Source organism: Strix uralensis, chromosome 24 (genome assembly GCF_047716275.1).
Source record: "Strix uralensis isolate ZFMK-TIS-50842 chromosome 24, bStrUra1, whole genome shotgun sequence".
NCBI classification, from domain to species: Eukaryota; Metazoa; Chordata; class Aves; order Strigiformes; family Strigidae; genus Strix; species Strix uralensis.
Window position 1 is genome coordinate 8,406,451 of NC_133995.1, and position 60,948 is coordinate 8,467,398.

Sequence of the window (60,948 nt, forward strand, 5' to 3'; positions counted from 1 at the left end):
AGAGTTTATAGGAAAGTACATTCTTATTCCAACTGAGTACCTCATCATTTTAATGCGTTAATCAAATCTCCGTGGTTCAGGACTGAAGTCCTTGCATTCATCATCAATTCGAGATGAACCTATTATTTAGGTTCAGAAAATTACTCACTAAACACAATCAAGCGTTACTTTTCTGAAGTCTTTATAATACAAGTGTTTTCATTGTTAAGAGCCCGCCAGCAGCTCTCCCGTCAGCTGGGCCAGCAGCCACTGCTGCATCCCCCAGGTGCACCGAGCAGCAGCCCAGGGCAGGCAGCAGACAGGGCAAGTATCCTCAGAGCCATGAGTAAGACTTTATCTCACTTCAGTTTAACTCTTCACCTGGAGTGCACGCCTGAAGCAGACACTCCAGCCAGGCCATTAGACCAATTTTAGCATTTTCTGTCTGCTAGAGGCCCCTTCAAAGCCCCGCAAGCCTGCTGCACTGCGCTCCCACGGGGCGGCTGCGATGCCACCGCAGTACCACAGCCTCTGCTCCAATACACAGCAGAACCAAAACTGCAGATTTCCTTTACCCGTCTTTTTCCCCGTGGGGAGCTTGGAGGGAGCTATATGAGAAAGCAGAAAAACATGTTGCCAGCTGTTAAAAAAAACACAAAAAAACTTTCCCATGAGACTGTCAGAGGCCAAGAGATGTATTACCTTAATTCACCAGACAGCCTCTACCTGATGTATTTGGTGATGGCATCAGGAAAAGGCAGCAGCAAAAGACCTATGCAGCACCTGCCAAGGGAGACTGCTCAGACCAACCCTGCTCCCTCCTTCCCCCAAATCCTAGCTCCCCATGGACTTGCAAGCAGTTTAAACTTCTCCTGAAAATTTTTCAACAGTAAATTGCATGTCTCCAACAGAAATGTTTGCAGAGAGTGTTGCATTCTGACATCTTTCATGTATGTATATCTATTTATTCAATAAATACTCCAGCAGGGTTTTTGGATCCATCAGCTGCCTGTGGGAGCAGATTTAAAGGAAGTACCTACATCTGAAATGGAAATCCCCAACTCCTCCCACACATTTTTCCAAGGAGACCAAGCACTGCTCTAGTTGGTTGACTGCATGCACTCTCACAGTCAGAGAACTTACAGCAAATGGCACCTAATTTGCCATAAGCTGATACATTTCACAAGTGCACTTTACATATAAAGACTAAAATATAAATCCCAGTGCTATATTGAAACTGGATATCACCCAGAAGTCAGAAATCTATTTCTTGACTTTAAATCTCACTGGGAAATGTAAAGGGATCCTTTTAGTTAATACTAATTATTATTCGGTCTATCATTAACAGCAACTGCACACACTTTGATCGATGGGTTGAGAAGAAGCTTTGGGGGGTTTTTTATAGCTGATTCCATGACTAGCACCAAAGTTTTCTTATTACTGATAATTAGAACCTGTTAGTCTAGCATCTGCGTCTGCTCTTCATGTGTATGGGGGGGGGATCTGTACCTAGGACAGGAGGGGTATCTGAGCAGACTTCCCAAAAATTTGAGTGGGCAGGAACTGCTGCCTGCACAAGGGCAGAGGGGGGGAAAGAAAGGAAAAAAAAAAAAAAGAGACCTTGCCTCTTTGGTCTGAACCAATTTTAATAAGATGACCTTTGCAGAACCTCGAACCGCTCATCTTCTTTGCAGCATATACAATAGCATATATGCAATAAAGTGATTGGCAATGGCAACATTTAGGTTTTCTGTGATAAACATGGAACGGCTTAATGTATGTTTTTGCACTTAGGACACGTCCATCAGGGTATGACAAAGAAAGCTTGGGCACAGAGAGCCCATTACAGGAGCCTTTCTCAAAATTCCTATCAGTTGATTCATACTTTTGTAAAATAAAGACTCTGCTGATGTCTCCTCAGGGCATAAGAAATGTTTCTAAAATACCTATTACACACAGGGATTATGAGCAATTTGGAGATTTATTTTCATTCGTAAAATTGATAAAATCTCTGAAAATTTAAAACATTAATTTCATGAAATGTCAGCTTTGCAATTCCTTTGTTCTAACGGACAATGGTAAACAATGTTCCAGTGACCTCCAGTGGGGACCAGGGGAAAATACACCCATCCTCTGCTTGGTGTAGCAGAACTCTTTTTGTTTGCAAAACTTGGAGTAACAACAGCTGGGCTGAGATGCCCCTGCAGAGGCTGCCCAGTTTTATTGTCGATGACCAAGCAGGGCAAGTAGTCTGAGATATCTTCCTTGGCATTTTTGTTCAAATAAGTTCAAACTAACCTTCGCATCCCTCTAATGTGTAGACAACTCAGGTGAAAGTCTTCACTGTTCTGACAACAGGATAAGAGGGAGGAGGGGAAAAAGAATCACATGAGACATTGCTGCTCTCTAAGCCTAGGTTCATGTCTTCATGGGACAGAAAAAGCAAGAAATCAACATGAGCCAACATGCAGAGAAAGCACTGCATGCTTGATGCCAGGAGCAAAGCAGCATTAACTCTTTTCAGCTCAAGAGCATTATTCTACTGGAAACAGGGACACTTTATTTGTAAATAAGTTCATCATTATGGTCTAAGTTCAGACTTCTTCAACTTGTGCACGCTAATACAGCATTTTCAATTGTTTTACTCTAAATTTTTAGTATCTCAAGAAATATAAGCCATGAAAAGTCTACAAAGACACACTAACCTCCTGAATCTCTCCAGTGGGGATGGGTTATCTGTGCCAAAGTTATGGCACATGTGTGGTCTGCAGAGCAAAGATCATCTCCATCAGCAGCTGCTGTTTTAAGGCTGTGCCGTATCTTGTACAAAGCAGCCTGATCCAAACGAAAACCCTGGGCCTCTGTTCCTTTTAACACACCTATAGAAACATGCTGCAACTTCTGCAGCTGCTTGTCCTTGGAGAGACAAAATACCGACAGGCTGTCGCTGGTGGTGCTAACTCCAATGGGCTCCAATAGCCACACACCCATGCTAGGGCCCACAGTGTGCTATTTTCTAAGTCATCCCCCAAAACAGAGTAGCCCATACAGAAAACTTCTCCCATACCATATTCCCTCACACCTTTTCTTCCCGACAGCACAAGAAAAGTAATTGTGCATTTTGCCTGTTTCTTTGTATAATGAAAGAACTAACATTTCCATGAGAAATCATTTAATGTCACAAAACTTCATTCCTCATTGAAATGGAACTTCACGGAAGGGCAATTCTTCATCATGGAAAACACACTAACACTAGTGCAGGGTCTCTATTTGCTACTGTCTGCACAATATTAATGTAGAAAATAATATATTGGCTTGAATCAATACTTCCCTGACTTCTCCATCCATCAGCCCCCCCTTCATTTGATAAAAGTCCTTCCATGTCACGTTCTCCCAGACTGATGAGATCACAGCACCTCTTTCCAGCATGAGCAATGGTGTGTAGATGTATAATTGCCCAATAAATCACACCCTCTGGATCAAAGATCTGAGATCCTCTGGGTGCCAAGGAGGCACACCAAACATCATAAAATACAATAAGTTAATTAATTCCAGCAAGATTTTTACCACCTTTAGACAGGGTGAGTATTACTTGTCACATGCAGGTATCCTGAAAGATTCAGTCAAAACCACCTTACTGCAGAATCAGGGCCTGAAACCATAAATATTTCAGGGTAAGGACTGTGGAAGCAATGTGGGCAAAGGGCTCCAACATCCTACTGCAACACAGAATCCCAAGAGCTACAAAAAAAACCTGAAGCACCAGTGTTATTCCATACCCTGTGACTGCTTTAAGACTTCAAACAGGGCTTCCAGACAGAGGACTGTCTGTATCTCAGGAATTTCATCACACGAACCACAAGAACAGATTGGGCAAGGCCAGGGAGAACAGGTCTGCAAAAGGTACATCTTGTCCAGTATCTGCTTTCCATTAATTGCCACAAATACCTGCTGGAGTCACCCTTTCCCTGATGTAACCTCCCTGCACACAGCCTGGAGCAAGCTGGGATTCCCAAGGTGCCTCTTCCTCTCTGCTGACCCTCGCATGTGAGCTGCTCAGCATCCCGGCACTACGGAAACAAGCGTTTTGGTTTGCCAGAGTGGTGGAAAAAACGTATTTCTGGACCTTGTGCAGGTGCTGTGGGCAGTCACATCACCGGGGCCCGGCTGGCCTCAGGTCACAGCAGTTTGCAGAAATAGGTGCCAGTAATATGCACGTCACGTGCCTGCACCCCACAAAGCTTCCCAGCCACAGCAGCAAGGTTGTTTAAAAAAACACATGAATTGAAAGATGACATTTCATAGCCACAAGGCATAGGCATTATTTCAAGTATTTCTGATGGAATTTGATATCAGCAAAGCTTGAAGGAATCAAGACCTTCCTGGCAGTTCCAACCCTTGGCCCAAGTTCAAGCCACACGTCTCCGTACGCTCCACTCGGACTCGCACCAGCAAGCACACTCACCCAAGCAAGTGAAGCCGCAATCTGCTAACCTGAGCTCAGGAAAAACACTAGTGCCCAGAACCTTCTGTTTTACAGGCATTTGATTCCACAACCTTTAATCCTTTCTGTCAGCCCTGCAAGATCAGGTATTAACATCTCTGTAACCTCTTGTACTAATTAAGATAGCAGATCTTTGGTATTCGCCTCTACGCTGGCTTCAAAGCCGAGCACTGACAGTTTGCTGAAGTGTTTGTGCATTTCAGTGAGTGGCCCTTGTAAAACAGAAATTATAATGAACACACCACAGGAAACTTTAATAGAAGTATGCAGTCATTATGAAATGACTGGAAGTAAAAAACCTGAGCTAAGCTTTGGAAATTAACAGGTGGGAAGTCTGCAGTTCTGGGTGGGAAGCTTGGTGCTGCGGGAAGCGGCCGCTGTTCCCAGAGGCTCTGCAGGCACTTGTCTGAGACCTGGACACTCTCTCCAGGATCTGTCCTTTCTACAAAGCCACACTTAAATGGCCACAGACCTTTTGCTTCTCCAAAGTCTGCATCATATTACAAACGACCTTAGAAGCAGCAATGGCTTCCAGTAAACTCTGCGAAAAGAAGCCAAAGTAGTTTAAGGTAAACACATGAGCAGGCAGTCTGTCTTCTCCAAACTAAACTGATTTTTAGGAGCACTTCAGACATGCAGACACATCCCCAATGTTTTAGGATCTAACTCATTTCTTAGCAGGTCCAGCCCAGACTCTTGCAGCAGTGAGAGGTTTTTCTACTCCGCCAAGATCACAGGCTCATCTCCTCCATCAGTGAGCCCTCCTTGCCCACACACCTGGAACAGGGCTGCACAGGTGGGAGCTCAACTTCCCCAACACAGCCCAAGGCTTTTGGATTCAGGCAACACAAACCAGGTCAGGAAGGTTTGACCCAGCTGTAGATTAGGTTTGGGCTTAAGGCACAGCCCAGGATACAAGATTGAATGAAGTTTAAATCCTGAAAGCTGCTTAAGACTTAGTATTGCTATTTTTTGCTTGTCTGTACCCAGACATACTAAGCACTTTCTAAACTTGCAGTTTGAGATACCATTAGAGTTACAGGGAAAGGGAACTATAAAAGGTGCTTTCTCTATAAATATCACCAACTGTCTGCACAAGCAGCATGGGACACAGATAAGATACAGCTAAGGCAAGAAGAAACATTTGCAAAAAGACAAGATAAACAAGTGAGTTCAACTGGCAGGAACTGGAATGACTCAAGATCTCACTGAACAAAGAGAAATCTCATTTCTTTGCAGTTTCTTTTGTTACATAAAACAAGTTTGGTAAACAGGTCCCTGTCTCACAGCCCCATGACCAAGCACAAAAGGAAGGCATTTACAACTTCATCCCTTCGCTAGCTTTAAGCGGAAGAGTTAGTAAACATGAAAAATACTATGATTTAGAGAAAAACAATCCTCTCCTCCCCTGATTACTCACTCCAATAAAAAGGTTAGAGCAAATTTCTTCCAGGCTTCCCTAACCACACATTATATCCAAGTTGTGCAGCAACCAGACACTCAGAGATCATGAAAAGTCAAGAAAACAAGGAAAAAGAAAGTAAAAACCCCAAATACCTTTTCTCAGCTAGCTTCTTCAGTCTTCCAAGACCCTGAACTTCCATTTTGCCTTTACTATCCCCCCACAGTCCTTGCTAAATAGGATTTGCTGCACATGTCACTGGCGGAGCCTCATCATTTCAATGCAGTTCACCTTTCTGCAATCATTCTGCATCTCCTTCACCTGCAGCAGGTGCTGCCAGGCCAACCCTGCCCCAGAGCAGCTGATTTCAATACAACTAATTGGGCCATAGAGATTCATGTCTGTGTACCTGCTGTCCCTGCTCTGCCCTTGGCAAAGATGCAGAATTAAAAACAAACAAAACACAACCCCCAAAAAATCTTGGGGGAAAAAGCATTATTCAATTGGAAATTTCATTACTTTTCTAAACATCTCTACTGGATTTCACTTCATGTTAGTCTATCCCAACTTAACAGCATACTTGGCCAACTTAACCTTTGAAAAGGTTTTTTTATTGATCGAGTGTTACACAGACATTTACATTTCTTGGAGGGAGGAAGAGGCAGAGAAGAAAATTAAATTACTTTGCTTAGTGATCTTAATTATCTGAAATAATTACTTTCAGTCAATTCCCAAACAAGAACTCTCTGGAGAACAGTGTATTTTAGTTTGGATAAAGGAAAAGGAATTGAGTCCAAAGGAATACATTTTGTAACTTATTTAGCTATACCTAATTAACCATCTGAGTGAGGAATCCAACCACAGCTTCTCCATTACACTTAATTATTAAAAGCCATTTAGGGGGAAAAAACCAAGAGGAGGAGTCTGAAAGAGCTCTCTATGACTCAAAGGATAATTTTAGCAAAGAACTGAACAAACGGGTGAAAGGAGACCAGAAGTAAAACATTTTTAATAAAAGCAATTCATTTTCTAGCCAGGCCCCAAGAGAGAGACTTGGTAACTCTTGTATTTTGTATACAGCTCTACGCTGGAATGAGCACAAAGATTTTTAGGCTTCTCAGAAATGGGCAGAGCTTCATTAAGACCTTTTCAGAGGAATGCAAGGGAGACGCTTTGTTCTCTATGCAGCAGTGGCTGACAGCTTGCAGAGATGTTGGCCGATTAAAAGAAATGATCCCTGTTATATTCATTACAGAAAGCATTAAAAAGTCCTCTGAAGAGTTTTCGCATGGATTTGTGCATCCATATGTGTACCTTCCAGCCCAGAGAGCAAGAAAGCAGGCCTTGCTGCTGAACGCTTGTGGTAATGACTGAGAATGGGATTCAGCTTTGTTCAGCCAAAACCCGATGCCTGGGTACTGGCAGCTCAGGGCAGTTGCCTCTCTGCAGAGCCAGGAGCAAGGCGCAGATGCCAGGGACCGGCTGAGGTGCTGCGTGTCACCCCACCGAAGCAGAGCCTTGCTCCCAGTAGTCTGCCTCTTTCCTCGCTCTGCTTTAGCTTTTCACAAATTCGTACGGCAGAGGACGATGTTACTGTAGTTATATGTGAATATATTTAGCAGGAGTAACCCCTTCCAAACACGACATGGACTCGGGCACAGTGGGATAATCTGATTTCAGTGCAAAAACTCTCTGTCTGCATCCCTGTGCTAGAGCAGCTCTGTCTCGCTGCCCCATTGCCTCTCTCCACCGCCGCAGGATGGGTCTGCGCTTGGGATGGGCTCGTGGCTGGGCTCCAGCCAGCTACTGGTCACAGGAACATTCTTAATCCTGGGGGTTTATTAGATTAGCAAAGCCAACAGGCCAGTCCACTGCCAACACACCTAATGTCTCATACAGATAACAGCACTGGAAGGTTCAAAAGTCTGAAAAAACACAGAGGAAGGATAAATTTATCTTACTTCCTTTATTTTCCTTCTAAATTGCAAGAAAGCTCTTGGCATCTACAGCTCTCCTCATTCAAACAGAAGAAATGAGAAGGTTTGTATGTAACTGTTGCTTTCCCAGAAAAAATTGCATGCACAGGATCATGCAAACAGGGGTGATGTGCCTGTCTTAAAGCCATTTGATGCCTTTCTATGTCTTTTTTCAGATTCATGGGGAACTAAGACTGAAGATGACCTTACATTCTCATCCAGCCCTTACTGAGGTGACATTAATCTCTGCTGGCTTTTCTTTCTGTAAAATAAAATTAATAACTCACTGCTCACCATGCCAGTTAATGGTTATAACATACTCCACGTCCCCTAGATGAAGAGTAAAACACTGTCTTTATGCAGCCGGGATAGTTCCTCGTCACAGGTAGTTTCTCTCTGAATTTCCTTGTGCAGAGAAGCTCAGCCTAGCTTGTTAGCCCCCAAGGTAATCCAAGGACTTAAAAGCAGGATACTGTTTAAGGGTTCAGTCAAAGCAAACAAACTGCTAAAAATAAATTGGCATCCCATCTGTTGCCAGGCAGGGAATTTAGTCTCAACAGTCAGGGGACGGGATGAAAGGCTGTAATAAACACCTTGAAATGGATATCTGAGAAATTCTGTGGCCTCAGGAAAATGGTCTGATTTTCTCTTCCTCCTCTTGCACAGAAAGTTTTTAAATTCATTTTTCCTAAGGGAGAGAAGCGAGTGTAGGCTTCTGCAGTATGGAGTGGGAAGCAAACAAGTATCGAGCCTCAAAGATTAACAACGTTCAAATGAACTTCTGCTGATAAACATGATTTCATTGGCAGAATGTGAAGCCCGGGGGGGTGTGACATGAACACGGTGCCAGCCCAACCTGACGGAGGGTACCTGCTCCCCGTGAGCCGTACGGCAGGCAGCGGGTTGAAATCCCAGTCCCATAGCACCCTGGGAGGTATCCCCTGTCCTGCTCTCTCCCAACAGCAAGAGCCATTCTGTGGCAAAACATTTGCTCAAGGAGTAAATATTTTGCAAATCAACAGCACGCTTATGGACTACAACAGCCACTGTTGCTGCAACAAGACGTATGGCCCCTGGGAAAGTCCATTTCCACAGGAAGAGGTAGAGAGCAGCAGCACCCTGCGCTATGCTTCGCATAAAAGGTACCCAGAGAGCAGTTTGCAGAGAATCATCGCTGTCTGCTAAAGGTGCATCCAAAATACATTAAAAAGACAATTAAAGGAAAGGGCAGCAATTAAAGGTCATCTAAAACAAACCATGTCATCCTGCCAACAGCCGTATCAAGTGCAGCTGCTCAGCAGGACTGAAACGCTGGTAAAACCTGCACATCCCACATCCCACCTGTGACCGGTGCACCCCGGCGCTGGTAAAACTGTTCAATTGGGTTTAATAAATCAAATATGAAGTGTTTCATGCTGAACGAGAGCACAAAGTCAAAACACCATGAATTTTCACTAGTATGAAAACACTCTTCATACTAGTGAGATGCCTGGACATATCATTTTGGGATATCTGCAAATTCATTAGTAAGTTCTGGAAACTATCTTCCTTTTGGCAAGTGTCCCTCTTGCCCCCGAGGAGCTGGCATCCTCATCCTCCAGGATACTCACTGTTTGGCTCCTTACGCTGGCAGCGATCTGCACTAATACATCATATGTGATTGGATATATATTTTTAGGCAGAGTAGGAAGGCAATAGAAAATAATAAGGAGAAAATACTTTGCTAGGAAGTATCTGGTACACTGGTCTTCACTGTTCATCTGCTTCTCTGTTAATTATGTGCAGAAAATATTAACATTTTAATTCAGTGAAATACCATGTGAGAGTGATTTCAAGTCTGTATTTGCATCTACTGGGCCCTTTTTCTTCCAGAAGGACCACCTCTTCCTAAGAAGCCTGATTTTCCTGGCTCTGAACCCCATGCCTCCTTCCAGCTCCCATCCTGTCTATCCTTTTGCCTTTCTTCTTTTCCAAATCTGGTTTTACACTGTAACTCAAGAGAAGGCAGCACTGATCAAATCACCCATGTGCACAAAAGAAATAAAAAATCTGACACTGTAACGATGTAGCTTTCTTATTAAATCCACCTTCACCGTGTGTGGCGGTAGCTCTGGTGTGCTATCACCATCTCATACTTTAAGCTCTTGTTGTGATTTCCCCCTATATCCTTGTAAGAGATGCTTAAAGCTTTTGTTGTGATTTGAGCTTTGAGATTATTATGAACCAGAAGCTTGAAATAAAACTTCAAGATGTCAAACAATAAGGATCACAGCCAAGAAACCTATTTACCAAGCAAAACCAAAACAGCTGTTTAAACTCAGGAAAACCTCACAGACCAAGATTGGTGGAGCTCAAAACATGCAGACTGGTTTAAGCAGAAAGAACAAAAGCACTGAGTCCTCTCCACGCTGCCTAGAGCACTGTGTGAGCACGCGGGTGGTGGTAAGCAGGACGTGCCTCTCCCCACAGCACTCTGGTACTCTGCATGCCAGCACAGGAGTCCCGAGCAGCATCTCACACAGAATCAACACCTTCATTCCTCATTTTGCTCCTTCTAAGGCAGCCTCCGGGCAGTTTCTCTTTTACATCTTGCACATTGGTAGGGATGCTCAGAATAGCCTGCGTTCCTCTCTGCCAGTACCAACCTGAAAATGGACACCTGACAGCTATTTCTAGTTCTTCGCAATATAAATAATGAATGGTTTCATACTGGGAAGACTCAAATGGCACCAGATGACTCTCGTAATAAATCAGGAGAAAGGCAGGTGGTCTCTTGTCTGGCATCTCAAAGCTGATGTGCAGCTTTATGAGGAGGGAGGTGGCTCTGGTACAAAACCCATCAATATAAATCTCAGACATTAGAAGCTATAGTAGCACTTTTCATGCCAGTTTTAAGCACTATCATAATTCTGGTGTTATATGAAAAATCCTTGGCAAAGGGCTGGGCTAAAGAACACACCTGCACCACTTTTAACTTTGGGGGTTTACGTTCATCACTGTACCCTAAACCATTGTCATTCATTGGGGAACAATCTCTCAATTTCACTAAAAAAAAATGGATATTTGGGACTGGGAAAAGTGGAACTAAAAATCACCTTCTTCCACTTGGCCACCCAGGTGCCTTAACTTGCTTTTAGACCTTAATAATAAATAAACATTTTCACCACATTAATAGCTGAGTACCTCTTTCATCACTGCCACACAGTCCACGATGTCTGTACGCGTGTGCCGGGGCAGGACGAGGGGACCCGGGGGGTGCTGGAGAGGGGACGCCCCGGCTGCAGGCGCTGTGCTTTTGTGGTTGTGTGACGAGCAGAGACTTGCACGTTTGGAAACTGCCCCTGCCTGAAACAACTGTGAAAAGGGTTTCGGTAAATAAAGGCTGCGAACCCGGGGGTGCGCTCGTCTGTCTGCCTGTGGCTAGCGGGTCTATTCCCTCACCACCTTCTGCAGTTTGTCTTCCCAGCATGCAAAATTCCAGGGACATTCAGCACATATTTGAGTAATTTATCCCTGTCTTTACTCAGCTATTCAAGCCTTATTCTCTAATATGCTTAGAAAACTTTTACTTTTGGGCGGAAAAAAAAAAGAGACTATGTCACCATCTCAATTACCCACTGAGACAGTGCGGCTGAGACAGACCGGTGGGTCACCTGAGCAGCAAAGCCATTATCTGCCGTGTACACTGTCAGATTTCTTAGGAAAGAGATGGGAAGGTTCCTTCTGACAAGAAGTGGTTTTGATTTAGTGCTGCTATAACGAACTGCATGGTGTGTCTAAAGATGACAAAGTACCTGGAAGGTAGTCTATTTACCCATAAGGATAACTGCCATCTCTTTAAACAGAACAGAGAAAAGATTATTTAAATAGGTTTGGATATATTCCCTGTGTCATAGCAGACATGTTAGCTGCCAGCAGCCATCCCACAGCTATTTTCAAATGGTCAGAAAACAGATATTCTGAGTAATTACATCTAGCAGGATCCAGGAAGATAAAAATCTCTCTGAACGTCACCAAACCGGGGTAATGGCCCGTTATGAGTAGCAGCACCTCAGGAAATTACACTAAACCGTGTCTCTAGTCATCTTACACGTAGGTGAGTAAAGTGAACACTTCCACGCGCTGATGGTCAGCCACGTCTCATGGGAAATGGGAGGACAATGTTACAGAGCTCCAATCAAGGCTACTCAAGTACAGTTTACAATTTCAGGCAAAGCCGGCTTTTATCAGTACTCCCACATGCCGAGAGATGGACTCTGTGACTGCTTATGAAATGTTTTGTCATCTAGCTTCCACTTTTCAGCAAGCTGATGAAAAAAAAGCATAAATCCATCAGACATGTTGTCTCACCAACTCCTGATATGTTTTGGCTACTTACAGAGAGTAAAAGAAGTCTTTGGAGCAGATGTGAAATTCAGATCTTGTTTGCTCACTTGTCATCACTCAAAAAGCAAAACAAACACTCCTGCTCCTGCAAAAATTAGCCCTCGTGTCCCACCACTCCGCCTCGCTTGCTTGATCTCCCCCGTGGATCCTCCTTTCGGTCCATAGCCCAATCCCACGTTCTCTAAAACTTGCTGTGAAGCACTAGAGAAGCAACAATAGCGAGCCCAGGAAATTGTGGAAATCAGTCTATATGGCAATTATGCTGGAGATATCACTCATGTAAAAAATATCTAGAATGCCATCACACTGCACCTGAGAGCAAAAGGCAATCTAGAGAGAGTCATGAGAAATGATTTCATGAACAACCTCCTACACACCGATCTCTAGCCAGGGTGTTTGTCAGTATTTTCACTGTGTGAGTTCCTCTGCCCGAGAGGAGTATTTTACAGGTATGTGGAGCCACCTACAAACTCTGGGTAACACAAAAGCAGCCAGGATATCAGTTTATTACAAATGCCCATTTTCTTTCTGATACTTCAACACGCTCCCCAAACTTCATGATGTTTCTCACGTGATACTCCAAAACACAGAGCTGACTTGGCAGGACTTCCCCATACCTCTCCAGAAGTGACGTATGTGGTTTTTCAGCATCTTCTCCTTTCACCTTAGCTGCCCTTGCCGGTGCTTTGCTGTGCCCCCCAGGCACACGTAGAGCCGGGGTGGGACTGGCTGCAGCAAGGGAGGGAGTGGAAAAACCCAGGCCAAGGCTGTCTCCATCCCCCTCCCACACTGCTCAGCAGATCAGGAAGGTGGTGTTGGGGTATCACTTACAGGAGGGTTTTTTTCTTCTTGTTCTTGCGCCTGTAATCACAGATAAAACAGAAAAAGTGATTTGAAGCTGCTATCTGGCCAGGAGGAAAAAAATCTTAACAGAAACATACATAATCCCATATGAGACGAGCCCAGAAGAATCTAATTGGATTCTTTTTTAAGCTAAATTCTACAATACCATTATCTCCTTGATTATTTACTGCACACAGTAATAAGCAGACAAAGAAAAATCGCTCTTGGTAAAGTCTTTCAGCCAGATTTCAGCATCCTGAAAGATTTAACTGAAAAAAGAAAGCTGTATTTTTACTAGGAATGCCATTTTGTTTTTAACAGCCATCACATGGTGTAAATATAATCGCTCTGGAAATTCTGAATTTTATTGCTCTTCTTATCTCTTTTTTTCTGCAATGACAGACATATTTAACCTTCTCCCCATTGGGATTACATAGCAGAGAGGTGTCCTGCTGTTCAAAGGCAGCCAATTTCCCATTTAGGACAGGTATGGCACTGATGACTTTTAGAGGATGCTGCCAGGCACGCTGCCAAGGCCGGGGCCGTTCTCCACTGCGGCCCCACTCCCTGGCACCGCATGGGCCGAAGTTTGGGGGGCGATGGCCAGTGGGAGCCGAGGCCAAGGGGGGCAGTGGCGGGGAGCAGAGCCTGAGAGCACCGGCGAGGCGGCCGCGGGACCAGCCCTCGATGCACCTGCAGCACTTCTGTGGAAAGGACACGGAAAATAAAGCGAAGCGCGGACCCACGCTTTGCAGAGGTTATCTCTGTCCTTCCAGCGAGAGATGGTCACTCCCTCTGTGCCTCTCCAAAGCGACGAGCGGTCGTGGCAGGGGTTGGCAAGGATGAACTTTTTAAGGCTCCACACGCGTCACCAGCCAGCAGTCACCATGACTTCCTGAGCCTCTCCTCCCCAGATGCAGAAAATTCAGTTTTGCTTTTTACGGATGCATAACTAACCTCTTGAGTATACATCTATTCAAACCTACATAATTAGTACTTATTTTTTCAAAAAGCTAATGAAAGGCCCTTTTAGGTTCCTAATTGGCTGCTACTTCTTATTAGTCAACTCCGAGTATGAACTATCAACATGGGAAATGCACTATATGGCAGGAACTGCGCACACCGGGGACGGGAGCCTGAAAACCGACACGCAGGATGGCCAAGCGTTGTGCAATACAGACTAAATGTGATTCAAAAGTAGCCATTCTTCAGTTGAAGAAATTCAGTCTCGAACCCAAACCCACAATGTTTCATCTTTAGGACACAGGGTGGTTGTAAATGTTGGGATGGTGGTTTGTACAGTGGGTCAGGACATGTCCCAGAAAGACAGGTTTCTATGAAAACAGCGGCAGTCCGAGACACGTGCTAGCTGGAATTATTTAGGGACAGATAATCAAGCTGTACAACAAATGAACAGCTTAATTAACAGCACATGCCTATCAGGAGCTAATTACATGATTCTTTACCATTTTAAAATGAATGGTGACCACTTAGTTCCCAGGACCATAATTACCAGGTTAAGAAAAATGTGCCAAACCTGCAGCTAAGTTCTTTGTATAACTCAGTTGCCAATTTAACCACCTTATAAATAAAAATAAAGCCTTTACAAAAGAGCAGCTCTTTCCATCAGGGAGCACAGGTTCAAAGAAGCAGCATCTAGTTCCACATGAACTCATTCCTAATCACACTATAAATGAAGGAAGCTCCTTGCTTTACAGTCAGTGTGTTTTAAGGGAACAAAGAAAAGCAAATAATGCCTACAGATTCCACTTGAGAGGAATACGTTATTGAATTGCACGTTATTTCAAGGAGCTCATCTAGAATAACACCTTCCCCCAATGAACCGCTCAGAAATCCCAGCTGCACTGCTCATAAAAGTCCTTATTTATTTATTTGTACTCCAGTCGGTGCTGTTTCCATCGGCTGTGCTGCAGTGCTCTCTGCTGGCACCAGCCTGGGAGTTCGGGGGATGCTGCAGCTGAGCAAAGGCAGCGACAAGGCTGTCGCACCCCAGAGTCTGTCCGCCTGGGGATGGCGCTTCTGGTGCCGCCAGCCCCAAGGATTTACAACCCTTGAGTCAAGCTCCTGGAAAACCCCGAGATTACCAACACTGGCTGTTTGTATTTGCTTTCTGAGTTCGTATTTACATTCAGGGTGTCACGTCTCAAAACTCCTCTGCTTGGAACCCCCTGTGCATGTGCCTCCTGCACAGATGGCCCTGCTGCCCTGTTTGCCCTCTCACCGATAATATTCAGTAGCTATTTTCTTTTCTCACTTCTTTGCAAAAACTCCCAGCAGTGTTCCAGGTCCCTTCTCACCTGAAGAGCAGGGCCTGCAAGGACGGGGCTAACGGTGCCTTTCGAACACCCCTGCAAATGGGCCGCTGTAATCTGCACATTGTGCTGTTGGGTTCCATCACACCTCCTCACTTCTAATTCCTGCCATTAAAAACGAGATTGTTGCTTGCTCTGAGTGTCTTTGGTTAATAGCTGCTATTTTAACTCGAGCCCACTGAGAGCTCAGCAGAAGTCCCTGAACTGAACTGCCCGTTGGCCTACATTTCGATCAGGCAAGGGCGCGAGGCGCCATCTCGACAGCAAAGCACACAGGGGAGCTTCTCCCTCTCGCTCCCACTGGCTTCGTGGTGTTTCTCAGTGTGTTTCTGAAGGCCAAACTCTGACCACTGTTGATGTGGGGAGCGTTGCAGCTCCTGTATACTAAAGAACCCTGCTTTGCTTTCCTTTTTTTCAGCAAGTTTCTTCCTACTTCTAACTGATGGCCGTCCCTGGCATCACCCTGCTGCAGTCACGCTCTCCCTGTAAGATTTATAATACGTTTACAGCAAGTGCTACAAGAGCAAGACAAGGCGTGTGTACCCACTCCAGTTTATCACAGCCATCTCCTCTTCAACACAACTAATAACACCACACGAACTCCAAGGACTAGAGCGCAGTAAATGCTTCCCTTTTGTTCCCATTATCTCTACCTTTAACTTCTCCCAAAGCAATCGCATTATCGTGAATCGTGTCATTTTTAATTTCATTTCCCCTTAATCACCCGACGCAGCCTGGCCTGACTCGCTGCCCCCCGCGCAGGGCCAGCGAGCGCTCCCGCGCAAGGCAGACAAAACCCGGGGGCAGGACACCAGCAGCCCAGGGAAGATGGATGCTCATGCACAGATGCCAGTTTGCTCTCCTTACTGGCACTCTGTTTGGAATTACGATCATCGTGAGCCTATTTCAATAAAGGACTTGCTGCTTTCCTCCTCTGCCTCCCCTGCACACGTCTACCAGCCACCTCACCAGCGCCTGCAGGCAGCACTCGGCGCTGCTGCGGGTACGTAGGGTCCTTCAGCTGAATCTATCTTAAAATGCCCTTCGTGGTCCAGGGTGTCCTTTGCTTCTGTGTTATCTCACAAGATGAGTTTTAACTGTGGCTATTAAATTTGTAGTTAGGATACGATTGCTGATAGCTTTTGAGAAAGTAAAAGTTCATAGGAAAATCCAAAATTATATAAAATAATAAGAAACAAGCTAAGAACTGAATATGACCAAGACAGCAACACTGAAAGCATTAAATTATTTTTATGTTACTGGAATTAATAGATGGGAATGAAAGAGCAAGAGGCAGAAGTGGCCAGCACCTTTCCCACCCCAGGTTTGCCCCGAGGGCACGGGGCAGTGCAGGCACCAGCAGCCTGTGGGCTCTGCCCTCTGCCCTGGGCTTTACACCAAGGAGCAAATGGAAACGTCTGTGCTGCAGCAGGACCACAGGGACGGACTGGCACGTCCATGTTTATACCTACATACACATAGGGCATATATCTATGTGTACGGTATATATACCCTGATAAATGACCTCACATTACTCTGATTTTAGCGTCTCCCCGGGATACCAGCAGTGGGACTGGCTCCCCCCCACACTCCAGAGGAGGTACAGACAAGGCCACACAAGGGCCTGTGGTGCTGCCACGTGGAAGACATTAAAGGGAGGAAGAGATGAAGCTTTCCAAGGCTTTCACGACCAGATCAATGCAAATTCCACCAAAACCTAGCATTAAAGAAAACCTTAGCATTCAAATCCACATCCAGAAATCCTGACCAAAATCCCCAATGCTATGGAGTTGAGAGTGATGGAGCCTGTCCAGCAAAGAAATGAAGAATACCAAACAGCCTTCGCCTTGGAACTGAGCTACTGAAGAAAAAAATATTAAGAAAAATAATGTGATTTTCTAGTATTGCCTCAGATTTGATTTATTCCCAATATAAAACTAAACTTCGCAATGATATGTACTTTTTTCATGCATTATTCTAGATGGCAGTGTAAATCAACTGAGAGTGCAGTCAGTAAAGTTGTTATTGCCATCTCTAAAAATCCTACACTATAGAAAAGATTCAAAGAATTATTAATATTTCCTATATTCGTACGTGCTGTGCTTTGTGGGAAGGCACACCGACAGAGATTTTGAAAGTCGAAATAGAGCCATTGTATGGTTCAAAATAGTTCAGAACTCCAGTGATGGAGATTAATCTCTGCTGCAATGATTTTTCTCCATGGTTTTGTGCCATCTAAAGATGGTGGAGCCCATCACCTTCCCAGGGCTGGAGATGAGAGGACTGGGGTGCTGGAGCATCCCAGAGGGAAACCCCATCCCACTCCAGTCCCACTCCACCCTGTGCGGCCCCACAGAACTCCCAATGTCATACAAAAGAAAACGGGGCATTTTCTTAACACCAAAAAGTGATCTGTTTGGTTAAGGCAAATCGCATTTGCATTCCACCCAGAACTCTGTCAGCACCAAACCCAGCAGCAGCGAGGAGCGGCCGCAGCCGCACACCACGCACCGGCTCTCCCGGCAGCGGCTGAACCAATTCCTGGCGGCGAAGCGCTCGGGTTCCCCGCACCGCTGCCCTTCTCGACAGCGACGCGCACGCACACGCACACCCACAGGCAGCTCGTGCTCGTGGCAAATTACTCCCCGTGAGGTGCTGCCTGGTTACCATCGCGGCAGAGCCATCTCCTCCTCCCACTGCCAGCGAGCACCCCGGCGAGCTCTAATCCCCACGGACCGCGGGAGCCGAGCGGAGCAGCAGCAAGCAGGAGTTGCTTTGTTTGTGCTGACTTGGGTAAGCAAAATATTATTTCTTTAATAGCCCTTTGCTTTTCCTGTCTGTTCCATGCAGTGAAGCAGGTGGGATGCTGGCTAACCTGTTTTTTTGAAATGAATTTTATCTAAACAGGGAAATACTAGAGGACTTCTCTGCACAGACTGTTAGGCTGGTATCCTACAGCACTCGTTATATTTAGTAATTTCATAGAAAGCTGCCTTCTGACATTTTACTTCAAAAGTATTTTAAGGAATCTGAAATATTTATAATGAAAATTGTGATTTTGCAAGTCTTCATCAAGGACTACTAAGTTAACGCACTGCTTTTGAAGCGATGCAGTGGTGGGATGAATACAAGATGTTTAATGTAGATTTGTTTTTAACGGCGAGATCATGTTTTCTATTTCTTGTTCTTTTGTCCCTGAACACAGAGGCTGGCCTGGCAGTTAATTCATTCACATGCAGATTACTTGTTTTGGTGTATTTTTTAAAGCAAAGCCTTTGACTTTGTATTCTCCCTTTTTTTCTGTAAACTTCTTTCCAATTCTAAAGGCAAAATCATGAAAGCAGCATGTATCTTCCCCCTCCACATGTAACTTTGTCACAAGACTATTAATCATGTCTTACAATAATTTTGCTAATGCAGTATATCCATTCAGAAGCAGAGTGTCTGTCTGCAGATGGATTTGTTACTGTGAGATATGAAAGCGGAACAAATTTCTTCAGGAAATGTTTAAGCAAGGTCATAATAACATTCATTACATTCTAAGCAATGATGTGTCACTTGCTGGATCAGACAGAGTATAGCAGCAGTCACGTTTATTGACCTAGTCTGTAGAAGAGCCCAAAGGTGAGACATTAATATGAAAACTATTTACTACTTCCAGCATATACTCATCAGTCCTGCATGTTGCTTAATTTGTTACAACAGGGAAGAGGGAAGCTAAACAAATTAGAGCATTGTTATGTACTTCATTTTTATCTCCTGTAGGTCTTTACCTACATTAATTAATGAACATTTCCTTTTTATTATGCCCCATGTTCTTGCTCTGTCAAGAGGTGAACGGGCAAAAGGGCGAACACAGACCCTCCTCCAGATGAGGTGTTTAAAATAATGCATTTTCCAAGTGCACATTGGGTGCGCTCTGTCCCTGCGTCCCACTGCTGGCTGGAGGAGATGCCACCAAGCCGGGGTGACACATGTGAGCGGGGCGTCAGGATGGAGCTGACAAACGAAGCGTGTCAGGAGCGCGAGGGAAGCGCGCAGACGGACACATCATATGGCAGGAAAACCTGCCAGTCCAAGCACAAAGTCTGTTCGCCCAACTTTTGTTATGACGTTTTCTATTCCTGTAGAAAGTAAAGCTTCTTCAACTAAGCGAGTAGATACATTAAACTGTTTACCCATATGCTGTGTACTAGCACCGAGAAAGGTCAGGACATGGTTGGGCCAGAGCCTGAATAAATAACAAAAACCAGACAACAAATACATCAAACATTGCATTTTCCCAAACTGCTGCAAAGTGCAACAAGTGGCTTAACCAGACTGAGAGACAGAGTAAAGACGAGTCCCCAGAGCCAGCACCAGGAAAGTCACAGGTCTCATAATCCTGTAATCACGGCTGTGTCCTGTACCAAGCCGCCTGGCAAAGACTTTCCCGTGTATCAAAACAGAAAAAAGCATTGAGAATGTGATCCAATGTGAGGCAGGAGGAAGGTGGGCAAGCATTCATCACCCGAGCACATATGCAGCTTTACATTTTAGGCAATTCAAACATTTCATTATTTTGCTCTCAAAATAGCAGCACTTACTCCCCTTCCTCGCAGAAAGGCGAGGGGAGGCAGGAAATGACTTGCTCATGATGGCACAGAAAAACTGAGAAAGCAGGAAATCAAATACACGTGTAGGGAGTCAGAGCTATTCATCCAGCCTTTCCTCCAGATATCAGCAAAACCAAATGCCGTACGCAGAGAGTGACAGAAGGAGGAACTATAAGATGAACAGATGATTCACAGGAGACTAAAGAAAACACGGTACTACCTTCCTTTAGAAGCAAAATCCATTTTAAAAGGAAACTTGTTGAATTCACTAGGATTTAACACGAGAACACTAAGGGAATAGAGCTTAAATGAGCAAACGTTGGGCAAATTTGACACTTGTGCTCGAACGGGCCAAATTCACAGAAGTGAGTGTACGTGGCTGCGCCGTCACCTCCCGCCAGGGGGGCACAGTCACCTTGGCCCTGGGTCCAGCCTCCCCAGGGGGGTTCCTCTGCACCACGCCGCTCGCAGGCTGCCCCCACAGAGCTCGTGCCAACGGGGCTGCGCAGGAACGGAGACTAAAATACTGTTTGTCCCTGGGGCCAGGCTGACCTAGTTTGGTTTGGGTTTTTTTTTTTTTACTTCATATTCTTTGTTTGACAGTAGGCTGAGAAAGAAATGGAGAGGTCATCTGAATTTTACCTGTCATTCAACACCACACTGGCACTGTGCATTTAATATTTATTTGAAATGGGTAAAACTCACCTTCCACCAGCTGCTGAATGTCTCTGCTGAAAATTCTCTTTTTGTGACGTTCCAGATCTGCAGAGATTTGGGATGGGCAGACAACTGTGAAAGAAAACTTCATTTTGGGGCTCAAAATACTGGCAGAAATGTTTCTACTAATTGATCAGCATTTTTGTGAAGAAACGTTGCTCTTCACTGATTCTAAACACCAAGATATGGCTGGGTTTTATAAGTTGTAGTATTTCTAGGAGTTATATACGCGCATCAGAATCCAGCAGGTAAATAAAGGTCAGGTGCACACTGGCCTTGGGTGATTTTATGGACTGAAGCCTTCAACTGTTTACAATTGAGTCAATTTTGTTTCCAAAAATATTAAATTAACCTTTAAAAATTGTGTCAAGGAGCTCAAAATGCAGAAACTGTGCTAATTACGGAGATAAACTAGGTTCAGGAGAATTCAATATATCTAAGCTGTCTGTCACGAAACAAGATCTTTCAGCTTTTTCTCTGCTTTAATACTGCCGCCTTTTCCAAACGCTTGTTTTTACACAAAAGATTGTGCTTCATCTTTAGAAGGCTCAGCTGTGTCTCTCGGGCTCAGGGGCAGCCGTTCCTGCTCTGGGGAAGTGCAATGCTCCACGTGCCAAGGGGATGCTCCACGCGCCAGGGGTGCTGCTGGCGGCACCCAAACCCCTGCGCTGCCTGGGGGTATTTCAGTGCATTTCTTCCGTATCCTGATAGTGTGGACAAGCCACATTTTTTACATGTTTTTTTCTAGTCTTGGGGATCCTTTCTCACCTTCCAGCATACTTCCAGTTCCATAGCGTTAGGCCTGATCTTATTAAGAGCGCTTAGATGTTTGTATAACGTTTCACGGCTCTCAGACCTTGTGCAAGCTCGAACTAATTCCCCCACGGCGGCGCTGAGCTCCCCCCGGGCTGACAGAGTTACTCGCTGTATTAACAGCGGCGCTGCCCAGTCTGAGCTCTAAAGAGCTTAGCGGTGGGGGGGAGCTGGGGGACTGGGACGTGACCAAGGTCAAGCCGCCCGTGAGCGCTGGTGCGTTTCAGACGTGCGGATCAGGCGGGAGTCCCGTGGCTGCGTTCGCCGCCGGACCAGCTTCCCCGCAGTTGCCTCCTCCAACGCCGGTAACACGCGCTCAGCCACCGCCCCGCAGAGCAGGGATGACTCCAGAAAGCTGCATTTTCTGGGAGCTGCTCTCGCCACCCCCTGCACACCGAGCGGGAGGGGGACTGCAGGCGGGGACCGCTTGCTCCGTGTCTGCAGCTCAGAGATGCACCATCAGGGCAAGGCACTAAAAACTGGGCACCCCTTCGCCTCATCAGCGGCTCCCACCAGCCGGCGCCGGGGCACCCCGGCCCTGCGAGGAAAAGGCAACGGGAAGGTTATGACTCAGAGCAAAAGCAATCTGTCAGTTCGCAGAAATTAAAGATGACAGCAGCACACACTGTACGAGACACATCAACAAAATGTTTTATATCAGTTCCCCTCCCCGCAGTCGTGAGCTCTGTATTTATTATTTGAGCGATAAAGCAGCTCAACTATAATCCATCTCCATCGCTAGTTGTACCTAACTTTTAATCCATGAAGTCATGGATGCTTTAGTTAAAATTAGCAACCATTCAGCACGGCTTTTTTAACCACTAAATATGAAGCACAATATAAACATTTGTAATTGCCAACACGCGCTAAATGAGTATACTGACAAGAGAGTGTTACCATATGGTCACCAGCTCCTACCCAGCTGATCTGGTATGATGCTGCGCTGACGGCTGGAGCAGGACGCAGCAGCAGGGACATGGTCAGCACGAACAGTTGTGAGTAGCAAAAGCAGCATAAAATTTCACATGCTTGAAAGGTCTGACTCCTCCGAGCAGCCACCATCCACCGCATCCTGAGTCCAGCTAGCTCCTGGGTAGTCCTGTTTGCACAAGCATCTGCCACATCAGTCACCTTCCTCCTCCTCTTCCTCACAGCATTCCCTGCTTCCACTCTGGAGGAGATGGGTCGCAAGGAAGAGGAAGAGAGCAGCTCCTGGAAGAAGCAGACAAGCAACATCCGGAAAACATTCATTTTCATGGAGGCCCTGGGATCGTAAGTACCACAGCTCCTCTCCAGACAGAGCCACCTCTAGGTCCCAGCTTCCCAGCCCAGGGCAGCCACTCCCTGCTTGGCACCGGCCAACGCCACGAGCAAACGGCTGCCCCTGAGACGGGCACAGGTCTCCAGGGGAGGGGTGGGTGCCCCATCACTGTGCACGGTTGCTGCTGGTGCAACAGTTCACAGCTTGCGCCAAGCAGCTCCTTCCCCCCAGCACCGCAGCACGGTACCGGGTTGGCTCTGCCCTTTCCTTCTTTCCCTCTAAGCCTGTGTGGCAGCCTAGTTAGGTTTTTGCTCTTTTCCTGCTGAGCGCACTGGTCTGCTGCTGCCGCTGCAAGGTCAAGCAAGGTCAAGGGATGGCTCCGAGAGAGATATTATAATAATAAGTCATATATTTAGCTCATAAACCCTGACTCAGTTGAGGGATGAAACAAGAACAAGGATGTTCGAGTTCTACGATACTTCTCTGTGAGTTAACAGCTTAATTTGCCTATTCATGCAAATGAGACAAGAAAATGTTTCCAAGGTGGTGGAGGAGGAATTGAATTACCTCCACCAGCGAGTTCTGTCACGGCCAAATTTCCTGTGACTTTAGAACCCACGGCAAAGCTCCCAAAAAACAGCTACTCCAGAGCTCAGTGACGTTTTAATTATCATGTTCCTGGTCAGCCTCAGAAATTAAATTATCCAGCAGCTTTCTCTAAAGGAATGAGGTTAGAAAAAGCTTTGTTCTCTCCCAGCCAACTTGTTGATTCATCATTTTTTAATAAAGGGTATAATTATTATAAACTGTTTGGGACAGATATATAGAACAGATGCCCCAGCATCTGATTTGTAGGTTGTTCATTTCCTACTGTTACATTAACAGGAAAATTTAGCATTAGAAATTGGGATTTTTTCCACATGCACCACTTCAGCTAGCTGAGGAAGAGAAGTGAAGATCTGGGACCTAAAACTACCTGGAAAATTACCATCACCTTCCCCCAGCATCCGCAACTGTAGGATTAGGGACCTCACTGAGGACATCCCTGCTTATTCGCTGGGAGCTCTCAGGAACTTGAAAGGCATTTCCACAAAATGGAAATTTTCAGACTTAATACAGATAAAAAGAGCAGAACATGTGAAACAAGGAAAACGTCCCAACACCACCTGCTTTTTGGGCCAGAAGAGAGAAGACCATTACGTATCATTTACTGAATGAAACAGAGATTCACATTTATCTGTTGGGATGTCTTCCCAAAAATCTATGGGGTTTTTTTTGTTGGGTTTGTTGGGTTTTTTTCCTTGCTAGGAACCAGTCCTGGCACAGCCCAGTTCCTCACAACCCCAATGGTCTTGCACATTGTTCCGGCAGCACCCGGGGGCCCGCAGGAGGAGGAGGAAAGCAGAGCTGAGCGAGGAGCTGCCTTCAGCTCCCGCCCTGCGTCATCACCGGCTGCTGCTCGCTGACAAAGACACAGGAGCGAAGCGCCGCGTGCCAGATGGGTACAGCTCCGTGCTCAGCCAATCTGTCTGCACAGTACACTGGAGTCTTTGTTTCCTCCATTACAGGAGACACAGGTTTTCTGCCCTTGTTTTTTGGGTTTCCTGCAACAGCATCCCAAGCAACATGCTCCCACTGCGCTCATCCTCCTCGCTCTGCCCTCCAGCTCCCTGCAGGGCTTTGCAGACTCAGTGGCAAGTTCCATTTAACTACCATCAATTAATCTGTTGCTCATTTGATGAGGATTATTGAAGACTGACCTGGCAAAGCATGCACTGTCACTATCCTGAGACACGTGTTCAGCTGCCTAAGACAAACCTCTAACAGGATTGTGAGCTTTAGACATGTTATAAATACCTGCTCATCGCTGCACTGGCTGAACCCTTATCAGGAATGTACAAGACACTCATTGTCACTTTGTCACTAAGGGTATGCAGTATTAGCGGTCTCTGCAGAAAGGAAAACACATTAGATGATAAATGAAAATACAAACTGAGGTTATCCAGTTATTTTGCACTTCAAATATACAGAACATCGGTTGATATACCCAAACTGCAACAGAATCGGGCTCCCCTCACTGCAGCTCGGCGCTCTCAGCCCTCAGGGCAATGCTGACCAGGAAAGCGTGAGGAAACACAGTTTGCATTAAACAGGAATTTGGCCCCCTTAGAGGGGAGGCCGTTGAGATCCTTCCACTGGGGGTTGTTAACCCCCACGAGCACCCGAGCTGCAGACGGCCCCGTCGGCGTGGTGGTTATTGATACAGCCCCCCAGCTGGGCTTGCCCTTAGCCCGGGAAAATCCCCCCAGTCCCAGAGGATTCGAGTGCAAAGGTTCCCTGGAAGGCAGCGAGCTGCGAGGCCACGGACGGTGCCTCCTGTGCCCACCTGAGGCACGTGCTGAAAACCGTGTTTGCCATCTGCCTCCCCGAAGTGTGCTCTGAACCTGGCACGCGCAGGAGCCAAACCCCTGACTGTCTTTACAGACACTGCTGAAGAATGTGATTTAATTTCATTGCACAGTCCTTTTTGTCCACTGTCTCAACACAGCTTCATGATGAACTATGCAAAAACAGAAAAAAAGTGGGTTTTTTTCTAAATATCGCATAATCTTGAATTGAAGATCCTAAGTTTGGGGCTGCTGGAGATGTAGTTCTAGCTTTACAATCAGCATCCACTTAGAGTTAAGTTACTACCACAATGTTTTTTCTTGCTATTTCCTCTCTCTAAGTATCCTTCCAGTTCACAGCAGCAGCATCTACTGAAATACAACTTCTTCTCCTCTCTGCAGAGGTGCCTTCTCGGAAGTTTTCCTAGTGAAGCAAAGAAGCACTGGCAAGCTCTTTGCTCTGAAATGCATCAAGAAGTCTCCTCTCACAAGGGATAGCAGCTTGGAGAACGAAATAGCAGTGTTGAAAAAGTGAGCATATATACATTGTAATGTAAAGTAGAACAAATGTCCTTTCCTAAGATGTGTGGCTCTACTGTAAAAATAATATAAAGAAATAAGTATTTCTTTTTAAAGAATATAGAAATATTACTGTGAATTAGCAGTTTTAGAAAGATCAGGAAAGTTTCCTCTCTCATTCCTCAGCTGGGTTTGTAACGCCAACACAGCCCAACTGCCCCAGATCTGGGGAAGGAATGAGATGAAGCAGAGCAGTTCAGGGAAAGGAGAACCCCTGTGGACACTGTTGTGGTCCAAGTAACACACCTGAAGCAGAGCAGGCAGCTGCGTGAAAACAAGGGGCCTGGTCCTCCGCTGTCGGTGCCTGGTGCTCCAAAGGGAGTTTGCGGTGGAGTCGGCGATCCTCTGCCACACAGGGCGAGGGAGCTCAGCCACAAAACAGACCAGTGAACTTTCACTGGTGATTAAAGCAAGGCAACTGTTGGGTTTTCCACTTGCAAAGCCACTTTTGTCCTTGCCAAGTTTGTTTCTGATCCACATTTATCTTTGCAGAATAAAGCATGAAAACATCGTGACTTTAGAAGATATCTATGAGAGCACAACCCACTTCTACCTGGTCATGCAGCTGTAAGTATCAGCAGAGCCATTTCTTTATGGGCCACAGAGGAAGAAGAGTGGCAGGACAGGGGGGATGCACCATATTTCAGCGCCTACACCGCGGAGTCCCTCACACATAAAAGCTGCTCACACAGGAGCCACTCAAACACCCCTCACTGACGAGGGGAGAGCCCCGTGGTTTGAACGAACCTGGACACTTCTCCTGCTGTCTTGGCCCGTGCTCATTTTAGCAGCAAGTTTCTAAACCAAGATTAGGATCTATTTATGCAAATTAATTCATCACAGTTTAGCAGGGCAGAGACAGAAGTATTTCTAATTAAAGCTGTGCCATGCAGGGTTTCTAGAAATGAAAATGGGCAACATGTCAGCTGCAGAGAAAGCAGCTCGCTGTGGGCATCAGCTCTGAGCACCCGGCTGCTACTGCTAACTTGCAAATTTAGCCAAAGGAAGCAATCACACAAAACCCTGTATCTGCTTGTGTAGCGGAGCCTGGAGGCAGCCCTGCCCGTGGTGCGGGGTGCCTGCGGCTCAGACCTGCTGGGAGTTGCCTCGTACCCTTACCCAAACTCCCCAGGTTTACCAGTAATGCTTACTGGCACCCTGAAATTGCACTCGAGAGCACCCATCAGCCTCAGCATCACAAAAGCTGCTGCCCAGGGAATGGTTCTGCTGTAGGTGGAGTTACAAAAGGACCAGAAAATTAGCTTGCCTAACACAAAAGCATGATTACCTTTGTTCAATTTTTGTTTCATTCTTTTTCTTTCTGAACTACCATTTCCACAGGGTATCTGGGGGAGAGCTGTTTGACCGAATTTTGGAACGAGGAGTCTACACCGAGAAAGATGCGAGTGTGGTGATCCACCAGGTCCTGACAGCAGTGAAATACCTCCACGAAAACGGAATAGTTCACCGTGACCTGAAGGTGAGACTGTCCCTCAGCGAGAGCAGCGCCTCGGGGAGCTGGCGTGACCGCCAGCTTTACCTGCTCTGCCCCGTGACTTTTTGTTGTTCCTTTCCATTTCTCTACCACAAATTCAACCTCTGACCACTTTGTGTTCACAGCCTGAAAACCTTCTTTACCTTACTCCTGAAGAGAACTCCAAAATCATGATCACAGACTTCGGCTTGTCTAAAATGGAACAGAACGGCATCATGTCCACTGCCTGTGGGACTCCTGGATACGTTGGTAAGCCAAGGATCAGGAATGGGCTTTTGCTGGTGGACTGACTGGAAAAAAGTTGTGCATGAACCTAGCAGAAAGGAAAAAAATACATATTTACATTAACAACAACATGCTACACACAAATGTACCGCATGGACCCCTTAAAGACTGGATTACAAACAAGTATAGAGACTGAAAAATCTCAGGATGTTTACAAGTGCAAAGAAAAGGATAATTTTATGAGCAATATTTCAGCCTTAGTCATGTATTTATGGAAAAATTACAAAAATAATTTTAACACAGTGGGATTTTTTTTAATGTCCACCAGACTGCATTGGCTTGATCCACAGCTTACTGGCTAAAACCTCAGGATGCAGAGATTGTCAGTGGTTCCGTCTGTTCAATGGCATACAATAGATACAAAAAGCACAGACCAGTCCAGCTGGTAAATGGGGCTGTTACTGGCTGATTCTCTGCACTGGCCCCTCAGAGGCCGACTGTACAAGAAACTACTGCTTTTCCCAGTATTGGGTAATTTATTATTGCTTAGAATTTTCATTTGGTTTTGCTGTTCCGCAGCCCCCGAAGTCCTCGCCCAGAAACCATACAGCAAAGCTGTAGACTGCTGGTCCATTGGAGTCATCACCTATATCCTGTGAGTAAGAGCAAACAACATCCCACTTATTTTTCCATGAGTTTCCCAACTCCTCCATCACTTCATACGCCTCTGCAGAGCGGCAGCGCGAGCGGAGGCGATCCTGGACCTCCCATTTTGCTGCGGGAAGAGAAGAGCGCTGTATTCTTCCTTTGCACGGATTCACTAGACCGTAGAAATGAAAGGGATGTGAAGAATCAAATACGGGAGTGCAGATGAAAGGAATCACATTTTCTCTATTATATGCCTCATCCTATGCTTTGTTTTTTTCCAGTTGCCTACAAATATCATTCAATCTTCCTCAGTACTTTTTGTTTCATTTCCTCCCACACGATGCAGCTATGTACCAGCTGTGGCTTTGTCCTTTTGCTGCTGCAGTTGAGTTTTTAACTCTTCTCTGCAGCTTTACCGACACACTTAGATGGGAGGGACAGAGCAGCCTCCTCTGTTACTCACCCACTGGTGGTGCCCACACGTGCCCAGCCTGGCCGGGCTGTGAGCAGCCTGTGCCACCGTGGACGGTGGCGCTGAAGGACCGCTGGCTTTCTGCTCTGTTCCAGGCTGTGCGGGTACCCTCCTTTCTATGAAGAGACCGAGTCCAAACTCTTTGAAAAGATTAAGGAAGGCTACTATGAGTTCGAGTCTCCGTTTTGGGATGATATCTCTGAGTCAGGTAAAGCTCTGGCACTGGGAAGCCCCTCGCTCCCTCCCACAAGCCGCAATCCAGAGCCCTGCGACCCGTGGGCACGAGCCTGCACCAGCCGAGCCCCCACGCACCCCCGGCACCCCCCAGTCGCCCTCCGCTTGCCTCAGCAGGGAGGGAAAGGATGAAGTGTTGGACTGAGTCACTCCCGCAGCAGCAAAGCCCCAAAGGTGGGAACCGACTGCAGAGGCTCCCGGTGCCGCCGGGGCGATGACGCCAAAGCCGAGCTGCGCTGGCAGAGTTCCGGGCGCTTTGCATCCTGCCTGTAACACAGCGTCCTCGGCTGAAGCCTCGTAACGTAACCTTGGTTTTCACAAATGATTTGTGAGCTCAGAGTGGGCTTAGGTTTCCCTTGGCAGTAAGGGAAGTTCAGTTTTTCAACCCTCTTTTTCCATTTTTTTTTTAATTTTCTTTTTCCTTCTGCTTTTCTTCCCATCAAGTCATGCTTCCCTACAGCAACGCAGCGAGCTGTGTCAGCCACCGCTGCACCCTTCCTCCAGACTAACCTGCTTCTGGAGCTCACCCGCACTGAGTTTACTGAAGGCAGCGTCTTAGCAGCATATTTTGAACATCAATCTTTTTATACACAGAAACAAAACTAGCAGGAGGTTTGTTAGGACTTAATAACAAACACCACAATTCTCCCTGAAAAAAAGGAAAAAAAAGGGGGGGGGAGGGATGTAAGCACTCTTTAGGGCAACTTCTAAACCTGCTCAGTTTGCACGTATTTTTTACAATTATGTTTTAGCTGAGTAATTCAGCTTAAATTCACGTAACCTAAGCGTGCAGTTTGGTACATCCCCAGTTAACTTGTTTTCACCTGGAGCCCTCCACTACAAACCTCTCCCTGTAGTGGGGTAATGAAGCAGCACGAACACCTCCTCCTCGGGGCTGACCTTTGCGATGTTTATCCGCTAGCGTTTGCCACGTCCTGTTAGGATCATATCTCGGAACAAGGAGAAAATAACCTTTTCTCTCTGCTTCTCCTTCCCTCCCAAACAGCCAAGGATTTCATCAGACATTTACTGGAGAAAAACCCAGACACGAGGTTTACCTGCGAAGAGGCCCTGCGGCACCCCTGGTGAGAGGACGGGGCCCCGGGGATCGACCAGCTCCGCGTCTCGCTCCACGTGCTCGGTGGCAGCCGAGAACAGGGGGGTCTCCCCAGCCCCCTTAATAACGTCACCGTCTGCCTCCGCGTGGCCCTGGGTGGTGTTTTTGTGTGTGAAAAGAAAGAAAAAAAATGAATAATTAAAGATGCAATTTGTGCAAATTTGCCTCCATAAACAGAGGCAAAGAAGAAATCCCATCCTGAGCTTTTCCACGCTTTGAAGTGTGTGTTTGTGTTACATTTTGTTGCTGTTTTTCCTTTGGGTTTAATTATTGCTGATTGAACGTACAAAGCAGTTAGTTGCCTCCAGAATGTGGAATGCCTTACAAATGCCATCTGCCTACGAGCCCATTTTCTTCTCTCCCCATCTGCAGGATTAATGGAAATACAGCCCTTCACCGTGACATATACCCATCTGTCAGCGCTCAGATTCAGAAAAACTTTGCAAAGAGCAAATGGAGGGTAAGTCGTTTGCTGGTGGGAGCCTAGAGCCATTTCACTAACAAACGCCAGTTGCTGCCATCTAGCAATAAGCAAGGCTTCAGCTGTGTGGGTAAGCACCCAAAAGCTGAGATCCTCCAAAGGCTGCCTGAAAATTGTATCCAGTTACTGTTTATAGTGTGTTTGGACCAATATTCCCTGCTGCAATGCATACTGGCAGATTCACCACAAACATTGCACTGTGGTGGCCGCGCCAAGAGAGTAAAGGGGAGGGGGAAAAGATTATTGCCTTTATACTGAGGGAGTGAAATTGGTGCTTCATCAGCAGATCTTTTCGGGAGCTTAACCCAGCTTTTCCTCCTTTCAGCCTTGAAGATAAATTGGTACTTTATTTATATCAAGAGTTTTAGTAAGAATTGAGGTGGAGAGAGGAATGCCATAGGAACCACGTGCACGGTAGCATTTTAAACACTTTCATTCAAAATTCAGCTCTAGCCTTCATTTCACACTACGGGGTAATTTACAGCTGTTCCCCCTGATTTCCTCATGTAGAAGTGGTTGTAATCTTCAAAAGCATCAGCAGTTTGCACTCAGTGGAAACCGCGGTGCTTATGCCAGGAACGAGCACATCCCGCTTCCCACACACCGTGCCAGCAGCCGGTCACTGCGAACCGGTACAGCACGGTCACAATCTGGGGGGACCCTTCTTCACCCCACAGCACCCACCCAGCCTGGCATCACCAGGTGCTCACCACGGGGGTTTTTCTCTTCTTCCCCAGCAAGCGTTCAACGCCGCAGCCGTTGTGCACCACATGAGGAAGCTACACATGAACGGTCACGCGGCGGCTGGGAGCACCCTCCCCGTTCTACAAGTCTCGGAGGCATCCAGACCCAACATGCCCGTGATGGCCACCCGGCCAGCAACGCCCAACAAAGACAAGCACGTGTCAGTCCCTCTGGTCCCCACGCAGGGCTGTCCAAACCCTCCCACTCAGCTGGAGCGAGACGCAGGAACGAGAGAGGGAAAGCTGCAAAGCCACGCGGAGAACGGAGCGCTGCCCGTGAGCAGCAGCCTGGCCCTGCCGGATAACTACAGCCCACCGCCCAGAACTTCCTGTGGCTGCAGTCCAGCCTGCATAGGGCACGAGAAAACAAAGACGTCCTTCTGCTCCGAGACAGTGCTCCTTAAAAAATCTGCAAAATCCCAGTAGGTATCCAAGTCATTAGCCAAAACTTCCAACAAAGTCTGTGGGAACAACCAATAACCTTTATGTGCCAGGAGTTGCCCGGCACATAAGTTGCTGGCCCCAGGCAGAGGGAGAAGGGAGGGAGGGAGGGAGGAATAAGGACAGAGGCAAAGGCTCTGACTGGCTGGAGAGCGGTGCCCAGCCAAGTCTCTGCCACACTTGTACGAGCATCAGGTGAGGCACGCTGCCCAGGCTGCACAGCCAAGCCTGCAGCGAGTGGAGGCAGCAGGGCTCCGCTGCCACACTCCATTGACTGGAGCACATTTGCTTTCCAGAAACTGAAATTGCCTGTGGTTAAAGCTGCTGGTGCCAGTTACTCAGCTGGTGCTGAGTGACTGGACCCTGCCTTTGCTGCAGAGTTGACTCGCACCCAGCTCTGCTTTCAGCAGCTGACATTCTTTATATTAAAAACACAATTTCAATTCACCTGCTGAACGATCATAAATATTGCTATTTCCCTTTTTTGTTCTTTCTCTTCCAATCTTGCATTACCAACCAGTCATTTCAAATCAGAAGTTCTCGTCCCAATGAAAACTGGTAAACACTCTTCTCACTGTGGCACTGGGCAAACTGGAGTTTGTTTGATCATGTGATGAGGAGGCAGCCACCAGGCTCCCCACATTGCCAGCGGTAAGTGCTCCACAATCCAATCACCAGCCACTTTTAATTAATCCCATTATGGCACGAAAAAGGAAAAGGCACAAATAGCAAAGTGATTGTACATGAAATAAATTGACTCACTCTTTTTTTTGCAACAGAAAAAGCCTTAACTAAACCCTCTTCCAAGGAAGAAATAATCTTTCAGCTTCCATTAAGGCCAGTCCAGTGACTCTGAATCCAACTTCTGCATTACAACAGGGCTGCCCCAGGAACGCATGAAAGGAAGCCGAGCATGGACCTGTCATACCAAACTCTACAATTATTCAAAGCTACTCACTAGGAATCACACTGGAACCAAACAGCTCCATCAGCTGGGATTAGAGCTTTTCAGCTGGGTCTCAGCTGTGACCACGAGCCAAGGGCTGAGCATAGGCAGGACGTCCCCGCAGCCTGGAGGGCCTCTCCCTTTCCTAGACTCGGCCCAGGCAGGTCACTTTAAGTTGCCTTGTTCCCAAAGAGCAAAGCATGGAGATGTTCATTTTGTACGTGAGCAGAGTACAATCATGGAAGTTTCATCCTGTTTGACCGTAGCTTGCATTAATTCTGGACTAGCTAAACTCTTATCATTGCACCACTTTGTATCTGAGCAGTAAGAAGTATTGCTATTAGATCCTGCAACAAAGAACAGTCCTCAAAGGTGAACGTACGCGAGCATAGTTCTCCACAAAGGCTGCATCAAGTGAGCTACCTCCTGTTATCTTCTGTGACACTCTCTACTGATGAGATTGTACGAGCAGAACTGTAATATACAAAGGATTAATGGAAGAGACAAATACAAGTAAGATTTCCTATAGGCTCGAAAAAGGTCCATTCCACGATCAGTTGTGTAATAACCCTTAATAGCCAAGGCACACAAAGGGATCTAAGCTGTTCCTAACCCCCATGCTACTGCTTATTAACAGAGCACGTTTTGAAGGTAGCAGTCTAGTGAAACAAAGTTCAATCCTCAATTGATTCTCTCTCTTGCAGAAACAGAAGGGCTGTTTTACTCTTTTTCTGCACTTCACAGCCAGACATCAACAGTGCGAGCAAGAAAGGAGGCTGTGTCCCGTCGGGAGCAGGCGGGCAGCAGCGTCTCAGAGAGCAGCGACCAACTGGTGACGAGCAGCATGTTAGTCCCAGGAATCCATCACTGCAGTGACCTCGGGGTGTTTCTGGATCGTTAAAGCTGGGAGAAGGCAACAGAAAGTCTGAGGCTACTGCTAGCATATTCAGTGTATATTATCCATATGACATCGCTCAACGCTATAAGCTTTTGTTTTCTGTATACTGTTTAGTTGTCCAATGCATAAGTGCACTGCACAACATAAATCCTATAAACCAAAGCCATGTAGAGTTTTACTCAGTGGCAGGTCAGTTATTTTTACAGTCTTCACCCTATCCACTCCCTGGGTTTTGGTTAGTCCCAGGCTTCAGCACTCTGACGTTCAGCACCCACCAGCTGCCCAGTTCTCACTTCGGCTACAAAAGGAGAGACAACCTGCTAGCAACCTCCATATGTCTGATAATAATCACAGCAAGGTCTAAGTTCCCAGCTTCCAAAGTCTGTAATTGCACAATAAATACTTGCTTAATAAAGCTGAGTTTTGTTTTGTAAAGTGCCTCTTGGTTATTCATAGAAATCTGATGTGGAAACAGTCTATTAATTCCCTTCTAAAGCACTCCCTGTGCATCTGCAGACCTGCTCCCTCTGGTATTTTTCTGGCAAAGCGTTACTGTGGTAAATAAGCAGATTGTGGTAGAAAGTAAAACAAGATGCTTGACTCCACCTTTGAGTACGAGATTGCGTTTCTCTTATTTGTATAAATACAGGTACATCATATAGATGTGATGGAGATACAATTCCCCATTTCTGTGAACTGGTTACTTGAAGAAAGATGTAGGAGGGAAGTACTGGAGCCGCGGCAAGTTTTAAGGATTAACTGCAGCATAGCTAAAAAGTTTTAAAAGGCCCCACGTGAGGGTTTTAATTCGAACAGTGAAATTCAGCTTGAAGAGCTTGAACTGGCTAAAATAAGAAAAAGACAGAATTTCTTGGTTTATAAACCCCTCTGGAAAGAACAGCTTCAGGGATGTTTTTATTTGCCATGGAAGATTGATGTGTCTCCCCCTTTTTCCTCCAGTTACCGGGCAGCTTCAGCCAGCCCAGCCAAGGTTAGTCCTCTCCATGGGGTTGCTCCTTTGGCTCAGTGCAGCTATTTTCCAGAGGTACAGACACTCAATTTGCTAAAAATAGAGACGTTAGGCACGTGAGAACTCCAGCCAGAAAATGGGAATAAATACACAAGTCAGTCTCTGCAGAGGAGGAAGGCAGTGCCGTTGGAGCGCGGGCAGCTTGCTCAGGAGCAGCTCTCGTAGTAGGCGACTCGCTTGTTGATGGCGTCCCGGATCCTGCCCACCCGCTCCTCCAGGCCCGACAGCCTGGCCGACTTGGACATCAGAGCCTTGTTGCTTTCCTGAATCTCCGTCTCTAAGGCTGAGGAGAGAGGGCAGGAAAGGGTTACGTGATGATGGGACAGGGGGAAGGCAGCATGGCCCTTACCCCCCCAACAGCCTGGGCTGAGCCCCCACCTCCCTCCTGCATAGCTCTGGTGGGGCAAGAAAAACCAACATCCTGCATTCCTCCCTTCTCCCCCTCAAAAAAATACCCCAACACAACTGCTCTGAACAAAGCCATTAGTTTTGAAAGCTTAAAAATGGAGCAAGTGTGTGGAGGAAAATGGGGGCACATGGGCATTGCAGGCAGGGGGTCCCCTCCACAGGGACACACGCACCCTCACAAACTCTAAATTTACTGGGACAGCACCAGCAGATACAGCCTGAACCCACACCGTGTCACTGCCAAAAGTACGTTGTCTTCCTCCTAACTCCTTTCCCTCCCCAATCTGGGGGCCAAAAGCCCTTCCCCAGTGTGTGAGATTATTACATTGAGTTCACAAAGAGTCTTACTTTCCATCCTGAGCATCACGGCCAAAGTTTCCTCAAACAGAGCCTGTGCCTCCAGGTCTATGCTCTGCACCCTGCTGCCCTGCTCTCCCAGGGCTGGGCTCTGCCCCATCCTGCTCTTCAGCTCAGCGTACATTTGTTTCACTTGTCCAAAAGCCTGTGGGAAAGCAAATAAGCAGTGCAGGTTGAATCAAGCAAATAGACTGGGGGAGAGAGGATTTTCTAATGCTGAATCCAATATTAATTTCCAATATTAATTTTCAGTATTAAATGGATGCTGCACTAGAGCTTTGTCACTAGGTTATTGTGCAAATGCGTGAGTTTGTGATGCGCTCACAAAGATGCTGACTGACAGCTGTAGGGGCTACTCTGCCTCAGGCGGGAGATACAGCAGAAATGAGTTTCCAGTAAAGGCGTTACAACTGAGGAAGGTCCTGGAAAAATTCAGTAGTGGGATACTGCATCCGATTAATAGGAAGTGACACACAGCGTGCAAGCCGTGGCTGGGACAGGAAAGCCTCCTCGCCTTATCTAAAATGGTGCCAGGACACAGCTGGCTTTGCTGTCCAGTGACAGCAGGGAAGCGGAGCACAGCTGTGACCACCGTGGCCCGTGGCCGGTACCTGCTGCACGCTCCGGGCCTGCTCGCCCGCCTCCCCGGCCGTCCGCTGCGCGTCGGTGGCCCGCAGACGGCTCTGCTCCGCCTCGTGCTGCAGCTGCGACAGCCTCTCCATCAGCCCGTCCAGCTGGGCCGCAATGGCCTTCACGTTCTTCTCGGCTGGACCAAGAACAGCCTCGATCTAAAAGCAGAACACTCCATGTGAAGAAGGAAATCACATCCAAACCCCATTCCTGATGTTTTTCTCCTCTGTGCAGCTCCTCTGCCTGACGGATGTATGGCAGAAGCGGGGTTCAGGGGGAGCAGGGGCTGCTCCCCGTGCAGGGCAGCCCCAGAGCTTGTCTTGGGGGGCTCTGGCAGGGACTGTGACTGGAGTTTGGAGAAGCACACAAGTGAGGCTCAGCAGAAAGAAGAGATTTTTACAGAAAAAGCCTCACCGGGCCCCATTTCCCACCTGCACTGGAGCAGGACTCTACCAAGCAGGGAAGTTTCAAAGGAGCGGTGAGCAGGGCACAGCGCGGTTATTGGGATGTCACTGCGCGTCACTCACTTCATCGATGCGCTCCTGGATGAACCGAAGGGAAGAGCCGGAGCCCCTGATCGCACCCCGGGCCTCCAGGAGCACCGTGTTGGCTCGTCGCAGATTCCCGACCACCTCTTCCACGCTGCCCTCCACGGAGTTCGCCCGGTTCCTGGGGAAACAGCCAGGAGTGAGTGTACATAACAGTGTGGACTAGAAAGTCTCGGCTGCAGAGGCAAAATAAGGAAGCTTGAGAAGCAAGACAGGATCCCCCAAAAGCCACAGACCCACACATCTGGACACACTGCACTCCAGCAGGTTTCCTTCCGAGAGAAACATTACTTCCATTTCATACCCCCAAGCAGAGGAGACAAACTGAGAAGGGAAAGGAAACACCTTCCTTTAAACTAGTTAGATTTATTTATTTTGTAAATGGTGCAAGAAAAAGCACTGAAGGGAAAGCAATCACCACTGAACCAGTTTCAACGAATGCTTTTCTGTTTGCAGAGGGACTATTCAGGCTGGGTGACAGAGCTCTCCGTAGAAAGCCAGACTCCCTTGTCTCATCACTTCCAGCAGGTTAAGCAGGTGTCAGACACTATCAAGGAGTTTACACCCTTATCCCCTAACCTTCTCGCTGGGATATTGCTGCAAGTCAACATGTGACAAAGCAGATGCTCCAAATTTGCAAGGACACTGTAATTACTTTTTAAGGGACCATGAGATAATCCTCCCAACTTTCACCCAGAAAACAAATAGCCCATTTAATCTCTCTTGTGCAATTAGGATGTAGGTCACCAATATCAAGTAATACGAGGGCAACCCTGTCATCTCCCATCACAGGGACTCGAGAGAGAGAAAAGTCTCCATTACTTTTGGTAAAGACCCTCTTGTTCTAGTATCTATAACAGGATCTATTCTTGGCAGCCAGATTTTTTATCTGTAGTGGGGCACCAGGAAGGTGTCTGTAGAGACTGCAGACTCATTCTTTTTGGCTCTGTACAGACACAGAAGATCCTGGCCTAAAACTTCAGATTGTGCAAGTCAGTAGAACTCCAGCAGAGCGAGATTTCAACCAACTGAGAACAACCATGTTCAAACAAATGAGAACAACCACGTTCACTGCAGCTGAGTGACTCTCAGCTGCCAAGAGCCCCTGAACCCCAACCGACCTGGCCTGTTCTGCCTCCTGCTGAAGCTGCTTGGCCCTGGCGATGTCCTCGGCTGTCTGGGCGAGGATGCTCTCCGGGCACTGCAGCTTAGTCGCCAAATTTTGGATCTCGGTCATTTTTCTCAGAACTGCAGCAGCATCCGTGGGGAGACGCAGGGAGAGAACAGACTCACTGATTTCCTGGATAGTGGCAGGGTCCGTGTCCTTGTCTGCAGAGCAAATGGACAGATGGCGTCAGAAACGGGAGAGAGGAAAGGTGGGAGTGCAAATGCAAGGGAGGACAAGGGCAGACATCCAGCCGTGCATACTCTCACGCACACAGTCTCTTCATTTCAGACAGCTGCCAGGATCCACTATGAATTTAATCCCCTCGAATTTAATGTATTTCTCATTCACGTGAGCAAAACTTTCAGGAAGGGACTGAAATGATACCTTTAATTGGGCAATATGAACACCAGGGCTAAGCCCAGAGCACAGTCAGGTAGACCTCACTGAGCAGATGAGGTTATGTTTCAAGACAAACCTTTTTTTATTTCACAAATAAAAGTTAATAAATCTGAGGAATCAGAAGCAGGCAGAGCCCAAGGGACATTAGCCTAGCGATTAGCTCAGAAATATCTTCACTCATCATTAACACCAGGCAGCACCAAATGACCTGATTTTCTTATTCAGCTAATGCTCATGAGGCTCATTATGTTATTACAATCTGTCTGCGAACGATAAGTCATCCCATTGGTTTATAGGCCAACAAGGAATTCTCGTCTGATTAATAGTCTGCTCCAGAGAAGACCTGTCTGTTTATCTCCGGTCAGCAAGTGCTGCCAGTAAACTTCTCCGCATCGGGTCAATGCCGATGGCAAATCCTTGGAGAGCACCAGCTGTGGGGAGGGGCTTGTCCTCGAGCCCCGGCGATGGCACAGGGCACTGCAGCAGAGCGCAGGACTCGAAGCAAGATCTTGTCCGTGCTACAGACAAAAGATCACCTCCTTCACAGCTTTCACTTAGGTAAATTCAGTTCATTGTTTCAGAGGTAATATTTGAGAGCAGGTCCGGGAGGGATGTTGGAGACCCCTCCACCAAGACCCATGCACAGAAGGTCAAGGCCACGTGGTACCTCCTGCCCCATCGACCTCACAGATGGCCCCAAACGCCTCTGTGAGGAAGCAGGCAGGGATTGCCCCAGAGACATCCCAGGGAAGTCGACACAGATAGAACAGCCGGGATTAATTTGGGTCAGTCTGAACAGCACAGTTAAGCCTGAGCAAGTCAGCTGGCCAAGCTGCAATTACTGACAAAGTCAGGGACTTGTGTACTGCTGAAATTCCTTCTCTGTTTTTCAGAAAACACTGTCCAAGCCTCCCTTGCTGCCTCAGGGGATGCGTGTTACCTTTGCTATGTAAATAGCCGTCTGCAGACAGAGTGGATAGCCAAGAGCTTAACTGGGGTGAGCTATTCAGCTGCCTCTCTTGTACTGTACTCTCATACATTATATCACTGTAAAAAATAGTTTTTTCTGTGCACAAACCAACCCGCACACACACACTTTACAGCCTGCAGAGCGCTACCTGACAAGAAGTTTCGAACTTGCTGGATGAACTGCTGGATGCGCCGCACATCTCCTTCTATCTGGGTCCTCGTTACGCTCATCTGGTCCACCAGCCGCCGAGTATTGCTTTGAAGCTGATTCGCAGACGTCTCTGTCGTTTTAATCTGCAAACAATGACATCCTGATGGAGCCATTTCTTCTTGATCTGGAATCCCAGCAGCCCTACCTCAACTCTGAGTGAACTGGGCAAGGCACTTTGAAATTAGGCTATTCCCCATTCTTAATATGCCACCACTTTAAAAGATTGTAAATGTTAAAGACTGAGGGTTGGATTTACAAAGGAAGCTCTCAAAGAGGGACAGTACTGTTTAGCTTTTTAAAACACCTTTGAAATGGATTTTGAATGAGTTTGAAAACTCATTTTATCTTTGCAAGCTCCTTAGAAGCCGCAGAAAGAAGCTGCAACAGCAGTGACACATGTACTCTAGCAGAGCGCATCAAATGTTAGAGCAGATACAGAGGGGGTTCCACATCCCCACCCCTTCTGCCACCCTAATCCCAAACCAGGAGGAGGACAGGCTTCCCTGCGACATTTCCAGAGCCGCTTGCGAGCTTGGTGGCTCCTGTGTTGGGGGGAGGCAGGACCCACGCACACAGCAGGGAGTCTCCCACTCAAAAATTCCTGAATTTGTGAAGGTGCCCAAATGATCAAGACTCCAGTATTTATCACAGCTCGCTCTCTCCATGCCTGTCCCCCAGGCTCTGCTGCTCGACCCCAAAGGACGCACTCACCAGCTGCGCCGTCTCCCGGAGCCGGGCACTGAGGCTGCGGAACTCCCTGGCAGCTTTGCTGGCTGCGGCAAGGGCCCCGCTCGACAGCGGGAAGATGCCGCGGCAGGGGCGGCCGGCCCCGCAGGCAGTGCCGTTGTCTCGGGGGCAGAGCAGCCCCTCGCACCGGGCGGGTGTGCACGTCTCTGCTCGGAAGCCACCGCAGATCTGGGGAGGGAGAGAGCGGTTGGGGCAGGGAGGGCACTCGCCTCGCTGTGAGATCTCAGTGCCCCCACGGAAGCAAATCAGCACATCACAGGGGCCGAAGCTCTGACAGACCCTCGCCAAGGGTCTCCTCGACATCAGCATCTCCTCACTGTCCCAAGCCAGAGCATAAAGAGGAGCAAAGCAGGAGCTAAACCCCAGTGGCTCACAAAGAGTAACTGCATGGAGCAAACATCTCAGTTACTCTCAGGGCAGCAACTCTTCCCCTCGTGGCAGGGGAACCCTGTCCAACCTGTGCAGTTTGCTTTGGGAGGGAGAATGAGATGGGGAGACCTTGCCCTCCTGCCTGGACATCAGTGGGTTTAATTGCACAGCACCTTCTAGAGTTACCACCCACCAAAGAGCACCCTGGAGCAGGGGCACATGTGGACCCGGAGCCAGCGCAAGCACCGGCACAGGCTGGTCGCTTGGGAACATGTTGGTGCCCTGAAAAGCAGAGAGGGGAGGCTGGTGGTCTCCACAGCAACCGTGCATTAGGAGACACCGAAATGGATCTCCATGGCAATAACAAAGCAGCGAAGGAGAAATAGAAGAAGCCTCATCCAGAAATTAAGTGGGTCTTTGAGATACAAGAACTGACAGATGAGAGAGTCCTTGGAGGAAGAAGTGTGTGCCTGGGAGGGGGTGGTTGACAACACTCTGGTCTCTGCGACCCCCAGGCAGGGCATGCTCAGGCAATTCTCCACTGATGTCCCAAAGCAGAAGGTTGCTCAGATGCCATTTATGAGTCTCTCTGGACAGAGACACTGCTCTGCCATGCCAGACCGTTTGAGGAAAGATGCATGACTGCAGAATGAGACTGCTGCCTCCTGAGCACTGCAGGGCCCTCTCGAAAACGAGATACGCGCAGCGGGGAAGTCAGAAAACCACTTTGTATCTTCACCTGATTTATGACAGGGCTCAGGTTGGGAGATGAGGCTATCTCGCCCTTCAGGGTCAGCAGCCCAGAGGTGGACTCCGCAAGCCCCACCTCCAGCCCCGCTGCGCTCCTGCGGCTCTCCCGGGACTCGGCCAGCAGCCCCGAGGCACCGGCAACAAGGCCGCTGGCATTGGTGGATGTCTGGTAAGCAGATCTGATTGTCTTGAAGGCTCCTGCAGGAATAAAACGGATAAATGACACAAATGCCTCCATGACTCATAAATGCAGCAGAATGAAGCCTAAACGAAGGCATTGACTGTACCCTGCGAGTGGATGTGTGCACAGAGAGGAGTGGGACACAGCCAGAGTGATTAGTCACCAAGGCGTAACAAAAAAGCTCCTTTTATTTCCAAATGCCTTTCAGCCATTCCTACAGAGCTCTCCTGAAGGAATGAACTCTGGGTTGGGGTTAAAAGATTGAAACAAAACTAAAGCAAGATGACGTGTGCACGTGCATGCACGATCAGGGCTTTGCTCCATGTATCCCAGAAGAGCTTTGGCAGGGCAGGACAGGGCTTGCAGAGCCCTTTCCCTGGCTCCCAAGCAGGCCCCCCATTCCCCTCCAGCAGGAAGGAGCCCTGCTTGGCCAACCTGCAGGACCCTGGCCGGGTGGGTCATGTGCTGCGGCGAGGAGGGGGAGGCAGCAGTGAGACACTCAGAATTAGCTGCAGCGGGGATACAATGGCAGCCTACCACCAGCATCATCACAGAGCTTAATTAGCTCTTCTCCTGAGCGCCTGACAGCCGCCTGGCTCCCTTCCCCACCCCTCCATCCCTTCCATCTGTGCACAACCTTCATTATCTCAGCTTCCTCGCGGGTTCGGTGACACGCTCCCAGCGGGGCTCCCCCCTTCCCACCATGCCCCGGCAGCAGGGTTTGTGCTGTCCGGGGGACAGGAACGCAGTGCCTGCGGAGTGAGCTGCCCTGCCCCAAAACACCGGAGCAAATAACCCGAAAGCATGAAATCCTGGGTCACAGACCTGGCACAGGCTGGGTAGAAAGTGTCCCTCTCATTGGGGAGGGAAGATCTATTTGCTGTTCCTAAACTGACAGCAGGTTAAAAACTCCATCTCATCCACCCAGCCAGTGGGAAACCACCAGGCACAGTCACATTGAGGTAAATTAACGGCTGCAAATTAAGAGATATTACAGCTGCAGCACTGTACCTGACAGATCCGTGCTGCGGCTGGTCTCAAACTGGGTCTTCTTGCTCTGATACTGGGTGTTAGCGATAAGCAAGCTGCTGTTGAGGGCTTCGAGCTCCCTTGATAGAGAGGCAGTCTCATCCAGAAAATGAAGATCAGGGTTTATGCCTTGGACCTGCTCTCTGGGAGAGAAAAAGCAGAAAACATGAACTCAAGCAGAGAGCAAAGCACCTGTAGACAGAGAGCAGGGTTCATCTGTGCTGAGACACTGCCAACACCTGGGGAAAAGCATTTCTGAGCTGGCGGCCGAGGACACGCCGCGGCCTCGCAGGTTTGCGGAGGTGGCAGAGAACGGGGCTGGGTTACGGCTCTGCCACCCTGGGCCAGCTTGCAGGGCCGTGCCACGCAGGGACCAGGCACGCTGAATACACCCTGAGATGTCAACTGTCCAGAGCCCATCCACCAGCCTCCTGCCTTTGCAACATTTCACACAGGACGAGCACACGTGGAAGTGCTGCTGTTCTCTTGCATCCCTAGTCACCTCGTGAGCAGAGCAAGATTTTCAGGTACAGAAACAAAGCAGAACACGTGCAAGTGACTCAGTGTGACAAATGGAGTGAGCACGCATGAAAAAGCCAACATCTCCTCCCGACTAAGGGGTGCACCCCGTTAGCAGCATCCGTCTCTCACCTGATCGCGGCGAGCGCACTGCCCGCCCGGGCCAGGCTCTGCTCCATCGTGGAGGAGCGGCCGAGGATGCCCTGCGCCTGCTGCACGTCGCCCTCGGCCTGTGAGAGGCGGGGGCCAAGGCGGGAGCCCCCGCTCCCGAGGGGCAGCTGCGAGGTGGAGTTGCCGAGGCCGGCCTGGCGCAGGCGCAGACGCTGGATGTCCCCGTCGTAAGCGCGGAAGCAGGGGTGGCACAGCTCGCAGCTGGGGTAGGTGCTGCAGTGGCCCCGCTGGCACTGGTCGCAGCGAGGGCCCGTGACACCCGGGCGGCAGAGACATTGGCCTGTCGTCTTGTCACACCCCACGTCCTCCGTGCCCTGGAAGTCGCAGTCGCACTCTGGGTGGTGGAAAGGTGAAGAGGTGAAGCCCGCCAAAAGAGGGGAAAAAAAAAAAATTATATACGTATAAAATCAGACCCTGTTAATGGGATGCCAACACAGTCTGAAGCCCAACCCCACCCATCAGCCCCTGCGGCATCTGGGAAGAAGGTGGCACCAGCAGAGGAACGGGAAGAGCCCCCAAGCCCGGTTGCTTGCCCAGCCCTGACCCTGTACGGCCGAGGGGCTCACCCAGGGCTCCCGGGAGGGGACTGGTGGGTACCTCGAGATGGGGATGAACTGGGAGGCTGTTCCAGAAAGGAAATTTCTCTTGCAAAATAGCATGGGAAATGCTGATGTCGGGACACAGGTCAGGTGCTCGTCCCCAGATAACCCAGGATTTCACAGCGCTAAGGAACACCAAGCCACAATGAAAGGGATGCTGCCTACCTGTGCACCCCACCCGGATGTCTCCATAGTGCCTGTCCGGGCAGACCAGCTCCTGCATGACAGAGCACGTCTGTCCCGTGAAGCCTTCTCTGCATGGACACTGCCCTGTGAACTGCAGAAAGAGAAACACATCGGGGAGACCCAGCTCTGGGCACTGTCCTGGGAAAGTCGTCCCTCCACTGCTCTCGGGCACTAAAGCCAGCACACGGACAACCTCCTCACTGGTCTGCCCCAGGACATACCAGTGCTGCTCCTGCGATGCAAAGAGTCTCCAAACAGCCCAAGCATTGCAAAGCCGAGTTTTAAGCTTTGTTTCAAAGACAAAGGAATGGCCCACAAGCAGCCGCTTTGTGATCTCAAGTCTCCTCCCTGTGCTGAGCTCTTTGGGACCTATCTTTGGCTCTTAGAATTTGTCTTTTTTTTTTTTTTTTTTTTACTTTTAACTTTAATTTTTCCAGTTGTCTCTTAAGCCTGAAGTGACACACACGCTTTTCATTGACAAATGAGGATAATTAACTTGCCTCGCCTGTATGAAGATCTCTTATTAGGGCTTCCTTGCTGAATATGAGGCCTTTTAAAATGGCTTAATCTTGCCTTGATAATTACCAGCTTCTTTCATTTTCCTGAACAGCCTGTCACAGTGTTTTCTAGGAAATGGGGAAAGGAAAATAAGAGCAGGACAGGCTAGGGAATGCACAGCCCACGGCTGTGCAGCTTGACCCCCTCACAGCAGCATTCGCAGTGTTGGGAAAGGAAAAAAGTGAGGTGCAATCACAAAAGAAGGCAGGGAAATGAAAAAGAAATATTGCTGGGATTTGCTGCACCTGGCCCCAGTATGCAGAGGGTGGGCTGGGCAGTACCTGGTTGCAGTGGAGGCTGCGGGAGCCGGGTGGGTGGCAGCCACAGGGCCGGCAGCCCTGGCCACTGCCCATCGCCCAGTGCTCAGCCGCGCACTGGCCGCAGTCGTTGCCCACCACGTTGGGCAAGCAGAAGCACCGCCCTGTCTCGTCGTCGCAGGGCATGTCCTGCCGCGTTCCCAGCGCGTTGCAGGTGCATCCTGAAATGAGGAAGGTTTTGTCGTATTAAAAACGGGTGCAGAGCACCAGCCCGGCCTCCCATGAAGCTCCACAGAAGGACCCTGCAGCCACCCACAGACCGGCTCTCCCGCCTCTCCCCTCACACCTGAGCTCAGCACAAGGGACCCGCACCTCACTCTAACCCCGTGCTGCCCCCTCAAGCTCTGCAGCAAGACCCGGCAGCCCGAGAGGCCTCGGCATGCCCCCAGCCTGGCCACAACGCGACGCTGGCCTGAGCCACGGCTGCCCTCTGCTGCGCACAGCTCTGCTCGCCCACACACCATCGCCTCCGGCAGCCCGGCAGGCGCTCGGCAAAGGAATAGAGCCCTACCTGCGCCTCAAACTCCACCCGCCCTCTGCTTTTTGTCAAACTTACACCTGAGATGGGCCACAGCCTGAGCGAGGAGGTTTTATAATAGCTTGGAAACCCCAAATTGAAGCTGGCCAGGAGCCAGCTCCCTTTCAGAGCCACTGGGGATGCCGAACACAGAGGTGGGGTGGCAGCACCCCAGGAAGCAGGGGATGTCTCGGGGTGGACTCACTGTGGCACCCCAGGGCGTTGGCGTTGGCCAGCTGAGCGAACCCCGGCTTGCAGAGGTGGCAGCGGTCCCCCTGCACGTTCTCCTTGCAGACGCAGCGCCCCGTCAGCGGGTCACAGATGGAGCCCGGCACGGTGCCGTCTGGGTCGCACTCACAGGCTGGAAATGTGTAAGAAATGGGACTGCTGAGGGGTGCAAGGGGCGGACGGGGGGTTCTGGGGAATGTGCTATGGGGGGGAAGCGAGCACTCACGCAGACAGACTTCAGGATGGGTGAGATCTTGTCGCTGGTTACGAAAATAATTAGTTTTGCAGCGCTCGCAGTTGTTGCCTTCGGTGTTGTGCTGGCAGTCGTCACAGATGCCCCCGCTCACCCCTCTGCTTGCACGGTACAGCTCCGGGTCAAAGTGGCACGAGGCCGAGTGGCCATTGCAGTTGCACCCTAAAAAATCCCCAACAAAATGGCCCAGCTAGTGCTGCAGCTGTGCAAACCCCTCCAGCAGCAGCAGCTGCGGCACTAGAGGGTGCCCGTGTCCCCTGCGTGACACCGTGACACCCACTGACCGCCCCAGGATTAAACCGGCACCAGTTGGACGGCGTGGCCAAGCACTGGTACATCGCCCAGCTACAGCTCCACAGAGCAAAGCCCAGCCCGCAAACATGTCAGGGTGCCTTTTTCAGAGACACCCACGTTAGCATCCAGTCTCACAGTGTCCCAGCGAAAGGTCTGGGAGCTTACTCCTGCTCCTGCCGCTCATATCTGGGGGTATTTTAGGAAAGGCCTCAGGAAGAGGAGAGGGGAAAGGCACTCGCCGTACTCTGGCACTCGTGGGGATCATTGTCCTTCGCGGGCGCCCACGGCCGGTCGTTGTAGAGGGCAGCACAGCGATCGCAGTTGGGGCCAGCGGTGTTGTGCTGACACACACAGTGCCCGTGGACCTGCTGCAGAGACAATACTTTGGCCTTCCTGGGTGGTAGCTGCTCAGTTCAGAGCTTCATCCTCCCTCCCGAGGATGGGACAGGCCTGGCCTGCTCCTGCCCCCCCCGCAGCGACGACACCCAGCACCCAGACAGGGCTGGGGCAGCACCGGGGACAGGCTGCTCCTCACCCTGTGATTCCCACCACCTCTACCACCTACCCGAGGACAACTACACTCCAGGCAAAGCAAACCAGCATAACCTGAGGACAAGAAAATCCCACAACAGCTAACAACCTGCACTGGCAAATCCTCCTGGGCATGAAGGAGCTTGCTGAAACTTTCTGCATGTTCCCTACCCAGCCGAGAGACCCAGTGCTGGCAGGAGCGGTTCCCCCCAGAGCACAACATCCCGCAGCCACTCAGCTTCATAACTCCTTATAAAGCCCCTCCACCTTCTTCCTGACACAAAAAGAGGGTTTACGTGGGGGCAGCACAGGCTGCTGTCTCGCAGCCACCACCCCACTGCTGCAGGCAAAACAGGGCATCATTTCCCCTGATTATGAACAGCCTCAGGCCAGGGGAAAGACTCCCCCCACCCCACTGGTCATCCTGGCCGAGGTCTCCTGAGGAGCACTCCTGGGCGTGTGGTGGAGCCCGATACCACAGAGTTTGTCTTCAAGCTTTTCTCTTCACCCCGACACTCACCACGGCATGCAGGTCTCCCGACGGGGCGCAGCGGTCAGCGTGTCCATGGCAGAAGCAGCTCCCCAGCACCCGCATCTCCGTCACGGCGTAGAAGGTGCTGGGCGACCGGTAGCCCTGGCGTGCGATGTGGGGGAGCTCGGTAAAGTTGATCCGCAGGTTGGTGAACGGCCCCAGCTCTGTTGGGGACCAGGGTGAGGTGTGAGGGGAGGCCGGCACCCAGGCACCGGCTGCATCGCAACCTGCGCAGAGGGCTCGGGGCAAGAGGCAGAGCCATTGGCACAAAAAGCAGCAGCTGAGGCATCAGCAAAGACCAAATGCTGCTCCTTGACACTTCAGAGGCACCGGGGCAGCAGCTCGAGGCCGTGTCTGCACAGGACTTGCTCCCCGGTGGGGTTCCCCCAGCTCAGCACTCTCAGTCACACAGGGGAAGAGCCGCGAGGTGCATCATCCCCCTCTGCCTTTCTCAGATATGAAAGAGGTCGGTCACTTACTATCGATGGTCTGGCTGTAAGAGGTACTGATGGTAGACGCCAGGTCTTGGACACTGAATTTCACCTTAGAAGGAAAAAAAAAAACAAGTTGAAAAGCAGGAAACACAAAGTGCTTTCTTCTCATGCTCTGGGCAGCGTGTGCTCTGGACCTGTCTCTGCAGAACATCACTGAACACAAGCAAAAGACTTCAGTCACGGAGGGTTTTGCAGAAGACCAACATAACACCTCGCTTGTCACAAAGCAGTGAGGGTTTTCCTCCCAGAGGAGCAGGAATCCTCCAGAGGACTCCCCTCAGCAGTGCTGGGTGCCCACGGGCTCCATCCCTTGCCAGCTCTAACAAGTGTACAAGACTTTCAGGCCACCACGTGTTTCTGCAGCATCTCACAGGCCACCAGCCCCGAACCTGGGGTCACAGCAGAGGGAACGGGCACGTGTGGGAGCCCCTGTCACAAAATCCACAAATCCTACCTTGCCCCCGGGCAGAGAGTACCCCTGCAGTGCCTGGCAGCGAGCATCCTGCCAGCTCTTGGGGGAGCCCCGGGGGACGTGGGGGAAGGCGGCGGCGCAGTCGGAGGCCAGGTACTGATACACCTCCCAGGTCTTGCCGAAGTCGGTGGAGCGCTCAATCAGCATTGCAGCGGGCAGCGGCGACTGCAGAGCAGGGAAAGAGGCACGTCTGTAACAGCACTGCCCAGCCAGCTCCTGGCCTGGGGATGCCTCTCCTCCTCCTCCTCACTCCAGGCTCAGGTCTTTGCAGGCTGCTGGAGCCATCCCCTCCACTGCGGGTTACCAACTTCTGGGTCCCCCCCGCTCCCCTCGGCCAGTCCTGCTGTAGCCACAAAGCACACATCTGCACCAAGGAGATTTTTTGGCAGTCGTTTGTGGGATGGGGACGCACCACCCTGCTCTACTCCTCCCAAACACCCAGGGGAATGGCCACGAAAAACAGGGGAGAAAGGAGGGATGGGGACCCTGGCATGCTTCCTATCAGGAGCCTGAAGGGAACTGCTCACTGACATCCCCACACCTCGCAGAGAGCCAAGCGGGGCCCATCCACCACCATCCGTGACCTCCCTGCAAAGCAGAGCTACTGCACACAAACCCTGAAGTGAAGCAGGATGGTGCTGAGCTGGAACGTCTGGTCCAGGTCCAGCTGCAGAGACACGCGCTCGACGCCTGCGGGCACAGAGAGGCAGCTTCAGAGATGCAGAACGCGGACTTCAGGAAAATAAACTGTTGCGCTGCCTGAGCAGAGTCATTTATTCCCTTCTTTCCTTCCGAGCTATTGAATTCAACACCTCCTCCTCCTCCCCTTCCCAGGGGACCCCAGCACGCCCGGCCGGTACTCACCATTCTGGGACTGCCACCAGCGCGAGTGCCCGGCGGAGGGCAGGACGTTCCCCACGCGGTGGCCGTTGTAGGCGTGTGGCAGCCGCGAGTCGCACCTGCAGCATCTCATGCTCCACTGGAAGAGAAAGGGCCGGTGGGAGCGACCATCCCGGCTTGGCTGAGGGAAAGACCCCGCTACAGACCCAGGGGGCGAGGGGCACATGTGCGGCACGGGCTCACCGAGGAACAAATGGTATCAGAAAAGCTGGTTTAGAAGAGCCGTGATCAGTAAGACTAACAATACCAGGACTCAAGTGGTCCCCTTCACACCCCATTAAAAAACACAACTCATGGTTTTATGGACTAAAAACTAAAACCAAAACGCTTTCAACTAAAACACGTTTTCGGCAAAGCATTAAAAATGCCCTTTTTTTTTAAGCAAACCCCATTTTCCACAATGACAACACTTGATAGAAAGCTCTTTGCAGCTTTTTGGGACCAGTCTGCCGTTTCCACAGAGCCGAGGGGGCTGGTTGGGTGAACAGAAAGGCCTTTCTCTCACACCCAGAAGCGCTGGGCGACGCTCAGCCCCCTGCGCTCTCCCCTGGGAGCGGAGCGGGAGCAAACAGCTCAGCGGGTGAGAAGTCAGCGGGTGGCAAGTCAAGTGGCTTAAAGTTCAGCCCTTCACTTGAGCAAGTAATTCAAGGAGCAAACAGAGATGCAGCGTGGGGAACGTGGGGACAGGAGAAAACAGGGTCCCCGAGGAGCAAACAAATACCCAAATTTTGACTAACCAAGCAACGCTCCGTGCAGCCACTAACACGGGGCCACCGGGTGCGTGTGGCACATGAGCAGGCTCAGAAATGTGTAGAAAGCAGCAGGAAAGAGATTGAGCAAGAGACGGGGAGCAGGGAAGGTCCAGACACTGGCCAAGGGGAGAGGCAGGCACGGGGTGGGCAAGCAAGCTGGGCAAGGACCACCATGGAACAGGGGGAAGCAGCCAGGTGAGGCCAAGGCGGGGAAAGGCAGGTCTCGGAGGGATGCTAAAATAGCTGGTGACAACAGGGCCCACAGCAGCATCCCACAGGGACACGGGGAGGCCCTGACTGAAGCGCTCGGTACCGGCCATGCTGGGAGTGCAGCAAACGCAGGGGCCTGCGGAGACCACCGAGAGGGGAAGGTTGGTGCTCAAGGCATGGAATTGCTCAGCATCTCCAGCCTGGTGAAACGGAGAGGAAGAGCCGATCCCACTCTCTGGAAAGGTTCCCAGGGCTGTGCACCGAGGCAGGCAGAGCTGTACAAGTTATGGGATAACGCTGTCCCAAAAGCAAGAGGGATGTGAAACATTTCAACCACAAATGGAAGTTGTCAGTGGCCTGAACAGCAAAACAGCCTCCCAAACAGAGCAGTGGGACACACACCTCACACCCACACGTCCCAAAGCCTGAGAAACTGGGGAAGATCGAGAACAATGTTTGCCAGTGATGGAGGCACTGGCCTTGGCAGCAGAGGGCAGGAGGCTCAGAAAGGTCATCCTGGGAGGAAAGTGGATTTGGGGAGCAGGGGGAGCGCGTCTGGCACAAGGCCCAACAGCTGACAGCAGGAAGGCAACGAGATACCCCGGTGTGAGGGCTGGCAGTGCTGGGGCAGGATAAGGTGACACCAGAGACACAGATATGTTTGGGACCCCAGTGATGAGATCAGCTTTCAGTGATGGGGCAGAGACATCGGGTGACAAGTGACAAGAAGCACTTTATACCCACCTCTGTGCTCAAATCTGCCCACCTGATACTTAAAACAAATGAGCCGATTCCAACCCAAACACGATGCTACACACGAGCTGGGATTGGGAGAGATCTGTGCCTCGGGAGGCAGCAGGTGGTGGTGGCCGGTGGGCCACAGTGGCACGAAGATTTCTGGTTTCCCTTTAAAAGATTAATTCATGCTTTACACATATTGCCTTACTCTTGAAACAGGCTCATCTAAGCCAGCCGAGTCGCTTATTTCTACAGAAAGAGACTTGCTTCATAAGAACTACCTTTTCTTTTTTTTAAATCTAAAGAAAAATTAATGGAAAATTTTGTCCAGAGTTACCTTTTTGCTTGTTCTCACACAAAACTGCACAAGGCGTAGGCTGGCCTTGGCCAGAAAGCACTAACTGGTGCTGCACCAGATGCTCTCAGCAGTTGAACAGGTATTGAGGAGAGATCCTCACTTTAAACTGATCTGTTTCCATTATATTTTCCACAGTCTTTATGTTCTCTGTCTATAAATATCCACAACAGGAGCTGGTTAGCTACAATATTTATAACAATATTGCAGAGTAAGCAAACAGAGAATTCAAAATATATAATCATGCAATTTCCCTGCCTCTATCAACTCCTTCTGGCTCTGCCAGTAAGAATCAGAAATAATATAATCAGGTCCAGGCAGAAGAACTCATTTCAGATAATGACTACTCACAGCAAATTGTCAGGAAGCTACAGGAATTATCCGCAGCAATAATCTACCAAACAAATCCCAATAATGATTAAACTTCACAATAGTTCTGACTGTGATTAGCAAAGGGAGAAGAAAGGCTTTCTGTAAGGGGAAAGGTAAATCTCGGCTAAATTATTCATTAGGCACGATTCATGCATACTTATTAGACCATTCACACAAGTGCCTTCCAGTAGCTACAATGCAACGTTGGCAATGAAGCTGCAGCCACACTTAAAATGCAGTGCCAAGTAAAAATGAAGCTTAAACTATGCGAGACAGACCATCCCAAGGCAGCCCATGAGCTGTGCTCCGTGCAAAAATCTTCTTCTATTTTTTTCTTTTTTCCTCCCCCTCCGGCTTTTTAATTAAGGATAAAATTAACACTGGAAGCAAAATTCATTTCACGTCCTTGGAGCAAATTGTGAAACGCCTGTATTGCACAACAGGAGGATTTGCTATTACTGACTGACTATGTGTCTCAAAGTTCCTTGGGACAGAGGGAATTACCAAAAATGACAGCCCAGAGCCGGGCTGAGGGGAGATTTACCAAGCAGACACCTTTCTCCAGCTCTCCCCTTCTTTTTTTACCAGCATAGCAACAGGCTCAGTAGATCCCTCAGTGCTGGGCTCGCCAGGAATAGACCAGGGCTGCGGGACTACGTGACAAATGGAAACGAAGTAGTCACGGTCTAAGCTGGGTCACTGACCCCTGGGGCAGCCCCAGCCCCAGCTCTCCAGCACGGGGTCCCCTCCCTGCCAGGCATCAACAGCCCCAGCATGACTGCAGCAAAAAAGAATCAGTACCTGTTTGAGTAGGTGTGGGATGTGGGGCTGAAGAGGCCTATAGGAAGGTAAAAGAAGTCATAGGTCTGCATGAAAACCACTAATCACCCCCTGTGCCTCCAAGCCGCTCTTAAGACTCACCCAAAATACAGGTTATGGAGGTTCAGAGATTAAAGGAAATTCATTCCAGCCTTGTATTTCACAAGGCAGTCATTTTAGAGGGAAAGCTAGCGTGCTGAGAATAAACAGATTCATGTCTTCGAAATAAATGGTGGAGGGGAAAAAAATAAAACCCATGTAGAAGAACAGCCAGCTGTTGTAAAAATGCCCATATATTACATCACACACCTGGGACCCTTCTGCACGGCGCGTGCAGGGACACGGGTGCAGACCCAGCCCTTGCCCCTCGCTCTCTGTGGAGGGTTTCAGCTGCTCCCCTCCTGCTCTGACCTTGTGAACCAGCCGCCGACCAGCCTCCCATGCCTCCCCGCTCATGCAGGGGCAGAAAACCTCAAACAATTTTAAGTTGATGGACTCCGACCAAAGTATTTTAAGTAGCTCTAGCTGCCATTTTAATATGAGTAGAAAGCCCTTGAAATAAAACCTCCTGGCATAGGTGCACAACCCGAAATAAACTGAAGCTATTCATCAGCAAAAATGGGAAGCTGCTTCACTCCAGTCATGAAACGAAGACCTTTCATAGCTGCGGAGTCCTTGGTGGGCCTGCATTTAACCCAGCTCCCTGCCAGGGAGAGGCAGTGTCAGGCAGGCTCCTGGCACGCAGCCTCCCATACGGGAGCTTTGGGTGGTCGTGCACAATTAATACTGTATAGGGACAGTAATCACAGTTCCAAGGTTATTTGGGGACAATCTGGAAAACAGTGGGAATTTATATGTATATAAAGAGGTTGAGGGTTATTAAAAAATAGGGTGGGCAGCAAGAATAATTTACCTTGGGAACAGAGGCACCTGGTTAAAGCCAAGTTATTAAATTCTCTATTCCAACCCATTTTCACTCGCTGTTAACACCCGCAGCAGGACATGGCTCTGCCAGGCTCGCAGGGAAAAGGTGGCAAAAGTCACCCACGGTTCTGTCATCGTGGTAGAACTTCTCAGTGAGGTATTTCCTAAACTGGACCGTGCTCAGTTTTGAAGCACAGACCTATCTCTTAGCCATAACATCTAATGTCACATCCTTGCTTGGCCAGTCAAAAGTGACACTGGAAAACAAGCTCTGAGGTTACGCTCAAATAGAGGGCTCTGGTTTTACTGGTGACCTCCAGTCAGAGGTGACAGGAGGGATGGGGGAGAAGACACAAGCTGGACAAACATCCTAGGTATGGGGTTTAAGGAAATTAAGTTCATTTCTCTTGCTTAAAAGCAAGCACGTGGGTGCCTGTTTTCTTCACCCCGTCTGTTCTCACATCGTCTCCCCTCAGCAAAACTTCATTTTAAATCTGCCAGGATGACAGTCTGCAAAGCCCATCCGCACCAGAGTATCTCCGCACCCTGCGCGCATTGCCGGGGTCCTGTTGCCTCTGCAACTTCTCTGCAAGGGAATGACGCGATGTCTCCCAGCATATGTGTCGATTTGCAGTTGCATGGCAAAAAAAGATGCAGAGAAGCGAGGAGGAGGAATTAAAAAATAATGGGAAATAGGCTTTTTGTTCCGCACATTCACTGCAGGTAGGGACACATCCCTGCAACAAAGAGCAGGGTGTGTCTGAATGCCAGAATAAGATGAGATAAGCACCCAGCAGCAACTTGTGGTTGCTGCGTTACCTTCAACAGGTCGGGAATACAAATTATTCAGTGCAAACCCCTGACATGATGAAGCAATACCCAAAACTAGAAGCCCTGCTTTGAGCAGGGGGTTGGACCTCCTGCGGTCCCATCCGACCACAGCTATTTCATGATCTTGTGGATGCATTTTTCTGTGTAAAAAGCTTGAGTCTGACTGATGGCGTGGGTCTGGAAAGCAGTTGAGCTGGGAGGCATGGTGGCATTTCAGTGTGCTCTCCCCTGTTCCAACACGCCCAGGGCCCGCTGAAGCGCCTGGCAGGCAGCACATTTTGGATCAGGACTGAGCTCCCTGACCGACCCATGCAGGTGAGCAAGCAGATGTAACCATCAGACGGTAGCAATACGGCAGACAGAAGCATTAGTCTTGCACATACTCTCTCTCGCAGACATTGGCCTGTATTTTTGGAAGCAGCCAAAGACGCCTCAGTGCTGAGACACCACCGGAGAGATGCTGCCGACCAACGCCTGCCAGGCAGCTGCGACCATCCATCAGCAGGAGGAGGAACCCTCTGTCATGCCAGGAGCTCTCCTGCCCAACCGCCTCACGCTCCCCTCCCACTAACTCATTTAGGGATTAGGCTTCTCCCGTACCTCTCCTCTCCATTCCTGCCTGGATGACCCCACGGCATCACGACACAAGGGGCAATAAAGGCAACTTCCCACCCTGCATTCTCATATCCAGCAAGTGCCCGTGGAAAGCAGGTGAGAGAAGGCAGAAAATCTTGGTCCTTGACCTCATGCAAACAACATTTTAAAATTCAAAGTCTCCCAGGGTCAGGGCATGAGGACCCACGTAGTTGCCACATCTGCTGTAGGGTGCAGGAAACAGAGCAGCGACACAAGCACAAAGACACACATCTTTGCTCCTCTCTTGCTTTTTCTTTGGCAAAAGATTTCAGAGTGACGTGCCAGGTGTTTGGGGTACTCTTCTAATACATCTCTAAGCTGAAAGCACTGCACAAGCCCAGAGGGAAGACATGCTCTCCCCTCCAGAGAAGCGTTAATTTGCTGGGTACAAGCACACCACGGCACCGGTACCGCTGCTTCCAGCAGCAAAGCAAAGAGCCGAAGGCACGCACGGCCCTTTGCTGTCACTCGGAAGGGCCAGGCCAGGGGACTGGGAACCTGCTAATCCATGTGAAAGCCACACCGTGCCTTGCCCTGGCTGGAGCTGGGCAGCATGAGCTGCTCCATATTCCTATCAAAGCGCTAGACTTAGCGTTTAAATAAAGAGATGAGTTAACTGGGCCTTGAATCGCACCTCGGTCAGTGAGAGTCTTTCCACACACATCACTGCCTTTACGACTCCAAATCCAGTCTTGAAAGCCTCACTCATTTTTCTATTTTATTTTCAGTTTCCCTCCTGCTTTTACTTTCCCTGCTGACACCAACGCCATCTCCCAAGCACTAAGTGATTTCCAAGCCAGACCATTGGTCTGCCCGGTTTCCACCCCCCATCACTTTTCTAACCATCGCTGCAATCCCCTGCGCTATAAATGGCAACATTGAGCGTCCCTCCTGGATTTCACTAGACTGAGCCTACAGCCAAGGAATGGAGCAATCAGGAGTGCAAAGTATAAAGGTTAGAGGGATTTGGAGCCGGAGCAGACAATGGAGCAGAGGCTGAAATGGAGTGACCCATCAGAATTGCAAAAGAGGACCCTGGGGCCAGCGTGGGCCGGCAGGGCCAGACAGCGTGTGCCCGCCAGCTGGCCCGAGGGCACCAGCAGCCTGCGAGAGCAACCCCTCATCCCAGTGCCCTCTGTTGAGACTGCAAAACAGACTCCAGATTTGTACCTATTTGGCAGCAAAACGAGAGCAAGGCTTGTAACCAAAAAAAAAAAAAAAAAAAGTCCTAAGAGGCAATAAATTAAATGTGCTTACTTTTTATGGGATGGGAATAGGAAAATTGAGTTCAGGGGATTAATTTTTGCTTAAATTAGGGAAGCAGAAAAAGGGAGGAAAATATTAGGAAATGCTCAACACATGGAGATTTCTCCTGCAAAGATAAGGGATGGTACACTCAAAACTCCCCTTAGCCATTACAGCTGCAGAACAGAAATAAGGGTCTTCGTGGAATTTGGTAGCAGCACCGACGCATCTCTCCCTTCAGTAAAGGAAAGGAGCAAAGGCCCCATTCCCAAAGCTAGAATTGGAGAATCCCATTTAACACATCAGTGTTAATTGTTCCAGATCCCTTTTAACCCTGGTACTTGTAAGGCAAGGTATAAGCAATATGAAAACTGAATAGCTGAGGGACTCGAAGACTGGAAGAGACTGCTGCAATCCTGTTCTCTGCCTTCCTCCGCAGTACTGCCACTACCACTCACTAATTCTGCACCAAACAGATCATTTCTGCTTGAGGCATATCACAGCCATCAGAGAGACGCCCAGTCTCCACTTCAAAGATTACAAATGATGCAGATGATCACAACTGAAGGCTCTTCAGAGTGATCTCTCAAGGTCAGGCAAAGGAAATAACCAGCCCACTCCAGCTTACTCAAGGTTTTGCAGACGCTCGCTTCCCATAGTACAAGCCCCCTCTTCAAGTAAAAGTCAATGTTAAGTGAAGATTTCAGGGGTACATTTATGTACAATTTTCCTCAAGTATAAACAGAAATTGGGAAGAAAAAAAAAATAAGTCAGAGCAGAAATAATTGCCTGCTTTTTTCCCATCCATGGGCCACAGCACCCATGAGAAGCAGCTGGGTTTGCTGGGGAAGCGAGTAAACAGCCCTGTTCCCTGGGAGCAGCAAAACAGCTCTGAAAAAAGGGAGTGGGAGCCTGGCTGGTGGAAATGCCTGACCACAGCTGTCAGCCTGGAAAACAACCTGACAAAGGACTGATGCTGCAGCCAGCCCGGCGTCCAGGGGGACACGGTGCTCACAGCTGTCAGGGCCAGGAGCTGCCTCAGTTTCACTCCAGCCAACAGCTCCCAGCCACCCCTGAGCCCAGAGGAGCAAAAATCCCTCCAACCCAGCGAGAGCACCACCGGCTCCGCAACAAATCCACCTACTGCCACATCTTGGCCTTCAACTTGAAGGGGAATTAAAACCAGAAGAAGACTGACTCACTCAAGCTGGATTTCACTGTAGAAAACCCTGCCCCACTTGAGGTCTGCATCTCCTTTCCTCTCGAGCATCTCTTCCAAGACCCTTTTTGCCTGTCCTGCCTTGAACCCTCTCCCTTTCGAGCTCCTCTCATGGCAGTTACGGGGTTAACATTGCCAGACCGACAGAGAAAGGCTTTAGGAAGTGCTCACATCAGGGACATCACCCCTATTTCCAGCTCTGTGCTCAGGCAGACTTATTCTTAAACTCTTACTCTGATTTGGTGGCAGCTTTAGAGCCTGGGAATCTGCAGCTGGCTGAAACGTTATCCCCGCGAGCATCATCTCCTGCCCCCGCACAACCACAGTAATTGGAAACAGTTGTTTGGTTCAGAAGTTTTTCCAAGTTTTTCTAAAAGACCTGAAGTGTTCCCATTTTTGACAAGTGAAATACGAGCGGTTTAGAACTAAAAAGTCTGGGGATAGGAAGGCCTGGGATATTTTGGATGCAAAAGCTTCCACTTTGCCTCTGCAGTGCTTCACACCAGAGCTTTGCTGCCCTTTCCCTGCCACCACGTTCGTGCTCAGCGCCTCTTCTCGACCATGGGGACAGCAGAGAGGGTGCGAGGGGACACCACAGACGGTGCAATGACCCAACGGGGTTGGAAGGCAGATAAATATCTAAAACAGGTTCAACACATCCCTGCAGAAGGGTAGGAAGGGTCGGATGGGTAAAGGCATTAGCATCCCTACGTGAGATTTGGGGACGTACCTCTCCGTGGGGCGTGCAGTACGTCTCGGGCTTGGTGAGGCCGCAGGTGGAGGAGGCTCTCAGGAGAGGGGCCCGTCCCAGCAGCAGCTCTCCAGCGGGGGGGTAGCAGGCTCCCTGGGAGCAGGTTCGCTCCGCGCCCAGCAGCCGTGGAGCAGCTGGAAGAGCACAACAGGACGTGGGGTGGTGTTAGGGAAGCACACGGACGTCAGCCAGCGTGCCTGCTGTTTTCTACAGCAGACCAACTACAAGGTCATGGTTGGGACAAACCTACAAAATGTGTATGCTGAAAAAGACAAAGGTATTTTGCCCCTGAATTACCTTTATTTTTAATAGTAAAAAGGCACTTTTAAAGTGCGTTATACTAACAGTTATTTCCAAAACGCTTCTTTGCCATGACCCCAGTGGTTGGGCTGCAGGGATGCTCCGTTCCCGGCCCATCCTGCTGACCAGCCTGTCTGGGGTCCCCTGTTACCCAGCCAGCCCTACGGCCGGGTGCTTGGGGCAGGGAGAGCCCTTCGCCAAACACCAGCACCATTAGCAAACACCAGCCTCCCAGCTGCTGCCACAATACTGGACTAATACAAAGCTTACATTAGCAGCGTTTCTATTTAGTCAGCTTCCCCCATATCCTTTTAGAAACACTGTATGGTGAGCCTTACCCAGGAGAACAAATAATGCCCACAGCCAAAGTTGGCAGCGAGGCTCCATCCCACCAAAGACACGTCTAGGGAAGAATTTGCAGCACGAGTGAAAACGAGCAGAAGATGCCAGTCTAAAGCTCAGTCCAGGTCCTTCGCATTCCTTCTCAGTTTACATGGAGATAATTTTAACAGGGAGATAATTTTAATTGATTTACAACAGAATAACATGGGTGAAAAATCAAGAATAATGGAGAGGAAGATCAGATGCTCAGACTGTATTTGTTTTTAATGTACAAAGAAACCCTGCTTTTCATCTAACTCACAAAGCATGCACAAGATTCTCCTCAAGAGTGTAAGAGATTGCCCTCTTCCCCAAACACTGTATCTTTGGATCTTTACGTTATTGCTGAGGCAAACCACAGGCACCAGCACAGCACCTCGCTCTCAGCAGAGCTGTAATTTCGGACTGTCCAGCTCCCCAGGAACATTGAGAAGCCGCAGCCCCCAGCACTGCAACCCGCAGCGGGCAGAGAGCCAGCGCCGATACCAGGTCGCAACACTCAGCTAGAAACGATGCCCGAATGAGTGCGCACACACAGACACACACCACCCCCCCGACACACACCCCCCAGCCACCTCTCCCCAGGCTTGCTGCACTTTCTGTTCTCCAGCCCCACCCTTCGTCCTGCATTTCCAGAATCGATTCCAGATCAAAACTCGCCAGCGCATGCGATGGCCCAAAGCCTTGTTCTATGAAAAGAAGAAACCTGTACAGATCGTCACAGAGTAAGTGTCTCTGCGGGGAAGCCCTACGGGAAAGCACAGGGCAGGCAGAGCTGCCAGCACCCCACAGCACCCCCAAACCTCACCTGCCCTCTTCCCTGCGTGACGGCAGCCCCGTCCCCGGTGTGTCCCTGGCTCACGGTGAGGGCTCTCTGCCCCTCATGCCACCCGGCAGCCGATCTGCAACCCCAGGAACCCTCTGAGCGCCAGTGCTCTCCTCTCCCGGCTTTTAACAGGCAGCTGCCTCACCTGGGAGAGAAAGTGCCTGTGGGTGTAGTAATGATAAAGGGAGTGATTCAGGGATCTTCAGACATACACACCCAGTTACCGTATAACTCCCGACAGCTCCTAGACAGGGCACACAGCCACAGACATAAATCACTTCGGACGAGGATGACGGCAGCGTGAACCAGCTGCTCTGCAGGTAGCCGGCAAGTGAAAGCCCAGCTGCAGCTGACCCACCCGGGGCTGGCGTGGCCACCACCGGGACATCGCCATGCCAGCGTGAAACCCGCTCGCCCCAGAGCTGCTGCACGGCTCGGCACCAGGCAATACACCCGAATGTTCACCCACCCTCTCAGACAGGTTTTGCCTGTCGTGCTTATACCACCAGCAGTGCCGCTATCAGCGCCTCAACTTGATCATTTAAAGACTAATTCAGGGTGTCCAGTCAGTTATAATCACACTGTGTATTCACGTATCAGACGTCAGCCTGAAGGTGATCTGGAGCGCGGCAGCTGGGCTTTACAGGCAGACGCGGTCACGCAGCCCCTCTCCTGTCTGCAGTACTGGAATTCCTCAAGACACAAAATTACCTAAAATGAGCTTGAGAGTTATCTACAAAACACAACCCTGTGAACTCACCAGCTGTGAAGAGTCAGAGAGTCAAATTTTTTAAGAAACGTAATCCTTGTTTGGGTACCTAGCTGCACACCCAGCTGATGAGGAGCCCTTCTCCCCCTCTTCCAACCCAATTCAGGGCTCTCTTGCTCTGATGCATTTCAGTGGTCACTGTTGCTTTACGTGGGTATTAATGGAAACAGTATCATAAATTTATTTTATTTACTGTACCAGCAAAGCAACAAGTTTTTAACAAACCTGTTTAAACTGAGGACTGTTGGGTGAGCTGGGAGTGCAGCTCAGCAGCTTGCACAGCCACCACTACCCCTGTGCCCCACACGCAGGGCTCCCAGGCACCACTCACATGGTGCATTTCAGCTAAAATGCAGTTTTTCATCCTCAGAAAAACTTGCATCAGGCCTTTTCCATTTACGTTACTGAAATGGCCCCAAAATCACATCCTCTCGCATGCTGGTGGGGGGCTCAGCAGACCACATCAGACGACCCCCGGATCTTTGCTCCTGTTGCTTTGCTGGTGCGTGCTGCCGACCTCCCCGTCCTCACGCTGAGCAACACAGGCGCGTGCAAGAGCTCAGAGGAAGGGTATACACAGAGCTGGAAAAAAAAATATCGTCCCTAAGGCTACAGTATGTGAAACTTTGGCTCAGCTTCCTCCTCACCGAGGTGTGCCCGCAGCGCTGGGTGTGCCTGCCCTTACCCTGTTACCGCTCAGCAATGCGGTAGCGCCACATTCCTCCTCCTGCCCAAAGATGCCTCCTCCCCATCTTGGCAAAAAGGAAGTGGGGAAAAACACTGGAACATTTTACAGAGAAAGCGAGAGATGAGACACCAGCTGCTGCCACCATTCCTGCGCGCTGGCGGTGAGCGGAGCCCTGCGCAGTCAAACCCCTCAACAGTGTAACCATCAGTGTTAGTTAGTGCTAACCACCTACCCCGGCCTGGCGGAAACCCATCAAACTCTCCAGCTCCCTCGTCCGGTGGAGTGACCGT

The 60,948-nt window shown here is 49.3% G+C and overlaps 2 protein-coding genes across 5 annotated transcripts; one reads left to right on the forward strand and one right to left on the reverse strand.

The window, feature by feature from the left end:
- Positions 1-17,997: 17,997 nt before the first annotated feature.
- On the forward strand, positions 17,998-34,634 carry CAMK1G (calcium/calmodulin dependent protein kinase IG). Of its 4 annotated transcripts, XR_012632188.1 has the most exons (14): positions 17,998-18,216; positions 22,703-22,820; positions 25,599-25,727; positions 26,268-26,342; positions 27,117-27,255; positions 27,396-27,519; positions 28,075-28,150; positions 28,711-28,823; positions 29,856-29,934; positions 30,339-30,426; positions 31,185-31,612; positions 32,152-32,282; positions 32,411-33,090; positions 33,282-34,632. XR_012632188.1 is itself a non-coding variant. In XM_074894015.1 (13 exons), the coding sequence occupies exons 2-12, from the start codon at positions 22,729-22,731 to the stop codon at positions 32,243-32,245; spliced, it is 1,437 nt and encodes a 478-aa protein (XP_074750116.1). In that variant the 5' UTR covers positions 17,998-18,216; positions 22,703-22,728; the 3' UTR covers positions 32,246-32,282; positions 32,411-34,632. The 4 variants fall into 4 exon arrangements, 3 of the variants coding, with proteins under 3 accessions (XP_074750116.1, XP_074750117.1, XP_074750118.1); XM_074894015.1 differs by having other exon boundaries at positions 32,411-34,632; XM_074894016.1 differs by lacking the exon at positions 32,411-33,090 and having other exon boundaries at positions 17,999-18,216; positions 33,282-34,631.
- LAMB3 (laminin subunit beta 3) lies at positions 34,367-60,352 on the reverse strand. The gene is made up of 27 exons (XM_074893714.1): positions 60,302-60,352; positions 59,962-59,964; positions 59,426-59,515; positions 58,992-59,064; positions 58,752-58,878; positions 58,333-58,397; positions 57,674-57,828; positions 48,807-48,921; positions 48,559-48,632; positions 47,925-48,107; positions 47,456-47,519; positions 46,965-47,140; positions 46,158-46,281; positions 45,593-45,781; positions 45,344-45,499; positions 44,586-44,782; positions 43,726-43,837; positions 42,923-43,295; positions 42,254-42,414; positions 41,051-41,259; positions 39,907-40,110; positions 39,134-39,278; positions 37,570-37,777; positions 36,428-36,569; positions 35,882-36,058; positions 35,262-35,415; positions 34,367-34,788 (listed from the first exon to the last, which is right to left on the reverse strand). Exons 1-27 carry the CDS (start codon positions 60,350-60,352, stop codon positions 34,652-34,654), a joined length of 3,864 nt encoding a protein of 1,287 aa, XP_074749815.1. The 3' UTR covers positions 34,367-34,651.
- Positions 60,353-60,948: the final 596 nt, after the last annotated feature.

Bases quoted from the DNA above. Each gene is read 5' to 3' on its own strand.
- CAMK1G (XM_074894015.1), top strand. From the start codon at position 22,729: ATGGGTCGCAAGGAAGAGGAAGAGAGCAGCTCCTGGAAGAAGCAGACA. The intron at 22,821-25,598 runs GTAAGTACCACA...TCCTCTCTGCAG, and splicing joins TTCATGGAGGCCCTGGGATC to AGGTGCCTTCTCGGAAGTTT. The intron at 27,520-28,074 runs GTAAGCCAAGGA...GCTGTTCCGCAG, and splicing joins TGGGACTCCTGGATACGTTG to CCCCCGAAGTCCTCGCCCAG.
- LAMB3 (XM_074893714.1), bottom strand. From the start codon at position 60,352: ATGCAAGTTTTTCTGAGGATGAAAAACTGCATTTTAGCTGAAATGCAC. The intron at 46,282-46,964 runs GTGAGTGTCGGG...TTGTCTCTGCAG, and splicing joins CGGGAGACCTGCATGCCGTG to CAGGTCCACGGGCACTGTGT. The intron at 43,838-44,585 runs GTACTGCCCAGC...CTCTTTCTGCAG, and splicing joins GCAGCCTCCACTGCAACCAG to TTCACAGGGCAGTGTCCATG.